The 72,089-nt window shown below is 42.8% G+C and overlaps 2 protein-coding genes across 5 annotated transcripts in view; both read left to right on the forward strand.

Annotated features, from left to right (window-relative positions):
* Positions 1–4,953: 4,953 nt before the first annotated feature.
* Positions 4,954–41,119, forward strand: GNG4 (G protein subunit gamma 4). The gene is made up of 3 exons (XM_048485780.1): positions 4,954–5,294; positions 33,357–33,465; positions 39,125–41,119. Exons 2-3 carry the CDS (start codon positions 33,367–33,369, stop codon positions 39,251–39,253), a joined length of 228 nt encoding a protein of 75 aa, XP_048341737.1. The 5' UTR covers positions 4,954–5,294; positions 33,357–33,366; the 3' UTR covers positions 39,254–41,119.
* Positions 41,120–53,697: 12,578 nt separating this feature from the next.
* Positions 53,698–72,089, forward strand: part of B3GALNT2 (beta-1,3-N-acetylgalactosaminyltransferase 2) — a 46,150-nt gene continuing 27,758 nt past the window's right edge. For 2 of the 4 annotated variants that reach the window (XM_048485833.1, XM_048485840.1), the window contains exons 1-6: positions 53,698–54,093; positions 55,751–55,808; positions 62,262–62,409; positions 64,296–64,396; positions 64,800–64,993; positions 65,892–65,987. In XM_048485833.1, the coding sequence (XP_048341790.1) occupies positions 53,833–54,093; positions 55,751–55,808; positions 62,262–62,409; positions 64,296–64,396; positions 64,800–64,993; positions 65,892–65,987 (858 nt within the window). In that variant the 5' untranslated portion in view covers positions 53,698–53,832. Of the gene's footprint in view, positions 54,094–55,305; positions 55,353–55,750; positions 55,809–62,261; positions 62,410–64,295; positions 64,397–64,799; positions 64,994–65,891; positions 65,988–72,089 lie in introns of all 4 variants that reach the window. The other 2 variants (XM_048485857.1, XM_048485846.1) reach the window with 2 other exon arrangements.

The following is a 72,089-nucleotide window of genomic DNA, read 5'->3' on the forward strand; positions in this document are numbered from 1 at the left end:
AGTTACATTCTTATAACAAAACTGGCTGCTCTATTTCCAGTCCATGGAATCTCCTAGAATTGGAACCATTCACTTGCTTTGATTTTAACAAAAGACATTTTAAATGCCTGGAAAACTTGGCATAGCCAGTTGCTTACAAGGTTTTTGCATAACACCAGTTAAAAATAAAAATGCTTTTAGATTGACACTACTTAAATGGTTTGCCTTTTATAGCAGCAGCACCTTCAAACAAAGAAGTTTGCTGTCAATCGCTAATGAGAGTGGCTTTAAGAAATGAAGATGCTGGCAATTTTAAAAATTATTTGTACTTGCAATTATGCATAGCAAATTAGAAAAATTGCCATATTGTTTCCTTGGTAGTAATATGGTGACACACTGACATGTGCATGCCTCTTGTGATGCTTAGAAACTGCTGCTGTTTCAGCATAGCTACTGCTTGAAATAAATCCAAAATAGGTAATTGTTTTTGTTGATGTTGGATTAACATCTGTTTTAGGAGTATGTAAACTTCAAGGTCCAACATATAACGAAGAGTTCTGTCACATGTATGTCTTCCCCAGCATCCATGTTGGAAGTTTGCAGCAGAAGCCAACTGAATGGCCGATTTTTCCTTTTCCCTATCTCCCTTAATTCCAAAAGCGAACTGTTCTACAAACTTTTAACGATTGGTTTCCCTTCAAAAATACTAATAATGGCTAGTTGAATCCTAAACATGCTGTTTGCTTGGATTGAAAGTAAAGAAGAAAGCAGACCTTGGTATACTGGCTAATCACTTAGTGACTAAGTCCAAGAATCACCTTTTCCAATATTTTTGAGCTGGTTGTACATAAATTTCTGGGGATCCAGGAGGTTGCTCATTCTTGAAATCTAGCTGACTTAAAAGGTACCACGCATATTGGTAGGAGATACCTTCGAGACTGCCTTACCCCACATGTCCCAGTTCAGCCTCTGCGTTCTGCAGAGGCAAACTTACTGGTGGTCCCCCGCCCCACAATGATGTGGCTAGCCTCTACCCGGGCCAGAGCTTTTTCAGCCTTGGCCCTCGCCTGGTGGAATGTTCTTCCTCCAGTTGTTAGGGCCCTGTGGGACCTTGGTGAGTTCTACAGGGCCTGTAAAACTGACCTGTTCCACCGGGCCTTTGGGGAGGCTAGCCGCGGATTGTCCACCCCCTCTTGATGCCCCAAGTACCATCTGTGCATATCATGTATGGCGATCTGCCGATCCCCTCCCGGGAGTACGAGAGTAGGGAGCTGGAGTTCGGATGCCACCTCTAAAAAAATGGCCTTTAATGTGAGTTATGATTCTGCTACTGATTTTAATGCACTTTTCTGATTTATATTGTTTTACATTATGTTGTATTACTGTTTGTTGTTGGTTTTATTGTACACCACCCTGAGCCCTCTGGGGGTAGGGCGACCTACTAAATCTAATAAATAATAATAGTAAGGAAAGATGATAGGGTGACTTGGAAAAACATGGTGAGGTCAACGCCACTGAACATGTTAGTTCTAGGTTATAGATCTTTTTTCAGACTCACGCAATACCATGTAGCCGCAATTTGCAAGAGATAGATTTCTTAACTTCTTCCCTTCGTGTTATTTTTATATTGAAAATGCTACACACCTCCTGGCTAGTTTTATTCCTGCTGGGGAAATGATATGGGTAAAAAGTCTAAAAGGTTGAGAAGTGCTGCTGAGAAATCCATTATATGTGTACAAAGAACAAGGGGGTAGATCCAAATAGCAAAATCCACAAATTGGTGAAACTGAAAAGATACTGTGAGAATTTTTTATTAGCAAAGCAACTGAGAACACTTTGTATGGTTGGTAGAATTCAGTCTTTTATCTGAAGCGATAGCTTATTGTTATTGCAGAGAGAATTCTTCCATGAGAAAATAAGTAAATACATTATGGCAACAGGACCAGCTCATTTCAGTATCTTAGGTGGAAAACCCAAAGGGCATTTTCCACTAAGATGCGGACATGGTTCAAGGTCAGTGGGTCTTGCAGCTTGTTGGATTGTACCAAACAGATTCTCCTATCATTCCACTTGTTACTGAATCCTAAATCTGCCATATGAAGCAATCACTTAACCTTGTTTAAAGGTAGGGTTCTCTTTGGATTCTAGTCTACTGTTATAATTGATTTGTCTGATAGTATTCTGTTATAATTTAGAACAGCATACATTCCATTACTGAGATTTATTATCTCTCAATATGTCTAACAGTCTCTTATATTCAATAATATGCATTTGAATAATAGCATGGGCATTACCCAGATGCTTTTTGAAAACGGACAGTGATAGCAACACTTGCCTCCATTTTCTTACCACTGTCTGTAGCTGAACTGAATAATAAAACATTTTCATTTAGAGTGGCTTGCTGTTACACTATTATGAGGCCATTATGATTGCTGCAGTGGCATAATGTCCATTGGGCAATGTGGGCAGCTGCCCAGGGCTCAGGAATTTTGCAGGGCATCCTCCTGTGGGTTTTTTAAATGTTTTTTCACATTTCAGCCTGCAGGGGGTGCATTTTTAGAGATATCGGCACAATGGGAGATGGGGCACCCCTTTTGGGAGTCCCTTAACTTTGGCCCCCCTGAACCAAACTTCACCAAACTTGGAAGGTGTCATCAGGACGGTCTCCTGAAGATACCCTGAAATTTTGGTGTCACTAGCTTTAAAAATGCTGTTTTTTTGTGGAACCCAGTAGGCTTCATGTGCTGGAGCAATGATACCCTGAAATTTTGGTGCCAATATCTCTAAAAATACGCCCCCTGCAAGCCGAAATGCGAAAAACACCAAAAAATAAAAACGCATCTGATAATCTCTGATGTTACCGCAAGTTCGGATCGCGCAGAGTTCAGAGGGGGGCGGGCTCGGGCCCTTGGCCCTCCAAGCGCCTCTGAACCGGCTCAGCTCTGCCTGATCCACGGATCAGGCCAAGCCGAGCCAAACTGCCAAGCCTTGCTGCCTGCACTCTGCCTCTTGTCAGCGCTGCTGCGTCATCGGATGGATCTTTGTGGGGTGGCAGGACTAGCAGTCAGGGGTGCACGCGCACCTGGCCGACCCACCGACCGCACCACTCTCCCCTGGATGCCGCCTCTGCCCGCCACCGCCCACCCGTCCTCGCATCTCATGCCCTTTCACCGGTAAGGGGGGGTGCCTAAGTTCAGCCGGCAGGGAGGGGGGAAGCCACAAGCCACCAGGGGAGGAAGACGGGGGAGTTCCACCTCCTTCCGCTGCCCATGGGGGGCATCAAACTCAGGTTTTGCCCAGGGCTCCAGTTTTCCTCGTTACGCCGCTGGATTGCTGACTCCACCACTGTTTTCTGTAGTAAATACGAAGAATGGACACAAGCATAGCGGTTAGTTTTGGAAGCTTTGTTTAATGTGTGTCCGTCGGGCACTATTCAGGAACACTCATCTCTCCTTCACACTCTGATGTTCGCTATGGAAACCATCTGTGTAGCTGTAGCAAACATGATTCTTAAAGTGTGATGCAGCTTACTCACCCTTCACTTGTGTTAAATTATATACTGAGAGATGACCTTTCCTTATTTATCAAATCTAAATTTACTAATGAAAAAAATCATAAACTTGGTTAAACTCACATGTCCAGCTCTCCCTCAAATGTTTTTTTCTTTCATATATTAAAGTGAATGTGTAAACTTCTTTTAGAACTCAACAGAAGTGCAGCAACTGTTCAATTTTTAAACTGGATTTGATAGTGCTGTTTAGCCTGTTTGTTAGAGTTGCTAACCAAAGCTTGTGAGATTTCTGGAGGTTTCCATTAAGTTGGATATTTAGTACAAAAAGGGGAAGGTGTATTAATGTTTCAAGGTGTGGTATAATATTCCCTATAGCTGCAGCTTCAAGAACTGTGTATACCAAGAATGTGTTATTAGGAGTTGGACCTAAAGGCAGATGTTCCAGACTTGCCCCATCTGGTCAGATCTCCAAAGTTAAACAGGGTCAGTCAGCCCTAGCTAGTGTTTGGATGGGAGACCACTATCAAATTCCAAGGCCACTATGCAGAAGCAGACAAGGCCAAGTCACCTCTGAATGTCTCTTGCCTCGAAACCCCTTCAGTGGTTGCTTTGAGTCAGCTGTGACTTGATGGCCCTTTCTCCCACCATAATGCAGGAGGATTTCTGGTGCTGTGTTGGGTGCTGAGAGAGGGAGAAGTAATGTCTGCAACATAACTTGGCAAAACATAACAGCCATTAATTGGATTTTGCCCTGGTATTAACTGGAATACAGAGTTGTTAAGTGGAAAATGAAAACCACAGTTTGCCCTTCAGATTCATTCGATTATGTACCTAAATATCACAGAACAGCTAATTTTCGAGTTCCCGAGAATCTTCATCAGTGGCACGGTAAGATTTGTTTTCTTTTCTGCAATAGACTAACACCATACTCCTCCAAAGTTATCAGGGTTGATGATCAGTACAAGGTGGAGAATTTCCACAGCCCCCTGTATGTCCAGTCTTCATAATGAAATGCTGATGTTCCATTTTAAGAGTCGCCTCGCTGCAGCTACAGGAGCTGTTGTACCATTCTTGAAATCACTGTTTTGTGTCCATTTGTATGAGTGTGGGGCGGGGGGGCGTGAAAGACTGGTGAAGCCTTTTAGGGCCGCTGAAATTGTTCTGGGGGGATTTTGGTTGGTCCTGACTTATTTAGGTCTTGCATGGCTTCAGGGCTCTTTCTGCCAGTGTGTAAATACGCCGTTCGAGGGCCGGGGGAATCGGTATTGGCTGAATTTCTGCTCCGATTTTATTTATTACAGGAAGGGTAAACGTGGGGCAATATCTTACGTTTTGTCGCCACCATCGTTTCCGAGGGGTCCGAGCAGGCGAGCCCGACTTTGACTAGCCATGCTGGGCGGGGGCGCGCCTTCTCTCCCCGGCTGACGTCACGAACTGGAATTCCTCTCGGCCGAGGAGGCGTGGGTGCGCGCGCGCGCCCCCAAAGCCTGGAAAAAGCTCGCGGTGGGTGGGGGGAATCAACCTTAGCAAGGAGAGGGGACCAAACTGGGGGGCGACCGAGGGAGACTCGAGGGTCCCGGCGCCTCCTGTGAAGAAAACCGGGGGCGAGGGCGTGGCGGTCAAGAGGGGTCCGCTCTCCATCCCCAGTGCCGCGCTTGTCCTCTCGTGCAGTCGGTGGGCAGCAGCTCGCCAGCCATGTGCCTCCACCCGGTCTTGGCCGTAGCCGGGGCGTGAGCATCGCCGCTCCGTGCAGCTGCCGCTTCTGCGTTCCTCGGGCTTGAAACTCAGGCTCCGCTCCGCAGGGGTGAGTCTTTGTACAGGGATGCATGATGGCAATAAAGGCTCCCCACCGTGGATGGGGGGAAACGCGGGGGGGGGGGGTGTCCGTGGGCTGAAGCTCTGGAGAGTCGAGACCCGGGTTTTACTTCTCCGCGCGTTCACAAGTTGTAGGACGCCGGTACTCCAGGAGTACTTACTTACCCCATACGATGTGCGTGTGAGAGAGAGAGAATTGGCTCTCTTTTGCCCATGTGTGTACTCGTGTATTGGCCTTGGTTCCCACCTGGGTCGTCCCCATCCCCAATTGTATTGATCTCACATACTTGTAGTGTGCACATCGAGTAAATTCGCAAACGTCATAACTTGCAGAACAACTCCTTAAGGATTGGAAGAAGAAAATAATCTTTGCCAAAGAATAAGGCATCTCTGCATCTTCCTTTAATATTAAATATCATGGCCTCTTGCAAAGGACGAGGTGGTTTAGCATATTTCCAGACAGAAAAAAAAAATTGGTGGGCCACTGTGAAGCCAGTCCCTGACTTCAGAAATTTTGGGATGAATGATGGCAGTTCAGCAGAAATGTGCTATAGCTCAGATACAGCCTCTTGTATTATTTACAGGCTTCTGGGGCTGACTTCTGGTGAAGCTATATCAAATCAAGGTTTAGATTAGGAATTTTTGGCTCAAGTGCCAAAAACACCATAACATCTACCCAGGAAGCTTGTGGGGGTGGGGGGAGGAAAAGAGGTTGTATTTGCCCAGGCGTACTGAGATTGGACAGGACCATAGCTGCACTCCCAGTACCTTGAGCTCACCTGGATCTCTTGGACAGGCCTTGCCTGTTCTAGTGAGCCACTCTTAGACACATTTGCCAGGAATTGCCTATTTCTGATCAAGATATACTTCAGGAAATTATCTGTTCAGGTGAGAGACTGGCGTGCAAGGGAAGGCCCTAAGATAGCCCTATGTCACTTTAAGTGTGTCAGTGTTATACATTAACAATTAAGGGATCCCATGGAATTGGTTGGCTGTAATGATCAGAAGCTGGAATCTTGATATATCCATTCAATATGATAATGAGCTGTAGTGAGTGATTAGTGTTGTGAGGCTCAGTGAAGGAAACCTGTACCCATCCTATGCTGTCAGAATAGCCCTATGTTTACTGTTGGAGGAACTTTGGTGGATCTGGGTGCTATTGTGATGCTAGGAGAAGGTTTTTATGTAAAATTCAATACTTCTTAGGCGTAATTTCAACTTTTTGAGTATGGAGACAGCAGAAGTTGCTTAAGCAGCCAAAAAGGTAAGATTCCAATTTTGAGGTGTATGTTTCTTAGAATGTTTTAGCAACATTTGAGTTTTGTTCGAATACTTATCAAGGGCTGATTTTGTACTTTCCAAATGCATATCCAGGAGCATACCTGCTGCGGGGCTTCTCACCCTTCTTGTAGCTCCCCACTGCTGCCCGGCTCTTTCCTTCGCTCGAGTCAGGCCCAGTGCGGGAAGGCCCAAATGGTTCCCTACAAGCCCGGGGCTTTCCCATAAGCACCGCTTAAGCACCGCAAGCTCTTCCACAGTCGTCTGCACGCATGCGCAGGCAAGCCTCTGTTTCCTGTGTTTAGATTGGCTGAATCTTGCCCCATTCCCCCCACTCACTTTCAGTACCTTTTTTGTATGTTTAAAACATAACGCAGGCAGGAGCTGAGAATCAGCGCTCTCGCCGCTCCCCGGTCTAAAATCCTTGCCCTCCCCCCCCCCCCCCCCGCAAACTCCTAGCACGTAGAGGGGAGGGCAGGGATTCCCTTGTTTGGTAGGGCGTTCATGCCACTTTTCTGCCCAAGGTTTCTCTCGCCTTTCAAAAACCAAGGTTTCTCCCTGCGTTTTTCCCCCTAATCCAAGGGGGGGGGGGTGCCGATTCTCAGTGCCTGTCCATTGCTGTGCATCCCAATTCCCCTCCCTGAAAAATCCTGCTACTGAGGAGTTTTGCATAGTGGCGCAAGCGGTGGTGGGATTCAAATAATTTAACAACTGGTTGTTTACAAGCACCATTTTAACAACCGGTTCTGCTGAAGTGGTGCGAACCTGCTGAATCCTACCACTGGGCGCAAGCCTCCAGAGCAACAGAGGGGCATTCCAAAAGAACCTCAACCTTTGTGGTTCTGGAAAACCACGGAGCAAAGCTGGAGCCATGGCAAAAACGTGACAGACACTCTGCCGGGGCAGCGCCGCAGCAAAAATGTGACAGACACTCTGCAGTGCTGAGGGCTGTGCAGAACTCCTGATTGCATTGGGGCATTCCCCGTGCCAACAGAGGGGCAATTTCATTGTGCAAAATCAGCCAAGATGGACTTATGCTGACCACTGATATTGCTTATTTGACTTGCAATTAGAAGGTTTTTTTAAATAATCTGATACCATCTCCCCTGGTATCTTGCACCACAAAAGTTATTTCAGCTTCTTGTAAGAGGCCAAACAGGTCAGAACCAACATGAAGCACAGTAAAAACATAATTATGATGGATGGGATGATGGGCTATCCAAATGAGTCACTTGGAATTGGTATCGCTTATGGAGCTTAGGAATTCTCTTTCTTCCTCTGTTATTCCAAAAGTAATGCCATATTTTGTTTTGATCTGTACATTTTACATGAATTCACGCAAAGAAGTGGAAAAAATCTCTAAAGTGCTAATCAGGAAAAGAATCCCATACAAATGGGGACTTATAAAAATTCCTGGGGGTATCTTGCTTTGCAATCCTTTGGAAAGGTGCTGTGCCCAATACGTAATTCTCACAGTACTTTTAGTGATGAGGGGGCACCCGCACTTCATTGTCACAAGAATCCCAAGTGTAAGGCATCGAACGGTTTCTCCCCTTTTTTCATGACCGCTTCTTCTCCAGCAGGAGAGAGCTAGAAACAGCATGGATGGAGACCCTTTCATTTCATTTCCACTTCAGGGATAGATACATGCTGTAAATGTGTAGTTAAATTATTACAAGCCATCTCTGTTCAAACTATGTAGAAGAAAAGTCAGCTAAATTACAAGAAACCTCAGGATCAAATTTGCATGGTAAAGCAATCTGTGGTCAACTGTTTGTATTTAAATGTGGATAAATCTTTTAAAAAGCATTTTCACCTTGCATCAGTGTTTAGTTTAGTTTTTGCTATGAAGGCTTCTCAGCGTTTTGCGCCATGTCACATGTTCAGAAGCAGAAATTCAGAGTTTGTGCTCAGTCTCATCGGCTGTTGGCTCTGGCAGGACAAGTTTCTTCCCTTGATACCATGGCTGACCTCAAAAACACTGAGAGAAACTGGCACAGCCTGTCAAGCCTACTCCTGCATTCCTCTTTTAGTTGTTTTATTTAATCAACAAATTGTTATAACAAGTTGGGTATCACGAGCTCTGAATTGCCATCTTTCTTTAGAAAATCTCTCTAGCCTTTTTCCTCTGGAGATACAGAGAAAAGGAGATATGTCCTCAATCAAAGGCAATGGAGACTTATCCTTTGTGGAGGGAGCTAGGAATTCAGAGATCCTGATACACTGATTGTTACGATGTTGTTGCCAGTTAAAAAAACTCAAGACCCCCATGGTGGCAGAGGGGAGGAAATGGCCTCGCTGACACAAAGGCGGGAAAAAATGGCTGCCATGTGGGTAGGGCTGGGAAAATACAAACTTTCCCTCCCCTGTGGTGCCCATTCAGGCTTTGCTGCAATCTTTCCAAATCTTTCCAAAAACTGGGTGGGCTCACCTAGATGGACACAGTAGGTATGTGCTTTCCATGGCACCCGGGCGGCCTTGTGCTCTCAGCCTTGCGGCTTTGTGGCAAGCACCTCCTTTTTACAGTGCCCAGGTGGCCACTCACTGTCTTTGGATCACATCGCTGAAACTTGAACCAATGGGCGCACAGGACAGTCCCTCACGCCCATTGGTTGAGGGTTCGTTGTCATGACACTTTGCATGTTAGCAAATTATACAGGGTAAGATTTTATTTATTTATAGTCTACTTTTCTCAATGAAACTCAAAATAGATTACACAGTGTAAATCAATGCAATCAGATGTGATATGTAACAAACAATGCAATGAGACTAGGATTATAGCAACGACACAAGCAGACCTGTAGCCACAGTAGGGCAAAAGGGGGTAGTGCCCCATCAATCCTTTATCATACCCCTCCAATCAGCACTAGGGGTTGGTAAGAAATTTGTCACAAGTCTTTCAAGTGTAAATTATCTATGTAAAGGGGAAAGGGAAGAATTGAGGCCAAAAAATGTGAATCTCGTCATAAATCTTTCCAAGTGTAAATTCTCTAAGCAATTGGCTAAAACAGAATGAATCGTTAGTAAGGCTGAAGAATACTGATTTTAAAAGCCCACAGGTAGTGAAATAAAATTATGTTGGAACAGAGAGAGAGAGAGATTAAGTAATGAAGGGGTAAAAATCATGTTGTACCAGACTCTGAACAAAACAAAAAGACAGAGGTAACAGAATAGTGTTCCACAATAGTCCCAAAGAACTCTTACTGCTGGGAAAATTATGTTTGACAGGACAGGAAAAAAATAATAAGGCATTTAGGCCCAGAGGTAAATGAGCACAAATCTGTGGCTAATTTATGTGACTCCACAGAAATCTTATTCACAGGGGAGGGTTGTGGATTTTGCTCTGAAGACGGAAAGTTGCAGAGAAAGGAGCCCTTCCCTGTGGGCAGTTCAGGGAATATGTCAATGTTGCTGGATGTGTGCATGATCACTTAGAAAAAAATTCCAGCCTGTTCCTATGCATTTCATTTATTTACTTGCAGTCAAGCCCATAGCAGGGGAAAATGCAATGGGCTGTAGCCGGGGTGGGGGGGGAAGCATTTTCCCCCACAATGGACTTGACCAGTGCCCCCCTGCCAGGTGGCTTCCTACCTACCTGTCAATGATTCTCTGGCTGCAGGAGTCTGGTAAGTGAAAAAAGGTGATTGGAGTGGGGGTTGTTTTTTGGGGGGAAGGGTAGAAAGGGGAGAATGGAATGTGGATGCTCGGGCTTGGCTGGCAGGGCAACGGGGAGTGTGGAGGCTTCTGCTGGACCCTGGTGATTGGGGGTGGGTGGAAGTCAGTGGGTGGATGAAGAGCGGCCTCTTTCAGGCCTTGTGGAGCATTAGCAACTTATCGGTGGGCTCACCCAGATGGACACCTCAGGTACGTGCTTTCCATGGCACCCGGGCAGCCTTGTGCTCTCAGCCTCGCGGCTTCATGGCAAGCGCCTCCTTTTTACAGCGCCCAGGCGGCCTCTCACTGTCTTTTGATCACATCGCTGAAGCCTGAACCAATGGGCACACAGGACAGTCCCTCACGCCCATTGGTTGAGGGTTCGTTGTCATGACACTTTGCATGTTAGCAAATTATACAGGGTAAGATTTATTTATTTATAGTCTACTTTTCTCAATGAAACTCAAAACAGATTACACAGTGTAAATCAATGCAATCAGATGTGATATATAACAAACAATGCAGTGAGACTAGGATTATAGCAGTTTGAAACAGAGCAAAAATCATTACACATAATATCTCGATGCAGAAAATGGTATTACAAGGTAAAAAGCAATGCAGTAAAAGCAGGACAATGCATGTAGGAAACAGATAGTACATAACATGTAGACCTGTTGCTTTTGTAAAAGCTCCTTCCTGAATTGTTCCATTATCATGTTGCTCCATTGTCTTTGTCAAAATGCTCTCTTGAACAATTCTGCTTTACATAGTTTGCAGAATGACAGAAATTTAGGAGCTCTCCTGACATCCTCAGAAAAACCATTCGGCAGAAAATGCATGCTTGTGTGCAGTTGTTGATCTTGCACATTTGTTGGATTGCACCATTAGAAGCCATGAGTTAATGATTTAGTTTTGTGTTCAATTTGTAAATCATTTTTTAAAGTTTCTATAACGGTGATTTGAATATTGAGGATATCATTTGGCATCAGTTTAATAACTGACTCCTGTAAGAAAATGAACAGGTTCCTAACTATTTAGCTAATAGTAGCTAAATGTCACGAATGGAACTACAGCTAAATCAATTTGTTCTCCAGATTTAGATACAGAAAATCACAACCCAAAAAAAATAAGTTTGTTATAATTTTCTCTTTCTACAAGAACATGGTTTAAAAATAAGTCAGTCCTCATGCAGACAAAACTGTAGAGGCTCTGTATAGGCATAATATAGTGGAGGTGTGATGAAAGGTTTAAACTTATTTGGCAGTGTGGAATGCTTTGAAACAAACCTATCTGTGTTTGTGTTACATTCCGATCATGGGAAAAGGCAGAATATGTAGAAAATGTTGACTTCTGCTTCTTTACTAAGAGGTGCTGCTGCCTTGAGTTTTACACGTGGATTGGGGGGAGTGATCCACACAAACAGCATCCAAGAAATCATTTGGCAAAGTGACAAAGATCCTCACACAAATTTTAAAAGACCACTGAGAACTAAGTATGGTGAAATCAGAGTTGGGGAATAATTAATATTGCAATCACAAATCATGATAACATCAGGCGTACAACAATATAAGAATGCCTGTGTCATTCCAAAAAGCTCACTCAACATATAATACTCAAGTAGTAGTAGTAAGAGGACAAAAAGTGAAAGAGGGCAGTTGCATAACTACCACGGGGCTGGGGGCACTGTACCCCAGGTGCGTGCTATTAGGGTCATGTGGGGGATGGAAAATTGAACCCCCTCAACCAACCTTGCCAGGCCTGGCAGAAGCCGCTGCTGGGCTGGCTTCACCAGGGCAGGCCCAGTGGAGGCTGCTGCTGGGCTCCCCGTCATGCCCCACCCCACCAGCCAAACTCTACAGCCTGGAGCAGCCTGGAGGGATCAGGCCATGGGGCTGGGCTGGACTGGGCAGCCACCCAGCCAGACTGCTTTTTCAGCCGACTGCTCTTTGCAACCGGCTGAACTAAGGTAAGTGGGGGGCGCGGGGGAAGGGGCCCGGGGACCATTTTGCCCCCGGGTGCCATTACCCCCCCCCCATGCCATTGCAAGAGGGTGAAGCAAGGACTTATAGCCATCTAGCTGAGCATGTTCAGATCCTCAGGCAGGGTCTTGAATAACTGAGTGTCAATAATCCAAATGGGTAAATCCAAGGGGAAGGCAAGATCCCCATGAAATTACATTGAATGGGACTTAAACCACTGCATGAACATGGGGGGTTAGAGGAGGTCAGGCATCTTCTCTGCCAGGCTCAAGTGGTAATCCAAACAGATCTAGGAAGGAATAGTAGCAAAGAAGCATTCTACCTGTGCCAGGAACATCTTGTAAGACCACAGAAATTTGCCCTTTGGCGTAGATTCTGTCGTCAGTTAGGCTGTTACCGCACGGGCAGAATACAGTGCCCCAGGGACGCTAAAAACTGTGTCCCTGGGTCACATGGTGGGAGTGTCCCTGGGTCACATGGTGGGTGCATCGCAGCAGCGCCAGCCTCGCCACCCCCAAGCGGCGCGAAGACGCTGCTTCCAAACCTTACTCCCTGAGCAAGGTTTTGCGGAAGCAGTGTCTTCCAAACACTGCTGTGCGAATGGCAGCGGCTGAAAGGCGCCATTCCCCCTCCCCCGCCCCACCGTCCCTGAATGCTGTACCTTGTCTCCTGGCTTCCGGCACATTGCAGAGGCCAGGGGACATGCCCCCCTGGCCTGCGACTCCTGAGCCGCCGCTCCAGCCTGCGGGAGGGTGTCCCCTGGCCTCTGCAACATGCCGGAAGCCAGGAGATGAGGTACAGCGTTCAGCGACGGTGCAGCCTGTGCGAAGGCTGCACCGCCTGCAGCCCTACCGGGACTGTCCGTGCAAACAGTCCCAGGGTGTGTGTGTGTCATCATTGTTTATGCCAATGCACCCACACACAGTGCCCATACGGCCTTATAGTTTGAGGAACCTGAATGAAAAAGAACTTTCCATTTTCTCTGGACTTAAGAACATAAGAACATAAGAACAAGCCAGCTGGATCAGACCAAAGTCCATCTAGTCCAGCTCTCTGCTACTCGCAGTGGCCCACCAGGTGCCTTTGGGAGCTCACATGTAGGATGTGAACGCAATGGCCTTCTGCGGCTGTTGCTCCCGATCACCTGGTCTGTTAAGGCATTTGCAATCTCAGATCAAGGAGGATCAAGATTGGTAGCCATAAATCGACTTCTCCTCCATAAATCTGTCCAAGCCCCTTTTAAAGCTATCCAGGTTAGTGGCCATCACCACCTCCTGTGGCAGCATATTCCAAACGCAATCACACGTTGCGTGAAGAGATGTTTCCTTTTATTAGTCCTAATTCTTCCGCCCAGCATTTTCAATGAATGCCCCCTGGTTCTAGTATTGTGAGAAAGAGAGAAAAATTTCTCTCTGTCAACATTTTCTACCCCATGCATAATTTTGTAGTCTTCAATCATATCCCCCCTCAGCCGCCTCCTCTCCAAACTAAAGAGTCCCAAACTCTGCAGCCTCTCCTCATAGGGAAGGCGCTCCAGTCCCTCAATCATCCTCGTTGCCCTTATCTGCACTTTTTCTATCTCCTCAATATCCTTTTTGAGATGCGGCGACCAGAACTGGACACAGTACTCCAAGTGCGGTCGCACCACTGCTTTATATAAGGGCATGACAATCTTTGCAGTTTTATTCTCAATTCCTTTCCTAATTATCCCCAGCATAGAGTTTGCCTTTTTTACAGCTGCCATGCATTGAGTTGACATTCCCATGGAACTATCAACTAAGACGCCTAAATCCCTTTCCTGGTCTGTGACTGATAGCACTGACCCCTGTAGCGTGTATGTGAAGTTTAAATTTTTTTGCCCCTATGTGCATCACTTTTGCATTTTGCTACATTGAACTGCATTTGCCATTTCTGAGCGCACTCACCTAATTTATCAAGGTCCGCTTGGAGCTCTTCGCAATCCTTTGTGGTTCTCACCACCCTACATAATTTGGTATCATCTGCAAACTTAGCCTGCTTCACCCACCCCTACTTCCAGGTCATTTATGAATAGGTTAAAGAGCACTGGTCCCAAACCGGATCCTTGGGGGACACCACTCCCGACATCTCTCCATTGTGAGAACTTCCCATTTACACCCACTCTTTGTTTCCTGTTTCTCAACCAGTTTTTAATCCATAGGAGGACTTCCCCTCTTATTCCTTCATTGCTGAGTTTTCTCAACAGTCTCTGGTGAGGAACTTTGTCCAAAAGGCTTTTGGAAATCCAAATAGAACCAATGTCCACCGAGTTCACCCCTGTACACATGCCTGTTTACACCCTCAAAGAACTCTAGTAAGTTTGTAAGACAGGAGTTGCCTCTGCAAAAGCCATGCTGACTCTTTCTCAGCAGGTCTTGCTTTTCTACATGTTTTATAATTTTATCTTTAATGATAGATTCTACTAATTTACCAGGAACAGATGTCAAACTGACTGGCCTGTAATTTCCCGGGTCTCCCCTAGATCCTTTCTTAAAGATTGGTGTGACATTGGCCATCTTCCAGTCTTCAGGGATGGAGCCTGATTTCAGGGATAAGTTGCATATTAAAGTGAGAAGATCAGCAATTTCATGCTTGAGCTCTTTAAGAACTCTTGGGTGAATGCAATCTGGGCCAGGGGATTTGAAGGACTAGAGGGAAATTCAGATGATTTTGGCTGAAGGCAACTTACAAGAGAAAATTGCTACATTACAAATTAAAACCAAATACATTTTAAACAATAGAAATATGTCCCCCTTCAAAGATATGTGCTGTTCATACCCCATTAAAAGCCCTGACAAACAAGCAAGCCTTACAGCACCCTTCAAGATCCAAAACAAGGACCTCCCCATCTCTCTTCAGGGAAGTCATTCCACAAAATGGAATGGAAAAGTCCTGGGCTTTGATCAGTGCTGCGCAGGCCACTGTACTTGCCAGCTGCTGGCAGTCTGAAAACCATAGCTGGTGCATAGGAACATGTAGAGGAGACATCTTTCAGATGACTGGTGTGCTGTCTGATTGGGAGAAGGTAAAGGCTCCAAAGTACTGGGAATATTCCAAATAAAGAAAGGAGGAAAAGTCTGAGGATGGGGGCAAGATGTGTTGGAGAGCTGGAACTGTAAGAATTAATCAGCAGTGTGAAGGAAAAACCTTTTAGTCAAAAATGCTGATGTGCTATTACCCAAGGTGGAGACACAGTCTCTCAACAATGTGCGGGAGCTGACTGCTTTTAAAATGTTGCAAGAGGCTTGGGTAAGGAATCTTTAATACCTGTGTGTAAGAAGATCAGCTCCCAGAAGAAAATCCACAGAGAGGAATGTGATACAAATTTGACAGTCGGGAGAAGGGGGTACACAAGCATTTGATTCAATTCAGCAAACACACACAGAGTTCCTCAGATATAGATAGGTTGGAAAAATAGATTTTGGAATAGAAATGGGATATGGGACAGATGGGTGATACAACCTGATAGTGAAGTGAAGAAGATCCAGGGTTCAGAGCCAAACGGCCAGCGTCTGGTTCCAGGGGAAGGGGGGTATTGCATGTGTGGGGACAACAGCAAAGACGAAGAGATGTCAATGGTGCTGAACAAAGGCTTCACGGGGGGGGGGGGGGAGGCTTTTATACTCCAGGAGTGGCAGGACTACCTTTAGGGACTGGGCGGGTCAGTCTTTGGGAGGGTTTGGGGTAGATGTTGTTGAGAAACAATGGAGTTCCATAAGGTGGTCAAAAGTAAGTTAGTTACAAGAGGGAGGATTTGGGTCAAGATTTTCAGGGAAGGCCATGACATCAGTAATTGTCTTGTGGGTGAAATGGGCATTGTATTCGGCTAGGATACTGTATCTTTTTGGGAACACTTTCTTCTGCGAAGCTGTGACACTGAAAATATGCTGACGTAACATGAGAACTTGAAAAGCATTCTTTAGGTAACATGACAGTTGCCAGAGAAGGTCTTTCTGCTGTCCCAACATCACCTTTCTAGGCTAGCACATGGGCAGAGAGATCTGAGAAGCATCCCCCACACTATGCCACAGTGGTATACTAACAGTGTGCCTAGGTTTGTCTTAGTAGAAATATTAATGCAGTAGGATGCTTTGTGTTTAGCTGCTCGTTAACTAATTTCCAAGAAGTCCTGATTAGTGGACTGAGACTATGTAAGAGACAAGTAATTATTTCTCTTGAAACTTGTCTTTTGCTGACTGTGATGAAATTAGGTCGGGTATACATTAAATCCTGCTCCTTATCTGCTGGTCCTTATGGTCCAAAACACATTTTTCAAGATTTCATGTAACTGGCAGAAAAGAGCTGGTCTGGGTACCAAAATGATAGGAGAAAGAAAAGGGCCAACAAAATAGAAACTGGATGTCAACAACTTTAGTTAAAAGTAAAGTCAATGAAGCTAGAGGACTGGGAGGTATTTTTTTTAAAAAAAATAGAAGACTTTCAGAAATAAAAAAATAAATAGCATAAATTCAGGGGAAGGGAATAAGGTATTAAGAAAAGAATAAAGGGAATTTAAGGGAAAATTGCTAAAATTAATAGAAGAAACATCTATTTAAATACAGAACAGAACAAATACAGAACAAACATTTCTTTGCACCTGTAAGAAGCTGGATATCAGGCAGGGGAGTGGTTTGACTTAGCAAAGATGAGAGGGGATTACTGAAGGAGAATGGGAAGATAGAGAAACAGAATTAATTCTTTGTGGGAATCTTCACTGCAGAAGATGTGGGGCAGATATTCATGGTGAATCATTTTTTTCCACAGTGAAGGCATATGAAGATAAGTCAAATAGAGGTGACAAGATGAGACTTCAGGGTTAATTGGCAAATTAAAATTAGCTTCTTATATATTACCAAGCCCAGATGCCATCTATCCAGATCTACTGACAGAACTCACATGTGAAATATTGATCATCTAGACTGCTAGTTGGGTTCAACTATCGGGAGCATGTCACTGTAATATTAGAGCAATAACACTGGCTGCTGATCCACTGCAGATGCTAATTCAAGGTGTTGTTTTTGACCATTAAAGGGCTACATGATTTGGCACTTGGGTTTCTGAAGAGCAGTGTTCTTTCATATGTTCCTGCTCGAGAATTAAGATTACAGGGAAAGGACCATCAATCAAAGGAGCTCCTTTGGTGGGTATACAATAAAGGGCCTTGTCAGTGGCATCCCCATGATTACAGTGCAGCGTCCCCAAGGAGGTGTACTTTACCCCTAACTTTCAATCTTCAGGAGGCAGTTGAAGACAATTTTATTTAGGACTGCATTTGGTTACATTTGCTGACAGTCCGAAATTGTGGTTTTAGATTTTATGTTTTTAATGTATTTTTAAAGCATTTTATCTATGTTCTATATGAGGAAGGAAGGTGGCTAATAAATGTTTTAAATAAATAAACAACATTGTTTGGGGGTTTAAGAAGTGTTTATTTTAAACTTATGTAAGTTGTTTTAGTCTAAACCGCTTTGAGAATCTTTGTTGAAGGATATAATATGTATATTGTAAGTTAAAAATGAAATAAAATATGCCTTCTTATGGAGGGACTGAAAGATAATTAACACTAATTTCAAAAAGGACTAAGCAGGTTATTACAAGCCTCTTAGGCTAACCTCTGTCCCAGATAAACTAGAATATGAGATTACATTAAGCATATAAAACAAAAATGTTTTGAGGAAGAATTAGCATGGCTTTTGCCTTACCAGCTTTTTAGAATTCTCTGAAATTGTAAATGGAGACGATTGAATAGATATTCTATTTGAACTTCCTGAAAAGCTTCTTACTGTATTTTTGTCCTTGAGTTGATTTGGCAGGATAAAAGGACTGTCTCTCTTTTGGATCGTTAACTGGTTAAGAACTGGAAGCAAAGCGTAGGAATAAGTGGCCACATCTCAATAAAGTAAAGACCTTCACCTTTTATTTATTATTTATTTTGAAGTGTTTTTTATCGCACTCTTTCAAAGCTCAGTACATCTCTTTACTCATAAATAATGTGGAATGAGGAATTAAAACATTGAGGTAGTCAAGTTTATAAATTATGATAAACTGTTAAGGATGGTGGCAACCCCAACTGACTTCAGAAATCTCCAGAAGGACTTCTCCCAACTGAATAAGTGGATAGCAAAATGGCAAATGATACTTAGTGTAAGTAGGAATAAGAGATGTACAATGGAACATTTAAAAAATTGCTACCATTCTGATGGGGTCTATGGCAGAACTGGCCTGCACGTAGGCCGCACTCCCGACTCTTGGTAGGAGCAGGGACAGGTGCAGGGTGTGGTCACACAGTCCAGTCAGCCAAAGAGATACATAACAAGAGCCTGAGCTGAAGGGTTTCTGGAAGAGTAGTCAAAGCAGTCCAGATTAGTCAGCGTACCAAGGAGTCAGACCAGAGAGTCCAAACCAGAGGATAGTCCAAGAGAGCACAGTCCAAATAGTCCAAAATTGCAGAATCAGGCAAGCAGGCAGGTCAAGGTTCCAAGGAGCGTTGGGTTGCTTCCACAGAGGCAGTGCACTCTCAGCTTCTGTTTTATGCCTGAGAGCCAGCTGCTTCAGGTGCAATTAGGATCATCTGCTGAGTTAGAAGCTGTCATCTGGCTATTTTCAGACTTCTTTCTCTCTTGCATCTGTCTCTCATACACCTGCCCCCTTTCAAATGGAGGGGGAAAGTCTGGTGGATTGGGATCAGTAGCTGGTTCTGAGAGTCCAGAGACAGGAGGAGTGGGAACTGTGAAATCATCAAGGACTGAGTGGCTTGTTTGGCTTGTTTGTTCTGCTCCGTTAGTTTTAGTTTCAGCTCTGTCAACAGCAACAGGGTCAGCAGTCAGCACTAATAACTTATTAGAGGCTTCCTTTTAGTCTTCTAGCAGCTGCTTCAGTGTCAGGGTTGGAGGAAGTCAGGACACCTCCAGTAAATTGTCCCTGTGGTGCCCAGTAGTGGAGAAGCAGGAGTCACTGAAGCACAGCCTCAGAGTTAGGAAGGAAAGTTGGGGGGTTCTAATCCCTCCCCCCAGTGGCAATTCCTACAGTGGTCAGGTGGTGGCAGTGGTTACCCAAGAGGGAAAGAGATAAGCCCCTCCAGGAGGAGTTGGGAACCCCTGGGACAGGGTAGGGGTAGCATAGGGCTTCCAGGTCAAATAATACCCATTCTGGCACAGGGTCTAATCTGGCTATAATGTTTAGGTCAAAGAAAACATCAACTGATATGCAACAGTGATGATAACAAATGAAAAACACTACATTAGGGATCACTAACAACAGAATTAAAATCAATCTGTATTAATAGAAGCTGTAGGTGCCTTGGGAATACTCTGGACAGTTGTGGTCACCCAAGCCTCAGAAAAGATGTCGTAGAACTGGAAAATAGTCTAGTAATAATCAGAATCTACAAGGATGTGATTTGTTTGTTGTTTTGCTCGCTTTTGTTTTCTTGATCAATGTTTGTTTAAATTAGGTATTTTTTATAAGCCACTTTGGATCCTTATAGTTATATACACCAATCAAGGGATTGGAAAACATTCATTGTAATAAAAGGCTAAATTGTTCAGGGATGTTTACTTTTTGGGAAAAAGGCAAGAACAAATAGGAGCTTATAAAATTGTAAGTGGTTTGTAAGTAGGTGGATTTTATTCCCCTCTCCTGTTATACTAGAAGTCATGTTCACCCAGTTAAATTAATTGGCAGTGGACTCAGGGCAAATAAAAGAAAATACTTCTTCAACAACGTCTAAATTGTTTATGGAATTAAGTGTTAAAAATTGTAATGAGGATCTCTGGTTTTAAAAGGGCCTTAGACAAATTCAGGATTGCTTATTAGTCTTTATTTATTTTAAAGAAATAATCCAGTATAGCATTCAAACTTGCTAATAGGAATGAAAAAATTCATATAGGCAAATAATCAAAACAATCAGTTGTAAAAAAAGTACATGAAATAAGCATAAAACAACATCATATCAGAAAACAAATAATAGAGAAGCAAGCTGATTTAGAAAACAGTAGTATATGAAACATGTCATTCAGTAAATCCAAGAAAACCAAGGAGTATGTCCCATAAGTCTAAACTATCAAAGGCTTGCTAACATAAAAAAATGACTACCAGCTTATATATGGAAGGCCCACAGTGGAGAGTAAAGAAGACTTCCTGGGGCAGAGAATCCCACAGACTGGGCCCTACCAAGGTAAATGTGCTGCTTCAGCCTTATCCAAGGTGTGCAGAACAGGGCACTAGGTAATGACCTCAGCTCATGGACAGACTCGTACAGGAAGAGGTCAAAACACTTGCAGTACATTTCAAATGGAATTTCTGAACTATCTTCAGAAGCAACCTCCGTCCCATAGAGTGCATTACAGTAATCTAATCTGGATGTTACCAAGCCATGCATGACTACGACCAGACCAGTTTATCTCAAAAGCAGTAGCAATTAATGAAACGGCATAAGGTTTTCTTTATTTAAAATATTTTAAAAGACATCTTTCCACCCAACTTAGGGTCCCTGAGGCAGCAATGTGTTTGTAAAATGCCATCAAGTTGCAGCAACCCAGTAGAGTTTTCAGCAACCCAGTAGAGTTTTCAAGGCAAGAGACTAACAGAGGTAGTTTACCATTGCTTTCTTTTGTATAGCAACCTTTGTATTCCCAGGTGGTTTCCCATCCAAGTACTAGCCATAGCTGAGATCTGATGAAACCAGACTAGCCTGGGCTCATCCAGGTCAGGCTCAGGAAATAAATCAAGAATTTTAAAAACGTATATTAAAACAATCAAAACAAAACATGTGAACACAACCTCACAAGTAGGATACACTGCTGGAGACCTGCACCACAAGGAACAGGACTGAGTTCAGGAACAATCCCAAACTGTGAACATGCTCCTTCAGGAGGAGTGTAACTCCATCCAGAACAGTTTGTGGACCAAATCCTGAAGCTGTCTTGCTTCTAAACATCAGCACTGCCAACTTGTCTGTATTGTGTTTCAATTTGTGTGTCAGCTTGCAGCCAGTCACTATTTGATATCTTCATATTCAGAAGTGTTATGCCTCTGAATATCAGTTGCTAGAAGGCAAACAATCAAGGGTGGCTGTTGCTTTCATGCCCTGTTTTTGGACTTCTTGGAAGTACATATCTGATAATTGTTGAAAATGGGTACAGGACTAGGTGAACTCTTAAACTCTTCTTACAGATATCCTAAATGCCAACTATGCACAAAAAATCTGATAAACACTAACATTCAGTATGATTATGTAAAACCATTAGTGGAGAAAGACCAGTAAAATGGTGGGTAAGGGTAAAATGGTGTAATCATGTAATCATGAATAGGACTGAGCATCACTGTTGAAGCAAAGTATCTTTGTGATAGGAATAGCATGGGAGAAATATCTAAGGATTTTTCTTTAGTGTCACACAGAATAGTGGAACTTGGATTCATGGAGAAATGGGATGTAGATTCAGAACAGACTAAAATAAAATTTCTTTTTACAACACATTCACATATACTTTGATGGCTGTTAGCTTAGGGGTTTTTTTAAGAATTAGACAAACTCCTGGGAGGCACATCTATCAATAGATACCTACTATGACAAGATAAATTGACCCTTTGTGATTAGAGGCAGCATATCTGGATGCTGGCAGCAAATGTGGCACAACAGTTTCCCTGTGTGATTCTGGTGGTGTCTGACTGACTCCTGTTTGAAGCAGAATGCCAGACTCCCATGAACCTGTTGCCTGATCTGGCAAGGCAGCATTTAAAGTAGTGGAGGGCTGTGAGCCAAATCACCCATACATACAGAAATGTGGCTGCTCTTACTCTTTATTAAACTTGCCATTAAATTCACAAAAACAGCTAGACCACGTTTTTTAATCATTCTGAGGTATGGTGAAGAAAGCCAGCATGCTGTAGTGGTTAAAATGTCAGACTAGAATCTGGGACACCCTGGTTCAAATCCCCACTTGTGCCATGGAAGCTAGCTGGGTGACTTTGGGCCTGTCACACTCTCTCAGTCTAGTCTACCTCACAAGGCTATTGTGAGGATAAAATGAAGGAGAGGAGAATGATGAAAGCCATTGTGGGACCCAGTCAGGGAGAAAGGTGAGATATAAATAAAATATTTTTAAAAATGAGATAAAAATCCCTCTTAACCTCTGTTTACAATCTGTTGAAAGTCTGTCTTCCTTTAAAAAAAGACTCAAAGCAGAACCTTCAAAAGTTTCTTTCCTTGTTAGCTGAAGGAGACCCTCACTTGCTGCAGGCCACCAGGTAAATGGTTGTTTCTAGGCCTGGCTGAACTTCTCCATCATGTTTAGTACTCAGCTTTCTCATGGCAGGTGGGTGCATATGAGAAACTGCCACCTCCTGTCACTTGATCTCACAATGGAGTGACTATACTTATATTTATTTTATTTTATTTGACTGTCTTAGAACCTTGCTGTAACGGGTTGTCTTATATTCCGGGCGAGGGAGAGATATATTATCCCACTGTTAGCCACCAATTGTAACGGGACGTGTGGCCTACAATCAAGGTTCCCACTAAACTGACTAGTGGGGTTTCCTTTGCCACCCAAAATATCCCAGACTAGTGTTCAGGGATCTTCTTTTTACACTGCTGCCACCATTAAAGAGGAATCCCAAAATTGCTGCTGGCTGCCAAATATAATAAAGGATCCCACCTCACATTCGCTCTTGGTTTGAGGGGAATGTCCTTCAGAGTCCCTTAATTTAAAAAAATGGAGGGAACTCAAATTGGTTGGGGTTCTAGCCACACAAACAGGCACTCTTCAATCTCTCACACACAAACGCAGGCTGGCACGAGGGTAACTTGAGCACACAATTAAATTTATTTTAAAAACAAAAGAAAGGCTTCTTAAACTGGGTCAGAGAGGTACTAATGTTTGATGGTTTCAGAGAGGTTCTTCTCACTTAAAAATTACAGAGCTTCAGATGTTACTTAGGTTTCACACGCACACAGACACACGCAGGTGTCTCTTCAGGAACGATTTTGCTTTAGATCTACTAAATTTCTTCACAGACAGACACTAGCCCTTTCTGATCCACAACCCACTGAATACATACGCACACACAGTCAATGCCCTGTGAGATTCTGGCATACAAAGCCTCCCTCTCTCACACGAATCCCAAACTGGCCTCACTGCCAATGGATTGGGCCTTCCCAAGACTGGTGTTATACTCAGGTAGGACAGACTCTAGGTCTGGACAGTGTTTACTGACAATCCTCGGCCGGCACTTTACTCTGCACCAAAAAGCCAGGGCCTTCCTTCCTCTCACAAGCTTCCTTCGCTTGAGGAGAGTCACTGCCAGCTATCTGAGCTGGACCAGAATTCCTTTACCCCAGAGACAGACCGGAGAGACTTCACTCCACAGACTCTGCTCTCAACTGAACACGAGCTGTTCTTTTCAGAACTCCAAACAAAGAACTGTCTGACAGGCTCTCTCTGTCTTTTTGTTTATCTAGCAGCGTTTTAGCGCCCCCTTACATTGGCCAGGGGCAACAGTGCCTTTCATCGACCAATCTCCTTGCTTTTATTTAAATTAGGGCCAGCTGCCTTACTTTTACTGTCACCCAGGCCTCTTTAAGCAGGCCTGCTTCACACCAGCCCTTCAGGGTGGGGCAAGTCCATTACACTTGCCCTTCCCAGCCCAAGGCTAGACTCAGGGTGGCTAACAAACATTTATTTTATATAATACAACACTATATCAATAAATTAACAATTAAAACATACTAAAATATTCCCTATAATTTCACAAATGGCTGATTTAGTAACTGGAAAGGATTTATCTTCCAGCTGTAACAAGCTAGCACACTACAATTTATGACCAATTAGTGCTGTCGGTAAAGGGATACAGCGGGCATAATACCAAGATAAATGTAAGTAAACATAAAATTGACTTGAATTATGTGATATTCTATAAATGAGCAAGTATTATGTGACATTATACGTCTATAATTTAGATTCCCTAGAATGACTCCCAACAAGCCAGATTTGGAACTTCCTGTACCACTGAAGAACTGAAAACCCCACACTACCATGAGTAGAGTTCTGGTCTGGAACACGTACAAATTCTCTATAAGTTATGGACATTATGGACAAATGACTGTGGCTTAGAGCAGATGGTTGTAGAACCAACCAGGGGAGAGGTGATCCTAGATCTAATTCTATGTGGGACCCAGGACCTGGTGCGGGAAGTCAGTGTTGTTGAGCCGATAGGGAACAGCGACCACAATGCTGTCAGATTCAGTATCTCTGCATGCGAACAAGTGACAACTACTAATGTAGTTACATTCGCCTTCAGAAAGGGAAATTTCTCAAAGATGAGGGGGATAGTGCGCAGGAAGCTGAAAGGGAAAATCAAGAGAGTCAAAAAAATGTCCAAGGTGCTTGGAGGTTATTTAAAAACACAAGTCTTAAAAGCTCAGCTGGAATGTGTTCACAAGCAGGTTAGAAAAGGCAGCCACTTCAGTCCAAAAGAAAGCCACCATGGTTAACAAGGGAGGTTGAGGAAATTATTAGGGAAAAAAAGATGTCTTTTAGAAAATGGAAGTCCAATCTTAACTGATGAAGAATACCAGAGAGAACACAAATGGTGGCAAAAGAGAAGCAAAGAGTTAGCTGTGGCAAGGGAGGCAAAAAAAAGGATTATGAGGAACGCATGGCTGCTTAACATCAAGACCCTAGCAACAAACAGTTCTTCAAGTACATCCCAAAAAGCAGGAAGCCAGCTAGGGAAGCCGGTAGGCCCGTTAGGATGATGAAGGAACAAAGCAAGGTGTGCTAAAAGATGACAGGGAGAGATTGGCAGAGAGAAGCTGAATGAATTCTTTTGCATCTGTCTTCACTCCAAGAGGAGGTGAGGAAAATTCCTGCACCTGAACCAAGCTTCTTAGGAGGTGAATCCAAGGAACTAGCGAAAATAGTGGTAGACAAGGGAAGAAGTTCTGGCAGCCATTGATAAACTAAATGCTACCAAATCCCCTGGCCCAGATTGCATTCATCCAAGAGTTCTTAAAGAGCTCAAGCATGAAATTGCTGCATTGTTCTCTACATTAATATGCAACTTATCCCTGAAATCAGGCTCCATCCCTGAAGACTGGAAGATGGCCTAATGTCACACCACAATCTTTAAGAAAGGGATCTAGGGGGGACCCGGGAAATTACAGGCCAGTCAGTTTGACGGCTGTTCCTGGTAAATTAGTAGAATCTATCATTAAAGATAAAATTATAAAACATGTAGAAAAGCAAGACCTGCTGCGGAAGAGTCAGCATGGATTTTGTAGAGGCAAGTCCTGTCTTACAAACTTAATAGAGTTCTTTGAGGGTGTAAACAGACATGTGGATAAGGGGGAACCAGTGGACATTGTCTACTTGGATTTCCAAAAGGCTTTTGCATTAAAGTTCCTCACCAGAGACTGCTTGAGAAAACTGGAGCAATGAAGCTGAATAAGAGGGGGGAAGTCCTCCATGGATTACAAACTGTTGTTGAGAAACAGGAAACAAAGGGTGGGTATAAATGGGAAGTTCTCACAATGGAGAGATGTAAGGGGAGTGGTGTCCCCCCAAGGATCCTGCTTTTGGGACCTAGTGCTCTTTAACTTATTCATAAAATGACCTGGAAGTAGGGGTGGGTAGTGTGGTGGCTAAGTTTGCAGATGATACTCAAATTATGTAGGGTGGTAAGAACCACAAAGGATTAAGCTAAGAGCTCCAAGTGGACCTTGATAAATTAGGTGAGTGGGCTAAGAAATGGCAAATGCAGTTCAATGTAGCTAAATGTAAAGTGATGCACATAGGGGCAAAAAATCCAAACTTCACACACACGCTACAGGGGTCAGTGCTATCAGTCACAGACCAGGAAAGGGATTTGGGCGTCTTAGTTGGTAGTTCCATGGGAATGTCAACTCAATGCATGGCAGCTGTGAAAAAGGCAAACTCTATGCTGGGGATCATTAGGAAAGAAGTTGAGAATAAAACTGCCAGGATTGTCATGCCCTTTTATATATAAAGCAGTGGTGCGAATCCAAGACTTGGAGTAACTGTGTTCAGTTCTGGTCGCCACATCTCAAAAAGGATATCGAAGAGAGATTGAAAAAGTGCAGAGAAGGGCAACGAGGATGATTGAAGGATTGGAGCACCTTCCTTATGAGGAGAGGCTGCAGAGTTTGGGACTCTTTAGTTTGGAGAGGAGACGTCTGAGGGGGGGGATATGATTGAAGTCTATAAAATTATGCATGGGGTAGGAAAATGTTGACAGAGAGAAATTTTCTCTCTCTTTCTCACAATACTTAAACCAGGGGGCATTCATTGAAAATGCTGGGGGGAAGAATTAGGACTAATAAAAGGAAACACTTTCTTCACGCAACGTGTGATTGGTGTTTGGAATATGCTGCCACAGGAGGTGGTGATGGCCACTAACCTGGATAGCTTTAAAAAGGGCTTGGACAGATTTATGGAGGAGAAGTCAATCTATGGCTACCAATCTTGATCCTCCTTGATCTCAGATTGCAAATGCCTTAGCAGACCAGGTGCTCAGGAGCAGCAGCAGCAGCAGAAGGCCATTGCTTTCACATCCTGCATGTGAGCTCCCAAAGGCACCTGGTGGGCCACTGCGAGTAGCAGAATGCTGGACTAGATGGACTCTGGTCTGATCCAGCAGGCTAGTTCTTATGTTCTTATGTTCTTATTCAAGATATATGGTGACAATCCATATTCTTTTGATGGACTCTGGTGATTTTAAAAAAAGGACTTAAATGTTCTTTAAAAGTTTTTTGGAAATGAAATTTGTACCTGTATTAGGAAATAAGTAGTACCATATAGGAATTAATATATATCTTTGTATGTTTTAGGCACTTTATTGCACATTAATAGAGCACTGGCACCTTTCTTCTCTGTATATATGTTTCTATTTTAAGCCATTGAGCATAGTAAATAGTAGGTTTCTCTATACAATAATCACAATGCCCAAGATATATTCTAAGAGGTCTAGAAGGACCAGCAGTGGTGATTCGCCTCAGCCCAGTTGAAGATGGAGCTCGTCCATGATGGTGACCAGCACTGTCTCTGTCCCATGACCTGGCCGGAAGCCAGACTGCAATGAGTACAAAGCCAATCTGTCACCAAGATACCTGCAGTTGCTCTAGCACTTCCTTCTCAACAATCTTTCCCATAAACAGTACATTCGAGACTGGCAGGCAGTGGCATATCTGCCTGCGGACATGGGGTAACCCAGGAGAGGCCAGGTGCGCCGGCGGGAGAGAGGACTTGCATTCCGATGTGACCCCCCCCCCCGCGCCTGGTGTGCCCCTCTGGGTGAGGTCTCTCCGGCATGCTGGCGTGATCCCCAGGAGAGACCGGGTGGACCGGTGGGAGAGAGGCTTTGTGCACCACGGGAGGCCACTTGCACCGGCACAATCCCTGCGTAGGATCACAGGGAAAAAGGCCTTGTGTGGTGCAGTGCGCTGGTGGAGGACAGGCCTGCAGGGGGGTCGCACCAACACACCTGGCCTCTCCCGGGGATTGCACCGGCACACCAGAGAAGCCTCATGTGGCAGGGCGATCGCACCTCCCTCTCAACTACCTTATCCATAAACAGTACATTCGAGACGGGCAGGCAGTGGCGTATCTGCCTGGGGACATGGGGTAACCCATGTCCTTGGACACAACTAATTTGGTCATGTGGGGGTGCAAAATCGACCCCCACAGACCAAATTTCTGCCGCAAAGAGTCTTCGGCCTTCCTCAGCCTGGTCCACATCATTCTGCTGCGTTGTCTTTGGTCTCCCATGGCCCCACCCACATCATCAAAGACCAGGCAGCAGGATGAAGTGGGCAGGGTCGAGAGAGGCCAAACACAGGAGACGCCAGGCACGCTGGCAGGAGAGAGGACTCGCATGCCGATGCGACCCCACCTGCCTGGCGCGCCCCTCCGGGCGAGGCGTCTCCAGCATGCTGATGTGATCCCTGGAAGAGGCTGGGCGGACCTGCGGGAGAGAGGCCTTGCGCACCACGGGAGGCCACTTGCACTGGCACGATCCCTGTGTAGGATCACAGGGAGCAGTGGTGGGATTCAGCAGGTTCATGCCACTTCGGCAGAACCGGTTGTTAAAATGGTGCTTGTAAACAACCAGTTGTTAAATTATTTGAATCTCTCCACCGGAACCGGTTGTTAAATTATTTGAATCCCACCAGTGGAGAAAGGCCTTGTGTGGTGTGGTGCGCCGGTGGAGGAGAGGCCTGCAGGGGAGTCGCGCCGGCACACCCGACCTCTCCCAGGGATTGCACCTGCACACCAGAGAGGCCTCGTGCAGCAGGGTGATCACATCGGCATGAGAGGCCTCCTGGATGCACCATGGCCGGGAGGCAGTGGGTTCGCACGGGCACCAGGGTGCCTGTCCGAGCCCCACTCCAAGTGTAAAGGGGGTGCAGGGTGGGAGAGCGCCCAGAGCAAGTGTTGTCCCCAGGCACCATTTCCCCCCATACGCCTCTGCTGGCAGGTAGTTGGATAGATCTAAAAGATCCAGTGATGGTTTCTTTAATAGTGGTCATACTATTGCCTCTTTTAACTCCCCCATGAAAACTTCTTGCTGGAGGGAGAGGTTGCTTATTTCCAACGTGGGGGGCCTGCACCTTATCACTCCTGCCTTTACTAGCTGCGATGGGCATGGGTGAAGGAAGCAAGTGATAGGCTTCACAGCTGCCAGTACCTTGTCGACATCAACCTCTGAGAGCAGGCTGAAATGGTCTAATAATGGAATTGAAAACAGCCAAAGGGCCTCCAGTTCCCTTATTGTATCAAGTGTTCCCAGGAGATCATAGCTGAGCGCTAAGACTCTGTCTGCAAAAAAGTTTGCAAATGCCTCACAGCCAGCTGCCAAATCACTAACATTTTTTCAATCTCATAGGAAGGGATGTTAAAGACCAAATTACCTTTAAAAATTGTGCCAAGCGAGAGTTAGCAGATGCAATGGAGGCCTCATAGAATTGCTTCTTTGTGACCTTCACTGCCACCTCATTGGATTTCATAAACACCCCATAAGATGTTGAAGTAGCTTTGTCATGAGTATGATTTCAACCTGACTCTAGGCATCAAAGCTTCCACTTCAGTACCTGCAGCTCCTCAATTTACCAAGGAGCTTGATGAACATGGAAACAGAGAGGCCTTCAGGGAGCAATAACCTGAGAAGGGAAATGGGTGAGATGCAGAGAGGGTTTCAAAAGACGGCCCAGCAGCTGGAAGTATTGCTGTCACGGGCTGGCTGTCACGGAAACGCAGGAGACAGATGGAGAACTAGCCATGACAGTTGAATGCTCAACCTCTTACGCTGGCCCTGGCAGCTGGGGGCGCCCCACCAGTGCTACTTGCTCCAGTTCAACAGCTGGGGCAGCCAGCCCCTGCCCCCCTGCTGGGGCCTCCAGTGCCACCAACTCCTGTGCCTCCCATGGACCCACCTCCATGGCCAGGGCCCCTCTGAGGAGCAATGGGTGACTTCTTTTGATGGAGCCGCTGAGAAGCTAACCTGTTTCATGATCCAGGTAGTGGCCTTTATCCATGACTGGCCAAAAGGAGAGTTGTGTGCACTATGTAGACTCTCTATTGGAAGAGGATGGTGCTGCATGGCTTGTGGGGCTTTTTGAAGTGAGTGCAGCCAAGTTGGGGAACTTTAATCTTTTTAGGCTCACCCTGCCTGAACATTTGTGGATCAGTTCCAGGAGGATAGAGTTCGCACGCAGCTGCAGTGCCTGCGACAAGGGACCCAATCTGTCATCAAGTGTGCCTCTGAGTTTTGTTGCTTGGTCAGCCATGTCCATACCTGGCCTGAAGCTAGTTTGGTTAATATGTTTAAGGATGGGGTGAATGCAGAAGTGCTGCAATGGTGGTTGATGCCAAGGAACCCTGGGATGATCATGGGGTGAATCCCCCAGGCAGGCGAAGCGGAAGAACGCTTGCAGGTTGTGAAGTGCTCCAAACACTGGCAAGGATCCCCTAGCCACCCAGGTCATGCTGGGATCCCAGCAAAAGGGGAGATGAGGAGGGCCAGGGCCAGGGCCAGAGAGGAGGGAGGGGGTCTGAGCAGAACCAGGTTCCCAGATCCCATCCAGGAGGTGAAACATGGCAGGATCAAACTGAGGCTGATCTTGATATACTGTCCCCCTAAAGATAACCCCTAAAGACATTATGAGGATATTTATGATGGAACTCTGACACCAAATGGGGCCCTAACATTAGCTGCATCAAGCCACTAATTCTCCCCCACAGGAAAATTTTTCCAAGCAACTAAATACTTCAGGCAGCCATGATGCAGATGTGAGTCCAACACCCAGTTAACCTTATGGTGCTCTTGCCAATCAACAAGAGAAGAAGGGGGTACTTTCACTTCAAGTGGTGGGGGATTCTGGAGGCCAGGACTATTAAGTTGGCACTGACTGCCTGGTGTTATTGGCTGGAGGGAGCTGCCTTCTCTTTTGAAGTGTGGACTGGTCATAAGAACCAGAAGGCTTTGCAGTCTTTGCAGTTGTTAAGATTGATGTTCTGGAAAGAATTGTTCTGCCCTTTCTGGATGAGGTGATTGTTTTAAAGAAATTTAATGGGCCTATCTACATTAAACTAGAGCAATTTCAAAAAAAATCGGGAAAATTCAGATTCGGCTTGATTTGGCTATAGAATTATTGATGTGGCCGAATTAGACGAATTGCTGATTCAGGTTCATTTACATTTTTGGCCTGTAGGGGGTGCATATTTTAAGCTAGTGACACCAAAATTTCAGGGTATCATCAGGAGACTCTTTGGATGATATCACTCATGTTTGGGGAAGATTGGTTCAGGAGGTCCAAAATTATGTCCCCGTCCCTGTCCCCTATTGTCCCTGTGTCCCTGTCCCCCATTGTTTCCAATGGGAACTAATAGGAGATGGGGGCTACCCTTTTGAGAGTCCATCACTTTGGACCCCATGAACCAAACCTAACCAAACCTGGATGATATCATCAGGAGAGTCTCCTGAAGATACCCTGACATTTGGCGCATCTACCTTTAAATATGTGCACCCCACAGACACCTCCAAAAGTTCCCCATTGGCTGAAATGGAGCCACTTCAGAACATAGAATCTCCCAGCTCTTCAGCAAGTTCTATGGTGGGAAAAATTGTTTTTTATCACCTTAGACTTCAGTGGGGCTTGCTGTTATGCCCAGCTGGCTCTGTGCTGGAGATTTTATTGAGGGGCTCTGATGGGGGTTTTGCTCTGGGTAGGGGCACCAAATTTCTTGCAGGGCTGCTGATGAGTCTCCTCAAAGGAACCAGCTGATTTTGCTGAAGTTTGGATGGTTGGGCACTCATTCTGTGAGCATCAGCTTCACCTTCAATTGGGTGCCCTCAGCATTTGCCCTTCCCATCCAAACTTCAGCAAAGTTGGCTGGTTCCTTTCAGGAGACTCACCAGCAGCCCTGTGGGAAATTTGGTGCCCCTACCCAGAGCAAAAACCCCAGCAGAGCACCTCCCCCACTGAAATGTCTACAATAGAGCCAGCTGGATATAACAACAAGCCTCACCCTATCCCACACCTCCCACTACTTTTTTGCACCCCTGCAGCACCACGGAGTGTGGGATACATGCTTGTTGTGTTCAAACATGTGGCTAAGGAATCGGGCTGTGATGTGCTGGTGATTTTGGGGTGACCAAGTGGGAAAATCAGGAGGATCCATGAGGAGCTGTGCCTTTTTACCATATTTTTGCACCACTGTAGCTGCATGGAGCATGGGATGCATGATTGTTGTGTTCAGACATGTGGCTACGGGCTTGGGCTGTGATGTGATGGTGATTTTTTGTGGGGTGATAATGCAAAAATCATGAGGATCCATGTTTTTAAGCAGGTTTTGGCACCGCTGTGGCGCCATAGAGCATGAGATGTGTGATTGTTGTGTTCAGACATGTGGCCAAGGGCATTAACTGTGATATGATGGTGATTTTGGGGTGGCCAAGTGGAAAAATCGGGAGGATCCATGAGGATCTGTGCTTTTCAAGCAAGTTTCTCCAGCTTCCCAAATGCCCATAAGTGGCACCGTCCACTGTCCATTGTTATTTCAAGTGGCTTCTTTTCAGGTGGGGGGTGGCAAACAGGGGCACTGGGAGAGAAAGATGTGGCAATCAGGGGAAGGGGAAGGAGGGGAAAGCAGCTTTTAAAGCAGCATTGTTTTGTTTGCCTAAATTCAGTGTGGATTGGGGGATTTAAAGGGAGAGCTCCCTTTAAATCCTCCCCATACTCCACCCCGAATTTTGGCAAACAATGTTGCTTTCATTGTTTAAAGGGAGCCCATGTGGCTCCCAGCCCACAACCCCCTCCCCCCGAATCCATTTGAATGCCCGAATTGGGCCTGATTCGCCAAGCCTAATGTTACACTGTTTCCAGGCCTACCCTGAAACTTGTTAAACCGGACATTTGCTGGAGTACATGGGAACCTGATTTGGATTGGGATTGTGGATAGAGGGGGCTTAGTCCTTTCCTCTAGTCTAACCCATGGAAGTTTTCTGCTATGAAACAGCCCCCAAAATACACTATTTGCTTTATAGGAGCAATGGAGTATCTAGGGGGGCAAGGCACCATTTGCCTGGGTCACATGGTGGGAGCATTTTGGCAACCCACCCTATCCCCTCAGTTTACCTCTCCAACCACCAGTTTGGCAGGGGCCTGAGCATGGGGTGGCACATTTTGTACAGGCACACCACTGTATACGAGAAATATATATATAGTCCAGTAATACAAATTTGCCTTAGCAGAGGCCTCCAATACTATATCATTCCTGCTCTGAGATAAAGCCAATGTTATGGCCTTTTCTGGCACATAGAATTGGCAGCTGCTTATAAGTGACAATGTAATGTTGCTTTTAGTGAACATTTAGAAGATGAATATGATGTGTTGCTGCTAAGACAGCACTGGATTCTGGACATTCTGAGAAACTTTGAAGAAGAAAGGATTTGGAGGTAATCTGTCAAGCTTTTAAATCTCAGCAAAACCTTATACTTCAAAATCTTTTTTTGTCTTTAAGGTCTTTTAAAATGACATATATGCTTACAGGTATTTATATTAGGACAAACAAAATTTTCTTATGCTTTAATTTTGACTGTTATAGGAAATACAGAATGAAAGAGGCAATGTCAAATAACAGTACAACAAGTATATCTCAAGCAAGAAAAGCAGTGGAACAACTAAAAATGGAGGCATACCTGGACAGGATAAAGGTAAACTGAAAATTGTAATAAAGTTTACATACAATACATACACAATACATTTTAACTACCTATATTTTTTCATGGTGATAATTATTATGTAGTACAGAAATATTTAGCTAAAAAGCACGGTGAGGACTTGATTTGATGGCTTATTTTCAGTTTGTTTTTTGCTATATTGAACATGGTGTCTGAAGATCTTTTAAAGTCTCAATGCATATCTTTTCAGATTTTCAGCTTGCCACACAGAAGTCTCTTGGTTTATAACTGGAAATTAAATAACTGTATAAACTGAGTTCATGATTGTCCAACAGCAAGGTTAACAGATGAACATATGTGCATACATACACATACACCAACACATACTACAAGCACAATCATAAGAACACTTTGCTGTGTGAAAGCCACAATGAATAGAGCTGAGTAGGATTCTAAGCAGACCTGCTTAAGGTGGCACTGTAATCTGCTGGTTTTTTTCAGAAGCTGGAACTTGCAGTTTGTTTCATAAACTGGAGCTATTCAATTATAGTGCTTACATATTTCAAAATGCACCCCTGCAAACATGTAGTCAATGAAAATACCAAGGCCAGGTTTAAGCAGACAATACTTGAGAGATCTGTGCTTTTACTTGTAGCACTATTGTTATCCCAGTTGTTTTAGCTGAAATTAATGAACAAGTGAAATAGCTGGGACCACATGGACAATTTTAAATAGCGAGAATGGCATGCCAGAACACACACACCCTCCATGTTTTATGCTTTTCTCTCACCAACATAGGAGCAAGTCCTGGTGAATTCCATCGGGACAAAGAGATGTTTACAACAAACTCTGAAAAAACTGCTGTATAAACATAAGAAGAAAGGATGTTGCTTTAGAAGGTCCCCTGCTAGAAATGCATCTCTTCTGAGAAACAGATTACCCATTTCCTTTGGATCTAATGATCTGCAGATAGCAAGACGGTTCAAGCTAATCATAAGGGGCCATGGTGGAGATACAAGAAAAAAAATTGAAATATATTTATTGTTGTGACTTGATATGACTCTTGCCTAATCCAGAGAAAAGAAGAAACTCTCCTGGGAAGTACACGTTAGCTACTCTTGAGATTTTTGGAGGGAAAAAATGAAATATATGTGTAATGAATTCATATTGTAATATGCAGTACAGTATACTCTTTTAACATAGCAGAGTTTTTAAAGAAGAGTAATATCTATAATCCAACTTAGTGCTAAATACTGGTGCAAAAGTTTTCTTTCAGCAAAGAGGTTAATGTGAAATAGTGAATCCATTTATGTATGCATTTATTTAAAACATTTTCCCCTCCTTTCCACCCAGTTAGAACTCTTGAGGACTTAAACACTGAAAAATACATTAAAATTTAAAAATGCAGGTATAAAAACAACAAATAAAACAAACAGGAAGTAAGAAAATATGAAATAAAACAAAACTCTTCACATGCCATTTGAAGACAATGATAGATGAATCTCCTGGGAAGGGAATTCAACAGTTTTGGTGCTACAGTCAAAAAGATTGTCTTTCAGGTTGTCCACTCATCTCGCCTCAAATGACAGATACATGAAGCAGTGCCCCCAAATATGACTATAATGGTTGGATAAGTCCTTCAGGTATGCTGGTCCCAAGCCAGTTAGGACATTAAATGTCAATATCAGCACTTTGAATTGGGTCCAGAAGCAAATTGGGAACCAGTGTGGATGAAACAAGACTGGAGTGATGTGCCCCCTACAGTTTACTTGAGTTAGCATTCCTGCTACAACATTTGATACCAATTATGACTTCCAAACAATCTTCAAGCACAGTCCCATGAAGAGTTCATTACAGTCATTTGAGCCCTTTGGGGGGAGAGCAGTTTATTAAGTCGAATTAATAATAATAATAATAATAATAATAATAATAATAATAATAATAATAATAATAATAATAATAATAATAATAATAATAATAATAATAATAATAATAATAATAATAATTCCAAACGGACAAAGTTGAATCCAAACGGACAAAGTGTTGAAACACAATACACCAGACATCACCGTGATCAAGGACGAGAAAGTGACCATCATCGACATAGCAGTCCCCGGTTACAGCAGGGTCATTGAAAAAAAAAAAAGAGAAGGTCACTTGAAAATCGAGCTTCAGCATCTAAGGCACAAACCAGCTGAGGTTGTCCCACTGGTAATCGGCACGCTGGGCACCATCCCAAAAATACTAGGGCAGCACTTGAAACATTTTCAAATTGACAAAATTAACATTTGTCAAATTCAGAAGGCAGCCCTGCTGGGATCCGCACAAATACTACACCGATACATTACAACTTCCTAGGCCTCTGGGTAAGGCTCGAATTGTAATGAAGGCCAACAACCAGCTAAAGATCTGGCAGCTGTGAAATCTACAATAATAACAATGACGATGACGATAACAACAACAACAACAATACTACTACTACTACTACTACTACTACTACTACTACTACTAATAATAATAATAATAATAATAATAATAATAATAATAATAATAATAATAATAATAAAATACACCAGACATCACCGTGATCAAGGACAAGAATGTGACCATCATCGACATAGCCGTCCCCGGTGACAGCAGGGTCATTGAAAAAGAACACGAGAAGGTCACTAGATACCACGATTTGAAAATCGAGCTTTAGCATCTATGGCACAAACCAGCTGAGGTCGTCCCAGTGGTAATCAACAGCCTGGGGGTCATCCTGAAAACTCTAGGGCAGCACTTGAAACATCTTCGATTTGACAAAATTAACATTCGTCAAATTCAGAAGGCAGCCCGGCTGGGATCCTCACAAATACTACGCCGATATATTACAACTTCCTAAGCCTCTGGGTGAGGCTCAAATTGTAATGAAGGCCAACAACCAGCTAAAGATCTGGCAGCTGTGAAATCTACCATAATAATTATAACAACAACAACAACAACAATGATGATGATGATGATGATGATGATAATGATTTTAATAATGGACAAAACTTCAACTGATCCCAAAAAGACTCTGCCAAGAAGCGGATGAAACTGTGGACCATGCATTCAGCTCCTGCAAAAAGATTGCGCAGACTACAACAGTGTGGCCAAAATGGTCCACTGGAACAGTTGCAAAAATTATGACTTGCCCACCTCTAACAACTGGTGGGAACATCAATCTGAAAAAGTCCTCAAAAATCAGCAAGCCAAGATACTGTGGGATTTTCATATACAAACAGACAAAGTACTGCAGCACAACACACCCAACATTGTCATTGTCGAACCAGAAAAGGTGTGGATCATTGATATCACGATACCCAATGACAGTAGGGTCAATGAAAAACAACATGAAAAGATCGCAAAATACCTGGATCTAAAGATCGAGATCCAGCGTCTTTGGCACAAACCAGCAGCAGTGAAAGTTAGTGGTCATCGGCGCGACTGAGCTCGTCCCAAAAGACCCAAATGGGGTCAAGACTTGGAAAACTAACTAACACAGACAAAAATCAACATCTGTCAATCCTCTGAAAAGTCAGCTGCTGGGCTCCACAAACGTCCTTCGCCGATACGTCACAACATCCTAGGCCTCTGGCTGGGGCTCAATGGTGACGTAGACCAACACCGACAGTGATACCTGGCTTCCGTGTATTTTGTATAATAATAATGATGATGATAATGATAATAATAATAAACTAGATTTTACCAGGGCATTCAGCACAGTTGCAAGATCTTCTTTGTTCAGGAAAAACTGGCTGGCTCATGGTGAAAGGTATTCCTGGCTACCACTAACATCTGCTTATCAAAAAGGAGACCCATAGCACCCAAGCTGTGAACCAGTTGCTTTAGGGAAATGCAACCCCATCCAGAACAGGAGACCCCTCAATTCCTGGGTCAGTCCTTCCACTTACTATAGCTCTTCCATCTTGTCAAGATTAAGCTTTAGTTTATTAGTCTTCATCCATCTCAAAACTGCCTCCAGGTACCGGTTGAAGGTTCCCACAGCCTACCTAGGTACAACTGTTAGTCCATATTGGTGACAACCAACCCAAATTTCTGGATGACCTCAACTAGAAGTTTCATATAGATATTAAGAAGCATGGGGAACAAGATGGAACCTTGCAGGATCCTATAGGCAGTCCCCCACCAACCCAATTTTCTGAAAGCTACCTTCCAAGCAGAATTAAAACCACCACAATATGGTGCCTTCCCCCAGTCTCAACCCTGAAAGGCAGTCAGAAGGATACCATGATGAAAGTTACAGTGAAGTCCGCAAACATCGACAGTGTGGCATTCCCTTGTTCATCTTCTGGTGTAAGTCATCCACTAGGGCAACCAAGGCTGTTTCAGTCCTATAACCAGACCTGACATGTGAGTGGCACAAATAATTTGCATTATAAGTACTCAGAGGTAGCCCGTGAGATATCAAAAGTATGTTGCTGATCATACTGCCTTCCAGCAGAGAAACACTGATTTTTCTACAAGTGTCAGATAATGAGCAATTACGTGCCTTAATTATTATTATCTCTCACTCTCTTTTTTTTAAAGACAGAGAGCATTGTTAACTATTTCTAAAATAGTGTTGTGAGATCAACACTGGCATTAGTAAGATGTTTGTTGATGTGCTCATGTTAGACACAAAGCAAAAACAGAGTAGATGTCATTGCAAGAATAGTAATTATGCTTGTCTTGTCTTGGAAGGTGACTATAGTAATTGCAGCATTTTCTCTTGTCAGTGAATGTTATAATTGTAGTGCATCTAACAGGTTTATGTTCTAACTTGGGCTATTTTTAATCATCTCCTTTACTTTGAAATGTAAGAGTAAAATTCCACAATTGTTCTACAGGCTGCTAATTTTCTGTTAAATCACAATTGTTTGATAACTTGGGCCTCTGGATACTCATTACATCCTGTGTGTGTGTGTGTCTACACACACACACACACACACACACACACACAGAGAGAGAGAGAGAGAGAGAGAGAGAGAGAGAGAGAGAGAGTATAAAAATGAGTGAGGAAGAGGAAATGAGTATCAGCTTTCAGTTAATAGAGTATTATGGAGTGGCTAGATACCAAGGACCATATTGCCCCTGTTACAAGAGGAGAAGATAAATTTTGTATGTCTTTGATTAGTGCTCATCTTTTTATCTTCATTTTATTTTTACTACTTGAGATTTTATCCTGAAGAAAAGCAGATGATGAAAACACTAGCAAAAAAGAAGATTCACAACATTATTTTTTTGATATCGCTAAATGAACAGTACTCCCCCACCCCCCAAAGTGAGTGCTGTTCGGGGGACACTTTTCATAAGCTTAGATGTATAAATAGAATGCCACTGGCTAACAGTTGATTTTGCTCAGTTACTAAATATATATATTTATTTCTTTTAATTGTATTTATACTTACCCTTTCCTGGCAACAACCGAGCTAAAGGCAGCTCACAACAAGATAATATACATAATAATCAGTATAAATATGTGAAAAATTGTTCTCTCTCATTTATCTGCCTCACCTTCTTCAGGTTTAAGTCAATGTGCTTGATGTGCGTTTCTACTTTATGGAAATGTTCAGAGTGCTTGGATATTTCTACAGCTACTATGACACTAATGCTGATGTTCAGGTTTGTATTTCTTTTTTTTCTCTTTGATTTTTTAAACTCTTGATAGGTATCCAAGGCTGCTGCTGATTTGTTGGCATACTGTGATGCCCATATGGGAGAAGATCCACTTATTATACCAGTGCCTGCATCTGAAAATCCCTTCAGGGAGAAGAAGCTGTTGTGTACTATTCTTTGAATTCCCTTAAAATTAAAAAAATGTCCTTTGTGAAAATGTTACTGATGGTGCATGCTTTTCCTGAAAACCTCATCTGGGTTACATAATAATTTAGTTCAGTAGTGACTTTCTAAGAAAACAGTATGTGGCAAAGCGCCTCCCTAGCCCCACCCACTGGGGTGGGTACCATCCCTCCTTCCCTTTCCTGGGTGGTGTCACTCCCATCCTGGCCCCTGGTCTTAGGGGGTCGTGTTGTCCCAAATAGCTTCTGAGCCCACAGGTTGGCAAAGGCGGGTATCTGTCCCTAACTCCAGTCCCTCCCTGCCAAGTCTTCTGCCACTATTCCACCCTATTGTAGCTCCTTTCCCTCTCCCTCCCTCTGAACGTTTCACCAACCCTCCGTCCACTCCCCTCTCCTCCACACACCACCACTCTCTGCCCCTTACTTCCTCCTCCCCCCGTTCCTCCAACTCCCTTTGTCCCAATCCCAGGTCAGCTCTCCAGTTTGCGCACAGCCCCCTTGGTTTCCACCTCGCTCTCTCCGTCCCTTCCTTCCTTTCCCCCACCTTCTCAGCCCCTCCTGCGCTCTAGCAAGTTCCCAGGCTCCACCCCTCCTGGCCCATAAGCACCAGGGATGGCCAAAAGTGCGGAGCCTCCTGGGGTGCTCCCCACTCCGGCTGCGGCCTGACCTCTCCTGTCTTCCAGTGTCAGGCCTGCCAGGCTCCCAGGGCCAGCAGCAGTGGCCCTAGGCTGGTGCACTGACTGGCCAGCCAGGCTCCAAGCTGCTCTGGCCTTCAGCGGCTCCTCTGTGGCGGCGCTGGTCTCCAGGGGTTCCCTCTGTCCAGCACCTGGCTGGCCATGTCTCAAGGCTCTCCCCCACTGAGGCAAGCTTGCGGGGGCTGCGAGGCTGGGGAGGGCTCTGGGAAAAGTCCGGGGAGGGGCCTCCCTTCCGACCCCGGACACAGTACTATTTGAGGTTACTGTAAGTATTTTACACAAATGTCTAAGATAACATAAAAAATTTTAATCAACTCTCTTAGTTTAAATATTTATGTTGTTGATCGTTATTTTGTAATGAAGGACCTGTTTGATCTCAGATGTATGACATTTTGCCAATTAGCCAGTTTGGTGTGTGTATGTTTGTGAGAAAAACAGTTATCGAGATGAGCAATACTAATTCGGTTTTTAAAAAGTGTTTCTTTTATTTTAAGAAAGGCAAGTTTAGCAAGTAGTGTTGTACTTGGTGATGCCAATGGAAATGCTGGAGCTTTTCAGAATCTAGTTTTATCTCTCCATTTTAGGAATGAATCTGCTAGGTTGCTTAATCTTTGTTTTTGACTGCATGAAAAGCAATTCTAGATTATAAGCACAACAAAAACATACACTAAAATTATGTTGATGTTAACATCAACATTTGTCAGGTTGACATTCTAGAAGATTAGCAGAGTCAGTGTGTGTAGCAAGTACAATCAAGAAATTGTTGCTTCAGCTTCCACACATTTAAGTAGTTGGGGTTTTTTTTACAAAATATTGAGTCTTACACTCCCAGTTTAGCATTATAAAACATAAACCTATCAGTGCAGGTATGTATCACCTGGACATGCCTTTAATAATGGCTTTTAGCCCAGATTTGTCACTGAATGCTATTATTATAGCTCTGCATGCATTATGTAATTGTGTTTTCTGTGTTACTGTTTATGTTAAACATTTCCTTATGTCCTCTAAATAAGAGCTAAAGGATGAATATGATTTTTCCTTTTGGACAACCACTTTTAATTTGCCTCATGCGATGTGCCCAACAATGTTACTGTATGACCTAAATCTTCTTCTCCTCATTCATGTTTTTATGCTTTTGATATTGATTTAATAAAGAGAATTTTGATTTGTGATTGTTGCCTATGCAGATTTGGAGTCATGCAATGGTGTAGTGCCCAATGGTCGGGGGGGCGACGCCCCAGGCAGAGCAGTGGCAGAGGCATGGCCAGGCCACCACGGGAGCATGGGGGGCATTCCAGGGCACCGGGCGACGCCTCATCAAGGGTGTAGGGCGTACGGGCCCCAGGTGTAGTTTCCCCTTGCTTTGCCTCTGGGGTCATGTCCTACAAGTGTCACAGATTCATTATGTAACTTGGACAGAATCCTACTTCCTTACTCTCATTCCCCACTGCTTAACTAATGAATATTAGAGTCATATGACAAGCTAAAACTGCAACTATTGAACTGAAATTCGTTAAGAAGTTTCACACCCTCCCTTCTCCCCAGCAAAGATTTGGGATTTGTTAAATGATTTAGCATTACCTCTTTTCCCCTTAAGCAAATTTTTTACTCACTACATGTTTATTATCTTTGCAAAACTTGGGATGCCCTGCCTGTTACAGGTGATAACCAGCCTGAATAATTCATGAATTATCTCTCTATTTTTCTTGAAAAGATTTTAATTTTCATAATAACATTTCAACCCATACTTTTTGTATTTCATAGCCCCTCGACCATGCAGCTTTATTTTTTTCATGCTTCATATTAAATGCCTAGACAGTGAGAATCCATTCACTGTATTTAAAGAAATGGGTTCTAGTCCACAAAAGCTAATGCTGGATTAAAATGTTGTATATCTTTAAGGTGCCAGAAGACCCCCATTTGTCATTACACACTGTTTAGAAGATTAACCCCATAAAGGATGTAAAACTCTCCATATTAAAGCTGCTACATGGTTGACCAAATGTAATAAATAGCAGCAATCAAGAAAGCAAACGTATCTCAGAACCTGACTAATAATTTAGTTACTTGCCCAATTATTAAATTGACATATTTTGAATGGAGCTGGTGATAGGATATGTGCTTTACAGCATATGGCATGATAACTTCTTACTAGCCAGTGAGAGATACTGTAATCCAGGGACATAACACTAGGCTTGCACTCCTGGGCCTGGGAGGAGGCCCTCGGATGGGTGCTGCTACAGGGGAGAGGTCGGCCTCAGGCGCTGGCGCAGTCCCCCAACAGGGGAGAGGCCTCTCAGCTATGTGGTTGGGCCTGGCCTTAGGCACCAGTGAGCAGCGCCCCAGCACAGGGGGAGCTGCTGGGCACTGGCCAAGTTGCCATGCCACAGGAGAGGTTGGGTGCTGGGATGGCACTCGGCGCCCCCCACGTGACCATAAGGCATGCGCCTGGGGACATGGGTTACCCCATGTCCCTATAGGCAGCACACCCTTGCCTCTGAGCAGCAGTGGGAGAAAAAAATACACCCCAGTCTTCTGCTGCTAGCCTCTATGCATCAATATGGTTTTCTAACCAAAATTGATACAATATCTATATATATAAAAATCTATCAGTGCGTTTTTCTGCTGGTAATCTCCCAAACTACAGGACCTATTGCTTTGAAATTTTCACACAACATCGCATTCACGTGCGGCCAGGTTTCCATACTGTTTCCACACCTCCTGTTGTGTACATGTCACAACTGTGCCCATTATTGTGTACATGCCACACCTGTGACAGTTGGAACCACAGTTCTGTTTTGCAACACCGCCATCTGCTGGCCGTCAAAGCAACACCCTCTGATACAAGGGAAACAACCATGCCTTCCTTGAAAACCACTACCTTATGGAGTGAAAGGGATGGGGCGGGCCATCTGCACATGGCCCACCCACCCTAGCGGAGGAAGGGGAAAGTGAGGGAGGGGCCAGCCGGGTTGCCATGCAAGGGAACGGGAGAGAGGGAGGGGAGCGATGTGCCCCTTGCCCCTCCCCTCCCTTGCAAGCATTGTGCAATGACACATGTTCGAACCGTTCGCTTCCCCTTTTCTTTCTTTTCCACTTCACCAGACTCAGCCACAGCAACACATGGCCAGGCCCACTAGTTTAATAATATAAAGTTTTAAAATTGTATTGTCAAAGGCTTTCATGGCTAGAATCAATTGGCTGTGCCACAGAGAAACACATCTTTGCCATTTCATACCTGTGAAGATGCCAGCCATAGATGCAGGCAAAACATTAGAAGCAAAAACTACCAGACCACAGCCACACATCATGGAAACTTAAAACAGCCAGTTAAAAACTGACTGATTAACCATAATTCAGGGAAAGTGGAGGTTCAGAGAAAGGAAGCAGAAAATTTTTACATAACTGTGGTTGGAGAACTTTAGACTTAAGAAAGTAGAAAACTTGAAACACTCAATAGGCAAATACCTTTTTGATCTTTCCCACCCTCTTGTCTAATCAATAGAGCATTTTCACACGCAAAAGTTCCTCAGGAGCCAATAAAGACTGTGTCTTGCTCCTAGTATGCAGTTGAGAGGGGGGAGGAGTGGGAATAAGGTTTAGCTTGACTAGGTGCTACCACAAAAAAATTAATCTTTCATCATGTGGCTTTTCCCTAGCCTCAGACCCTCTAGTAAAATTGCCCTCACTGCCTTTTAATTAAATGTTAGCTTCTGTGTCAGGCATTGGATTTTAAATATGAAATTGAAGGCAGAATGTACAGATGAGGTTATTTCAATTCCCAGAGCAGAGATAAAATATATCCTCACTCTACATCTGTGATGTACTTGGTGTATCTCGACTTACATTTTGAAAGGTAGTTTAGCTGATATAGCAAATATTTCAATAGGCTTTTCTGAAAGCAAGAAAAACAATTAGTTGCTTCCTTTGTAATAAGCTCAACTAGGGAATGCTTTCTACATCATAATTGATTTGTTAATTTTAACAAGGCTGCTCCTGTCACCATGGCAACATGTTTATTTTTTTCTTCTTCCATTGATATAGGTCTAACTGAGAGAGAACAGGAAAAATGTCAGCTATGTTGCTTTATTCTGGTCTGGTCCTCTCTCCTTGTCTCCATTTTTCAAACATTAAAAAACACTAGCTTAAATGCAAATGTAACCAATTTTATATTTCTCAGTTTGAAAAATATGTTAAACTAAACAATGTTTTTAAAATATTAAATGAAAACATAAAGAAAAAAAGGAAGGATCAGATGCTAGCAAGGTATTGCCTATTGGGAGATAGATATATAGTATGAACAGTATACATTTAACAGAAAAATGGAATGAGAATCCATCACCCCCTTATAGGCTAACAAATTATTCTGCCATAAGCTTTCAGGAATCAGATCTCACTTCATCAGATGTGTGAAATGAACAGGCATTAGGTAGATCCATTTCTGCATGCTCTTTTTATTCTTTTCAAAGTTCCTGTTTCTTCAGTGTTTTTTCAAAAGATCCCTACATGTTTATTCCCTCTAGTGGTTGATTCAATATAGCAGAACATTAAATCTAGCTCAGTTCCCTTCTGATTTAAGCAGCAGCTTTTTACTCATGATAAAATCTGGTGTGATACTGAACAGACCACTAATGGGAGCAAAACATGTGGAATTTATATGTATAATAGATGTATTATATACAGCAGATGTAGAGCGATCAATTTATATATTCAATACAATGGGTCAGAGCTTGAATCTCTTAACCCTACCTTTTGGGACTGACTACCCTCCCCCTCCACAATAGGACTTGAACCACTGTTGCATTTTGCTGCTTAGTCCCAGCACCGAGAGGCAGCTCAGTAGGATACTATGGTTGATAGCATCATAGGCCTCCGAGAATCCAAGTAGAATTAGCAGGGTGACATTCCCCCTGTGTAGCCCTTGGTAGAGGTCATCAACCAAGGTGACCAAAGTAGTCTCTGTTCCAGATCCCGATCTGAAGCCAGATTGAAATGGGTCCAGAAAGTCAATCTCTTCCAGGAGACCCTGGAGTTGCACCTTACCCAAGAATGGAAGATTGGAGACTAGCCAGAAGTTCTCCAATATAGAAAGGTTTAAAGAGGTCACACACACCCCCCCCCCCACCAAACAGGTCTAATCAAGGCCACCTTGAGCAAAGACAGCACAATTCCTTCTCTCAAGGAGGCATTTGCCATTCCCCTTACCGAATTGGCCATCCCCCTCTGGAAGTTTTTATCAGCCATGAAGGGCAAGGGTTGAGAACACAGGTGTTAGGTCTCACAAGTCCAAAGATCTTGCCCACATCAGGGTGTCCACCAAACAAATCAAATAACGAGATACCAAATATGCCTCATCTGAGCATTCACCCATGTTAGTGTCTAACCCAGAGGGATCTAGGCAATTTTATCTGCAAAGTGGTAAATTGGTCACAGTGAGCTGTTGTGTTGCCAGAGTCTGTCTAAAATTAAATTTAACAGGTTGCAGAACCTAAATAGCCATTTGCTCTGACCAAATGTGATGAAACTACAAGCAACTATTAGGAAGTTATCAGGATGAATCTTATCCTGCAGAATCAGTTGGGATATGTAAAACACCATCTGAGTAATCACTCTGCTTTCAATAATGTTTGGGAAATAGCACCCATTGCTTCAAGAAGTTCTCCTCTGGAGTAAATCACAAAAACAGAGGTGACTGTTTTTACTCCTCTGGAGTAAATCACAAAAACAACTCACCCCAGAGTAGAGAACTGGGAAGCCCGGTGGTAAATGACAGCTCATGGCCATGTTGAATATAACTGGACTTTTAGCACAACCAGCCCCCACTTCTTTGCCACTGGATGATAATTAATCTTAAAAATAGAGATTTAGTTTTTGTTGAAGGCAAGCAGCCTCGCAGTGAGATAAACTTCTCTGGGGAACGATAAATCGGAATGGAACTTTTATAAGAGGTGGGAAGAACTTATAATTTGGAGGATGTGAGGCTGAGGAGAAGGGACATAATCTCTTAGAACCCCTTCCTCAGATGATAAATCAATATCCTGTGTACAGAGGATATTCCTCTTAAATTGGGTGGAGGTGGGCTTTGGATATTTGATTATCAAGGGTATAGTAAGTGGGGTCTGTGACAGCTGTTTTGACTGTCTGGTGGCTTGCTTGCCTGCCTAATGCAAAGGTTGGAAACATCATTCTGTCTAGACTGATAGTGCTGGGAAAGTCGTGATGTACATTAGTTCCAATGACACCGGAAGATCCTGGAGGAAAAAAAATTAGGTTACTAGGTAGAAAGTTAAAGGTCAGAACCTCAATGGTAGTATTCTCAAAACTGGTACCAGTTCCATGAACCGGGCCAGCTAGACAGGCATTATTGTGTCCACCCGTGCTATCACACAAACATGTGGCTTTAACAAAAGACTGGTTAGGCAGGCTTCACTGATGACCAATGATCATAAGCAACTGGCTCCACAAAGGTTCAGTTCCTGCATTGAAAGAATATGAACAGCTACAATTTGTGATGGTGCCTCCAGAGTAACTTACCTTAGATAAATAGGTGACCCAGTTGCCTTTTCATGACAATTTGCCCTCTTTGAGGAAACAACTGACCAAAGGAATGGTCAGCCAGCAGCCACAATGTGAATCTAAACTGAAGTCTCCTACCTAGCCATAAAACATCAGCCTACAGATTCCTGAGCAGTTTTGAAAGACAAATTCTATAATATGGTTAAGCATTAAAAATAACACTCAATAACCAGCAACACAGTTCCTTTAAAAAAGCTGCCCTCTTTATGCACACTTTATTTTGTAACAAATCACCAAATACACTATAAGAACAATGACCAAAGCTGCTTTTGAAGTCTTCTCCTCTTGCATACTTCAGCTGCTCACTTTCATTTGTCATGGAGAGGAGTCAGTAATTATGGTATGTAATAGAAGAGTTAATGAAGGAACAAATTACAATGTAGATGGGGATGTGGAATTGCAGTGGCAGACCGCACCCTGAACTTTCGTGTGTTTATTGAGTATAGAGTCTGTGTAGCCTCCAATACACATGATCCAGACCATTCCATTTTCCATGATCCCAGTTAAAGTGATATGGAACCTGTATGCATTCAGGTAAACAAGTGGAAGGCATGCAGGGACATGTAGGTGTAATTTCATTTCCCCCTCTCCCACTATTTCCTCTTTCCCTCCTGGAAAGCCCCCACAGCCTCATGCATTTTCCGGCTTCCTACTTGTTTTCCACCCACCAGCCTACCTACCTTTATTTCTCTTATCTCTATATTTAGTTTTCCCTCCTTCCTTACTCCTGGCACACTCTCCCTGGGAAACATCTGGCTGAGCTGTGCAGTGTTACCTGCTGGGTCAGATTCAGTTTTGTGCTAGGGTAGCTGCAAAGACAAGGGAAAATTCAGTTTCCCTTGTATCCATCCTTAAACCACAATATTTCATCTTTCCCCGAAGATCACCAAGCCAACTTCCATGGCCAAGTCATACATATGCATACTTCTTCATTTATGGAGATTATGTACTATTATATGGGGAAATATCGGCCATTAAGCAACCCTTCCAGAGTTACTGTATTCATCCTAAACCCATGTTTTTCATGTTTATTAAATTAATTTATTGCTGCCACCTGCTGGATGATATAATAAAATGAATAATTCTATAGACAAGGTGGAAGGCTTGGTGGTTCTCTTGTGAAAGCTTAGCCAAATAGAGCATACAGTAAAACAACAGATAAATACAGCATAATTTTCAACAGCTTGAACTGCAGTGTGAAAATAATTTATTGCAAAATGTTACTAGCTGAAAAGACCTAAAGTTCAGGGGACAGAAGTGGAACGGCTATTCATTTTTATTTTATTCTGTCTGATCCCAAAGACTCAAGGTGAGCTATCAGAGTTTAACATACACTAATGTGTGCCACTTCAAATAACAATTAAATTGAGTAGCATAACAGATTGTGCTGTTATGGATTTCAGCTGCTGTGGATGATCATTGTACATATCTTGCATACTTTTGAATTCTGTATAGAGATTGTACAGATTAGACCCTTCCACTTCATGGCCATCTGATCAGAGTTCACAATTTTTCCCTTCTAAATGTATGTAAAAGTGTGTATGTGTACTGAAAATTCACTTCATCTATTGAAGTGACTTAAGCCCACAAAAATTTTATACTACAGTAAAGCAGCAGATACCTTTTTATTTTTCCTGCATCATGGCTGTTCCTCTGGAATTAAAACATCGGACTTTTCTGGACAACTCATTTAAAACATTTTGAGGCAGGAAGTAAAACATTTTCTCCATGGAATAATGCATTATTTTTACCCCCAAAAGTTTTATTTTCAGCTTCAAAATATTTTTAAATGAATCCCCTTTTAAAGTGATTCTCTGGCTGAAGTGTTTTGAAAACATCTTCATTGCTATGCAATCTATTGATTACATTTCTCATGCTTCTCTGCTTCCCTGAATTTCCTCCTCTGCGCCATCTTCTGAACTCACCCAGTCCTCTAGCCTGTTTATTTGCAGCATTTAGCTGTTTGTTCTTTGAGTATATAAGAAGTAGAGAATGCACCAGGAGACTGTGAAGCATTGATTCAACACATAACTTTTTTTAAAAGGGAAAAATTACAAAATGGTGGCCAGGAATCGTTTTGAAGGGGCGAGTGCAAACAAAAAGGGAGATTGAAAATGTTTTACAAACATTTGAGGAGTTTTGTGCAGAAGGGGCCATTGTTTCCTCACAAAAATTCCTCACTGCCTATTCCATAATTAATGTTTCCCCCCATTCACAAAAAACTATATCCTGTTAGAGAGTAGACAGTGACCTTTTGTGGAAGGGATAATTCCATATCCCAGTTGGGTGCTGAAGACAAATCTCTTGCTTCTACTCTCATTATAGTTCTGCAATCTTAGCAATAAGTAATTTATAGTAAAGTTGCCAACAATTTTACTGGTTCAGTGTTCCTGTACCTTTGACATTGGCCCAGAATGCAGGAGAGGTTTTTGCAGATACAAAGGGACAATTGAACTTCAGCTTCATGGAGAACCAGCATGGTATAGTAGTTAAGAGTGGCAGACTCTAATCTGGTGATCCATGTTCGTTTCCCTCCTCCTACATATGAAGCCTTCTGGATGACTTTGGGCTAATCACGGTTCTCTCAGAATGCCAGAGGCATATCAGGGGGAAACAGCACTTGGGGCCAACACCTGGTCAAGCGCCCTCCCCCCTGCCCCACTTATGTTGGCAGCTCAGGCAGGCGGCTCTGGTGGGCACTGCTTGGGCAGGCAGGCTCCTGCCTCTTTGCTAAGGAGGTGTGGGCTACCCTTTTGAGGGTCCATAACTTTGGCCCCCCTGAACCAAACTGCACCAAACTTTGGGGGTGCCATCATGACAGTCTCCAGATGATACCCTAAAATTTTGGTGCTGATATGTCCAAAAATGCACCCCCCTGCAGGAACATCCCAGAAATTTGCCCAAGAATCTTTGTTCTGCATTGCTGTCAATGGGGGTTGCAGGATGTGGGGGGCACATTTCTGAAGGCACAGTCTCAAAACTTTCATGGTCTCATCAGGAGATTGCCATGATGATACCCCCCAGGTTTGGTGCAGTTTGGTTCAGGGGGTTCAAAGTTATGGACCCTCAAAACTGTAGCCCCCATCTCCTATTAGCTCCCATTGGAAACAATGGGGATGGGGCACACCCTTTGGGAGTCCATAACTTTGGACTCCCTGAACCAAACCTCACCAAACTTGTGGGGCAGCATAAGGACAGTCTCCTGATGATACGCTGAAATTTTGGTGCCTCTAAATGCTAAGATTATTATTTTACGTATTTTCTTATCGTATTAAAGGCAGCTTACAGTAAGACACAAATTACCACTACCATCTCATCGTATTATTGGGGTAGATCCAGCCATCCTCCAAGGAGCCATCTTCCACCCTAAGTAGCCTTTTCCCAATTCCTCCAATGGAAGCCACCTAAGTTGCAGAATGATTCTTTAGGATGGAGGAAAGCTTCAGACCTTGCTCAGTGGAGTGTAAAGCCAGGGGCAGGATCCATCTCACTGGCTACAACCACACAGAGGATTTTCTCCACCTTGATTTCTAAGCTGCATAATGTTATTTAGAGCATCATTCCCTAATTATAAACTTGTTATGCATTCCATGTTCTTTCATAGACTTGTTTTGGTTTGGTGTTTCTGAAAAAAATGCTGTCCAAGTACATTAGCAAGCCATCTGGACAGGAAGATGTGTCTTTCAGAAGGTCCCATGGTGCTATTTTCCTTGCCTCAGCCCCTGTGGCTGCCATTCCATTCACTCACACCCAGGTTACTGGAGGGTATTTTTTTTTAAAAATCAGCAATTTCATTATAACAATATATTGCCATATGGCAATAAACTGTTATTATTGTGCCGTAGCACAATATCAATTACCAATTAAAAGTAAGCTCCAAAAAGCCCATGCATAGAGGAAGTGATTGCAGGGGAAATGGTGGCTGGTAGAGGAAAATGTGCACAAAACTCCATGGTCACTTGATTGCCAGTGAAAATGCTGTTGCATTCACAGTGACAACAACAAGGAACTGACAGGGAACTGGAGAACCCTTGCTATGTGAAAGCAGCTTGATAGAAAAAATTACCTCTTTTAAGCTAGTTAGGGCCTTAAAAGTTAATCCAGTACATTGCTTTGTGCCCAGAAGGTAACTGGAAGCCAGTGTAATCTATGAAAAGTAGGAATTATATGTACATGGCATCCTTCTGTCACTGGCTGATACATTTCACATCCAACTGAAGTTTCTGAACACTGTGTTAATGTAGCCCCAGAATGCAGTAAAAAAGCACCTAGAGTTGCCAAATACCTTCTCTGAAGATAAAGCTGCAGTTACTGAATCAGATGAAAGCTGTAAAATGCAGCCTGTTTACTGCTATTATCAGTAAATCCAAGAAAAGTCTAGGTAGGTTCAATTGGGTATCTGGACTGGCTACATGTCTAGCTAATAGTACATCCATAATAAAATGACTGTCAACATCTGGTGACTTTTGGAGATTTAGGATTTCTCGCCTATCAGATCTACATTCAGTTTTGTTGGTTTGCTCTTGTTGATAGGCATTGGTTAAGAGCCAAGATGGATATCCTAGAGATAATATTTAAGAAAAAAATGAAGCTGGATGGCATTAGCACATGGATTAAATCAGCCCACTCCCTCCAAAAAATCACAAACCAGCCCCATGAGTCCCCCATAGGGGATAACGAAGATTTACAAGGCACATCTCCAAAGCCGGCTCCACCTTCGCATGGGGGCTGGGTGGGAAGTAGAAGCCAACTAAGGTTGGCTCCACCCCCTGATCTGTCCCTAGCCACGCCGGCGCAGGTTTTGGCACCAGCAGACCAAGGCAAGGGTTACATCTTACAGGTCAGGCTCTGCAAGGCCACATGGTGTCTGCCCACCAGAGTAAGTCACCCCCTCCCCACTGGCTCATTTGCCCCTTGAACTGGTGAGGTGGGCACCCATGCAGGCACAGGGTTGTGCCGGCTCCAGAGATGGGTCCGGCTCCCCCACTCTGGATTGGGCTGCCCATCTAACAGTACATAGTTTTACATCTGTACTCTGACTATTGCTGGTAACAACTGGGATTTATAGAACATTATATCAATATACATGTATTAAAATTGCCAATTTTTAAAACACCGCCCCGCCCCCCCCAAAATTTGTGAGGGAATGTTTGTGTCCAATTTTTATTTTCTTATAAATATCTGGCAAATGCTGAGATTGTGCATGTGTATATTAAGTGCTGTCTAGTTTCTTTCAATTTATGGCTACCCTATGCATTAATGACCTCCAAAATATCCCACTGTTACCAGTCCTACTCAGATCTTGAAAAATGAGAACCATCTTCCTCTTTTCCTGCAACCTTCAACTTTTCCTAGCATTACTGTCTTTTCCAGTGAGTCTTATTTTCTCATAATGTGGCCAAATTATGATAGCCACAGGTTTATCATTTCAACTTCTAGGGAGAGTTCAGGCTTGGTTTCAACAAGAACCCACTCATTTGTCTTTTTGGTAATCCACAGTATCCATAAAACTCTCATTTTAACATCACATTTCAAATAGATCAACTTTTTCCTGGCAGCTTTCGTCACTGTCCAACTTTCATCCCCATTCATTGTAATAGGAAATACCATAGTATGAATTATATTGATCTTGGTCATCTGTGACACATCATCACACTTAAGGATCTTTTCTAGCTCATTCATGGGTGCCTTTCCCAGTTTCAATCTCATTCTGATTTCTTGGTTGCACTCTGTCTTTCGGTTGATTATTGGAGCCAAGGGATAAAAAAAGAAAACTTTTAACAATTTCTATTTCTTCATCATCAACCTTAAAGTTGTGTAATTCCTTGGTAATAATTATTTTTGACTTTTTGATGTTCAGCTATAATCCTGCTTTGGCACTTACTGCTTTAATCTTCATCAGTAGTTGTTTCAAGTCTTCACTATTTTGTACTAGGTATGAGGTGTCATCTGCAAATATCCGATGGTTAATGTTCCTTCCAACAATTTTCACTCCAGTTTCATCTAAATCTAATCCAGTTTTGCTTATGTTCTGCTTATAGACTGAACAGATAGGGAGCTAAATATATATTCTTACGTGACACCTTTGCCATTTGGAAACCATTTCGTTTATCCATAATCTGTCCTAACAGTAGCTTGTTGTCCAGCTTATTGGTTGCACATCAAAACAATCAGATGCCTTGGCACATCCATTTCTATTAAAACCAACCATAGTTTTTCCTGATCCACTCCGTCAAAGGCTTTGCTGTAATGTTTTGATTATGTGTGCAAAACATTTTATATTGAGAAAACGGCTCCACTTTCTAATCTGATTTTATTTGAATTACATGAATTTTATATTTCTGAAACTTTAGATTTTCTAAGGGTTTACAATTCTGTTGAAACCCCTTATTTGTTTGCTCCTTTAAAATAACGGGGCAAGGTTTTGACTGCAACTCTTTGTAAAGCTTACACATCTTTACAAGCCAGTTGACCACCTGAAGATCTAGCAGATTCCCTCTCTGCCACCAGTTCCGCTTGCAAATGTTGCGACGACGTGGGCACTAGCCGACATTTCACGAAGTGACCCCAGATTTGATGCGCCTGAATCTCAGAGCACTGCCTCGGAGGATGGTGATGCTAAACGAGGGACCAACCTTCTCGTCCACCCACGCACGAAAAAAAGCCAGCTGCGCGAGGCGTGGGCGTCCTCGAATGTTTTAAAACCGCTCGTTCCACACGTTCATGCGTCTGGGAAGGACTAAACGAGGAGAAGGGGTGCCTAGGGGATTCAACCCATGATGGAAAGCGATAGGATTTTAAAAGATACGCCTATGTTTCTCTTAGTAATAGACGCATGATATGACCAACCGTATCACTATACGTTCAGCAGCAGGGATAGGTATGAGAGAGATAAAAAAAGCTACTGCTTCTCCTATTTTTAAAGGAGCAGAGACCTCAGGCACATTACTCCTCCTTTTCTGTTCTTTCAGCATTCAGCTCCGCAAGGGGCACCCCCCCCCCTCCCATTCCAACCCCCCACCCCAAAAAGCAGGCTCCGTAAGGTTGCCGAGCGTCGAAGAGCCTCTTGGGCGGCTGAGAAGGCGGCTCCCTTTGCTAGTCGGGCATTGTGGGGCTTGTAGGCAGGCGCTCACGTTTCCCCTGCTCGGGGCGGGACTATAGCGGCCGCCCGCCGGAGGAGGGCTGAGGAACAGACTGCCGGGGTTGTCCGCTCCTGCGAGCCGGGGAGTCCTTGTTGTTCCTCCGGGTCGCTCCGTCCCCGAGAAGAGAGGCCGCCGCCACGGCTGGGAAGGGGCCGCCGGCGGCCAATGCGAAATTGGCTGGTGCTTCTGTGCCCGTGTGCGGTCGGGGTCGTGCTGCACCTCTGGCTGCTGCTGCTCAGCTGTCCAGCCGGTGGCCCCGGGAAGCACCACCCGGCAGGTAGGGAGGGAGGCAGCCACGCAGCCCGCCTTGGTGTCGAGCGCCTTCGCCGGAGGGGAGGTGGGCGCATCTGTCGGAAGGGGACGTGGCACCCTTGTCCTCCCTGCCGCGCGGTAGATAATGGAGGAAAGAAGAAGCAGGTATATGGGGTGAGTCAGTGGCAGGCATCTCTCTCGCCTCAAACATGGGAGAGAAGGCGCCACCCGTAGCAGTCCGCTCTGGGGCTGGGACGTGACAGGAAAAGAGCAAACGAGTGGAGGAGACCGGGTGCTTCTTTCTCGTTTACACTTTTTGGGGGTGAATTCTGGTGGAGTGGGGAGAACCAAGAGGCCGAGCTGGCGGTGCTTCTGCATAGCGAGTTAGTGAGAAGGGAATATCTAAATATCCGCCCCGGCCCCCCCCCCCCACACACGTGCAGTTAACCCCAAAGGAGAACAAGCGTGCATGGAACGATCAGAATCTTTCTTCAGCATGGTTGCTGCTCTCATTTTGGTGGAGTTTCCTGGAAAAGTTCAGGTGGTTCAGTCAAAAGTTCAGGGTGGGTGGTTGGGACTCATGAGGCAGAGGATTGTGGTGGTGGAGGGAATGGATTTAGAGGCAGGGGCATATCTACAAAAAATGGCGTCTGGGGCAAGCAGTGAAATCCCCCCCCCCACACACACACACACACAATTGATACCCATCTTTTAGATAACAAAGGGATGTCCTGGTAAGTTTTGATTGATTGTAGTCTTTCTGATGGATTTTTGCTAAATAGCTCTACAGGTTGTGGTTAACTGTCTGTTCCCTAGTTACAATATTAACCCTGTGTGTACACCATCTCCAACCCAACTCCAGACTGGTTTCTTTCTGCCCTTAAAGGTCCCAGTAGGTACTGGAGTCCTTTCCAGCTTCCCTTGACCCTCCAGCTGCTTAAATTTGACCACCCCTCCTTCCACCCACATTTCAGAAGGGACAAACACTTTAAGTTCTAAAGATTACTGGGGAGTGGTAAACATTAACATGGCTGACTTATATCCTCTCCCTCTTAAACATATTCCCACACATGCACTCCACATTCCCGAAAGTGCAACTGCATTTAGCACCCAGGAAGACCCTTACTTCCTTGGTATGCTGTCGAGTTAATCTTCTGCTGAGATCTCTCTCTTTTTCTCTCCCTTCCTTTCAGAGAGTTTATTCAGGTCCCCGGTCTTATACTAAACATAGGTATATGTGTGTACACGTGTACACACACTTCCAGAAGTCATCTAAAGGGGGAGGGGCTAATTTTTAAAAGAAGAAAAGATAAACTTATCAAAGGGCACCCCAAACTTTAGAAAATTTGCTATTTTAGGTATTTTTGTTTTATTTTCTTTATTGAGGAGTGGAGAAGAAGAACCATCTTCTCAATTGCAGAAAAACAACTGGGGTAAGATTTTCCTTTGCACTGACTTCACTAAGCCCAGATGTCCACTAGTCTAGATGCTACATGGGCAAATCCCTAAAGAGAGACTCCAGTGGTGGAATGTTCGGTGGTATGAGATCCTAAACAGCAGCAGCAGCAATGGCCTGATAGAATTATTAAGGCAAGAGGTAAGCAGAGGCATTTTGCCATTGCCTGTCTCTGCATAACAACCCTGGACTTCCTTGATGGTCTCCCACCCAATTACTACCAGGGCCAATCCTTTGTAGCTTCTGAGAGTAGACAAGATCTGCTACTCTTTTAACATCTACGTTGCTTTTTAAAAATGAATTTTGCATATGGGTACAATCACTGCCTCTAAACAGCCAAATAAACTGGCCTCTTCTTCATCCCCTGCCCCCCAGAAGAGTTCGGTTGGCCAGGGGAGGAATCCAGATGGAAATCAAAGACTAACTGGATCAGGTGACTGACTTTTCTTCTCCTTACTTCCCACCCAGTTCTGTGTCCCAGAAGCCTCTAGCTGAACATTTCCCCCTTCCTTCTTAGCACCTGCATATCCTTCACAGCCACTTTCTTGGGCGATGCAGCAGTTGACTGAGCAGAGAATCTGGAAGGCACTTTGAAATTCCTTGTGGATGCTGGCCAAGTTCTCCACCACACAGCTGCTACTATGACAGATTCAGTGTGGCCGCAGGAGTTACTTGGAAACAAAAGCCTATTTTTTTTCTCTGCACTTGCCTCGCTAGCCCAGTTTGCAGCTGCCTTACCCGTCCTGCCCTTCCAGAGGAAAAGGCAGCAGTGCCAGCCAGCAAATGTGAGATGTGGGGATGGTTCTACTTTGGGACAGGGCTGGGAAGGCGCTTGCTGGGGACACTGTTGCCTCCTTCTGGTATAGACTCCTCCTCTGGGAGGGCAGGACAGGCAAGATGGATGAAAACTGCTGCCTGGAGGTGTCCCAGGCACCCAGCCCCTGCCATTTTCCACTTTTGCCTCAGCTGGCAGGGCTACCATCTGCCACCAGGGTGCCTCCTCACTTGCCTGCTTCCCTGCACAGGCAGGTGGGCGGGCACTTCAGCGAGCAACTGGGCATCCTGGACTGAAAGGCCTGCTCCTGCACTGCCCCTGCAGCATGACTTCTAGAAGCAGGTAGGTGCCGGGCTTGGACTGGCTGTTTCGTAAAGGGGGGCCCCGAGGTACACTCCACCACTTCTGCTCTTTGACCTGGGATGAGCCATGGAGCTGCCCCAACTCCTTGCTTGGGGTGGGAGGGAGAAGTGGTTGACTGAATGCACCCCCTACATGGCCTATGAGAGTTGTGCCTAGGGCTCCTGTTCTCCTGGCCCTTGGTTCCACATTTGTTTAGGGGGCTGAATGGCATCTTTCCCCCAAAGACTTCAAGAGGATTAGAGAATGGAACATAATAAGATATGAAGTAGAAGCCAAGAGCAATATGGAAGGAAGGGCAACAGAATACTTCTGCCTGATTTGTAGGAAAAAGAATTGGATGTAAAATATCTTAACGGAATGATGTTCCTAGTGTTCTCTCTTGCACATTCAAAAGCAAGATCTGAAATCAATAAGAGTTCTTCTCAAGTAAGTGGGCTTGCAGCCGTAGAGCCATTGAAGGTTTTGTGGTAGGGTGGCTGGCTCAGTATTGGAAAATCTGTTTTGTACACAGGTTCATTCCTTGGTGTGTCTAGTTAAAATGGCCAAGTGATAGGTACTACCTGAGATCCAGGAGAGCCCCCACTCTGTTCACAAGTTACAGTGACCACATAATGAAGAGCCAAAGTGGTACAAATGAAACTGAAGACCTGTACCTGCACATGGAGTTTTAAATCACATGATCTGTTGTACTTGTGTTGAATGTAGCACCAGAATTGCTCAATGCACTGTAAAGAGAAATTAAGTGTACTCTTTACTCAGATTGTATGTGAATTCACTGCTGACAGTCAGAGTAATGTTCTCAGAAGACAGAGGCCTTTTCTGCATACTTATTTTTGCTCCTTTTGCTCCTGCCAGTCAGAGTAGATGAGATAAGACAATGATAGCTTCATATGCTTAAATCTTCCATCTCTGCCAGACATGAACCACACTACTTTTCAGTTGTTCGAAGTGCCTAACTCATCTTAATGTCTGATAAGCAAGAGCCCTCAAGTACTCCTTGTCTGCATCAGTGCAACTGCTTAGACTTTATTCAGGAGTACATTATGAAGAAATTGATATTTAGATAGGTTGCTAAGTTTAAGAAGAACTGTATGGCACAGCTTTCATTAATTTTGAACCGGGGAACATTTAACTGATTAAGAGTATGTAGATGCATTTTTAATATAATGAAAAGTCACCAGATCTATTTATCTTGAGCCAAGTCTTCTTTCATTAGAAAAATAATTGCACCAGTAACCCAGATTTCCCATGAGAGTTCCCTAAAATATACACTCTTCCCAGCCAAGTCGCTGTTAATCTTGAGACGTTGTCTGGCAATATTTTATGAGAAATGGACTCTGAAAGGGGTTTTGCTTTGTATACTTCTGATTTTTATATACTCAGATAATCTCTCTAAACCAATAGTTGGGAGCAAGATTTTCATGGATTTAAACACAAAAATAAAAGTGTAAGATAAGATTTCTATCTAGAGTCAGTAATTTGGATTGAGATGTGATGTCTTGATCTGTAAGTGGATCTCTAAGGATATTGCAGAAGGTCCTCAGTTTAGTACTAAAGTGTGATGAGTCTTTCTGTTCTAATGTTGCATCTTGTTTGTATAAAATTGATATGTGCTTGCTTTTAGCTGGAATGCTCCCACTGGTGGGCCTACCTTCTCACTTTTGCTCTCTAGACTGGTAGGAGAAAGGATTGGGGGCAGAAATGACTTACCATGGAGTTTCTGGAGATGGTCAAAGTCACCTGATGTCATGTCCTGGGTTTTGGCAGAATGTGACACCACACAACATCATTTCTGACCCTGTCATTAATGCTCCTAGGGATGCCAGTAACTGGCCTGAGATCTCTAAAGTTTGACCCACCTGTATACTGATGTTAATTTGATTCCAGACGTCTGACATTTCCCAGTGGTGTGGTGCTAGAGGACAGAATCGAACCTTGCGTGACCTAGCATTCCTTGCAGAAAAGATAGCAGGGGGGAACCAGTAGTAATGAAAATTTCATGGTCATAAATGTGAATATCTGGGAAATGACTCTATGTAAACGTTAGTGCAGGGTGGATTCAACAGTAGTTCTACTTTAAAAGGCAAATATGCATATCTTTCCAGTTTGATTATATGCCTAAGATTGCTTCATATGCAGTGGTTTTAGCATGTACATATTTTGTACAGTGTACCTTGAAATAATCTTTGTGTTACTTAACACATGTTTTAAACTATTTGAGAGGTACGCATATCCCACAGGGAGCTCCATATGCCTTTTCTGCATACAAAATTGCATGTTTTCATGACACAATGTATGAAACTGCCCTCAGAAGTTAGCCCAATGTATATATGGGTCTTTGAATAGTATCACTGGAGGTAAATGCGATTTAAAACAATAAATTAGGGTGGAAAAATCAGAGAGTGCTGTTGAGTAGCTCAAGTAATATTGAAAATAGCTCAGGAGATAATTTAAACTTATTTACTTTTTTATGAATCAGTGCATCCCTCTGGCTTTTTATTTATTTATTTATTTTTCTATTTATAAACCGCCCCATCCCCAAGGGGCTCTGGGCTTCTTAATGAGAAGTGGTACTCACCACTTACAATGGCTAATGTAGAGTTTTCAATAATGTTTATACTATAAAAAGAAAGTACCACAAATATTAAGATCACTATTTTATTATAACAATGCTTTTTTTTAAATAGGAAGAGAGGAAGTGGTATTGCAAAATAACTGAATTTCCAGAAAACCTTTTTGCTATATTCATCTGGGGCAACCAGGCCCGGAATATTAAAAGCTGACTACCTGGCGCATTCCAAGAGAAATTTTCCTTGGTTCTTTAATATGAACTTTTCCCAACCCTTATCTCATCTGTGCTTGTGATATTTATACCTAGCTTATTAAGAACATTATGTTTTACTGTGTGTACTTTGGAGAAAGGATTGTTCTCAGAAAACGTTAGCAGACAACATTTGCCTTCATGCCTCTACCCTGACTTAATCCCCTTCATGAATGGCTGAATACATAATATGTTTAATCTTTCTACATCTTTAGCTTTTTTGTAGTGCAGGAAGTCTTATTTTATTTAGCCATTCTTGTTTCTTCAGGAGAGTATCTTGCTTTCATAACTTGGCAAATGACAATCTATTAATTAATTTTAAATGATAATCTCCAGTCTAGAGGTTACTGGAACAAAATTCAGAACTGATTTCTGATATGATTTCTGGAGTAAATGGAATTTAAATATCCATTCTTTGCTCTTGAACAGCTACTGCCATTTTCTAGATAAAATCTGTTTGCCTACTCATATGTCCACTAGGTATGGGGAAAGGTTGCTTGAGGAGTTTGCAATTTCAGCATGATTCTTCTGATGTGTTATAAATTTTAGCTAACTCCAATAAGATAGGTTCCACAGGTATATTTACATAACTAATGAAAACACAATATTGTGACTGTAGGGATCAGTGCTTGAAGCTATATGTCACAACAATTTCTTGCATGCATTAAAGGCAAAATAAATATGTTAGTAGAACATGGATATAATTTTGTTGTTCATTCTAGTCAGCCAGAAGGTAAGCATGAAGTCACAGTAACATGTTTGTTTCCTTCTTTGTTCACAGATAGGAAAATCGCACTATGGAACATAGTCTAAGACAGGGGTAGGGAACCTGCGGCTCAAGAGCCGCATGCGGCTCTTCTGCCCTTGCACTGTGGCTCCACGAGCTGAGCCGCCAGCCCCATCCTTGCCCAACCTGCAGGCAGCAGGCTGGGGCACCAACTGCCCACCGGTCCAGCTGGGCCCGCCGCTTGAGCTTCCCCTCTGCGCATGTCGCCCGTTGGGCCAGGCGGGTGCTTTCCCGAGCTGCTGGCCTCATCCTTGCCCGCCCTGCAGGCAGCAGGGCGGGCGCTTCCATGCGCTTCTCAGAATGAGCGGAGTAAAAGGTTAAAAAAACCCCTATATATATAGTGTTATCTTCATTTTACATGTCAAAAATTATTTGCGGCTCCAAGTGTTTTCTTTTCCTGTGGAAAAGGGTCCAAATGGCTCTTTTAGTGTTAAAGGTTCCCTACCCCTGGTCTAAGACATTGTATCTGGAACATGAATTGTAAAATTGTAAATCTTTGGGGACATAATAAAATTAGATTTCTGAAACTTCCTTTTCTGTTTTACATGCAGTAGTTGTTCTAAATTGTCTTGGCATTTAGCTGATTTGTCATCTTAATTTTTAAAAAATCATTCTCAAATTAAGCAGAGTGAGATGAAAATGATTTCACGCCAGTGCTAAATATAAGTCTTTCCATTACAGAGTAATTGATTGGAAATAGGTCAGGAATACATGCAATCTGCTTTCCCTTATTGGTTTTGGGATTCTTGCCACATTTATCAGGTTTCACTTCAGAGAGCATCTTTAGTAACTGGTTTTTTGTACATTTATTTTTAGTGAAGCTTTTTGCCATTATAGTTGAAGACTTACATAAATTGCAAACATACGGGAAAACTGTGGTTACCAGTTCCTGAAACTTTAACAGGGCAGAAGCTTGTCAGTAGATTAAATGGATGTTTTGGGCTGCTCATATTATAGCCTTCATTCTCAGTATGATAGTCTTTGAATCATATGTAAACTATACCTATGAGTGTTTTAGGATGATTTAATTGTTGTCTAATAAGCTGCTTTGAAAACTTTTGTTGAAACATGTGATGCTAATATTGTAAATTATTAAATAAATTGTAGGGGAAAATGTCAATATGTGTGGCACTACAACAAATATGGAGATGAACAGGATTTTTCCTGTTGGTGTTACTCCAGCTGCTTGTGTGTCAATCTTGCAATTTGCAAATATGCAAAATTACTTAGCTGAAGTCCTTATTTCCTTATCTATTCAAAATCTAGAGAGTATTCTCCTTTTTAATATTAAGTTTCATTTTGATATAAATTTGGATTGTTTACCTTATAAGAAGTAATGTGACTAAATCTTGCTAAAGAGGACACAAATATGAGCAAATTTCAGTCTGATGGCTATGGGCCAAATGGGATTTAATAGCAGCCTCATGTCTGCCATGAGAATGCCACCACCATTTAAAAATGATTTTAAAATTCCAGAAGGGGTTGGGTCTGCAGCATGGTGGGCTGAGGTGCTTTCCTCCCCCTGTGAGGGAGCTACCTTTTTTGGCCCTTGAAAAGGCATGGGGATACTACTGACCTGATCAGGATTAGACCATTGTGGTACTTTTAAATCATTTTTAAATGGTGATGGCATCCCCATGATAGACAAAAAGATGCCGCCACATCTAGCTTGCCCTATTTTAACCTGCTGTGAAGAAGGAAAAAGGAGTCTTGTTTGGGTACTGTGTGGTTTCCGGGCTGTATGGCTGTGTTCTAGCAGCATTCTTGTTTGCTTTAAAGAAAGCAGATTTGTTGAAGCGTAATAAGCTTTTGTAGGTTACAGTCCACTTCATCAGATTCATTCGCTCACAAAATCTTTGTTTCAATAAATTTGTTCTTCTTTAAGGTAACACAACATTGAAACAAACAAACAATAGCTCAAAATCTGTTCTCCTAATAGAGGCACTTTTCTTTGGTGCTTTCCATAGGATTAAATCCCACAAAAGTATCTTCTACCTTTTTAAAAATGCTGACCTAATTCCGTTTGTGTTTTTTAAAACCTTTTTCCTTTACTGGTGGTTCATTTGAAAATACTTTAGATTTGAAGCGGCATATATTTGCATGCTTTTTTGGTAAGTCATTATCCATTATATACTTTCAGGTCTATTGGCTATCTTCCCTCACTGGAAACCGAAGCATTATGATGTCATTGTAGGGGTACTGTCTGCAAGACACAATGAAGAGTTGCGTAATGTTATAAGAAGCACTTGGTTCAGGCATTTGAAGCAACATCCAGGATTAAATCAACGGTAATACCCAGTATTTACTTGTGCGCTCTCTCTCTCTCTCTCTCTCTCTCTCTCTCTCTCTCTCTCTCTCTCTCTCATATGAAGCCCCAAGCCTAATACTGATGCTAACACATGTGAGATGATTGTCTGATTTAGTTGGTATTAGTTAAAAAAAATTGCAATCTTTACAAAAAAAGTTGAGGAATTCCAGGATAGAACAACACTTTGAACATTCACCTCTCAAGTCTTACCTTCCAGGATTGTGTAAGCTTCCTGAGACTTGAGCATGCAAATCCCTCTCTTTCAGCTGCTTTCAATATTTGGTCCCCTCTGGAGCATTTTCACTTCTCAAGATGATTTTTTCGATCAACCCCCCCTTCCCATTTTTTTTCTGCATACGTTATTCAGACCCCTGCCTTGTTGATGAATGATTTGGTTTGACTGTTTTCATCATCCAGACTCTGATTAAATATTTTACTTTGTTATAGAAAGTATTCTTCTCAGTCTTCTGACATGAAATATCCTAACAAAAATTATTCATCTGCTTGACTGTGCTTTTCATCTTTTCTTTTTTAAAAACTTGAATTTCTCTGGTAGTTTCTAGAATTGCTGGAGTGTTCCATGATGGCACTTAATTGTGTATTAAAATATGCATTAATCTTAAAGAAAAAATGATACTAAAATGAGGCTAATGAGTAGAATAAATTTGTGTGCTAATTTTATTGACTGTTTAAAGTTTGTGTGTGTGTTAAGTGCTGTCAGGTTTCTTCCAACCTTGTGAATTAGTTACCTCCAAAATGTCTTCTCATTAACAGCCTTGCTCGAGTCTTGCAAACTGCGGACTGTGGCTTCCTTTGTTGAATCAGTCCATCTCAGTTTAACATATAATTGTTGTTAATGATTAATTATGGGGAAAATGCCTTTTCTAAAGACAAAACTGAAATATCAATGATCTCAGGTGTATTGTGGAATCCTATAAATACCGTATATACTCATGTATAAGTCGAATTTTTCAGCACATTTTTAATGCTGAAAAAGCTCCCCTCGACTTATATGCGGGTCATTAAATTTTTTTGTATGTTTTTACTTTGCTGGCCAGCAGGGGGTGACGTTGTTATGCTAGAGGCACCAAAATTTCAGGGTACCCTCAGAAGACTCTCTTGATGATACCAGCCAAGTTTGGTTCAGTTTGGTTCAGGGGGTCCAAAGTTATGGACCCCCAAAGGAGGTGCCCCCATTCCCCATTGTTTTCAATGGGAGCTATTAGTAGATGGGGCTACCCTTTTGAGGGTCCATAACTTTGAACCCTCTGAACCAAACTTCACCAAACCTGGCTGGTCTCATCAGGAGAGTCTCTTTATGATACCAGCCAGGTTTGGTGAAGTTTGGGTCAGGGGATCCAAAGTTATTGACCCCCAAAGGGGGTGCCCCATCCCCCATTGTTTACAATGGAAGCTAATAGTAGATTTTCCATTTCTGATAATATCCCTCTTAAAATCTAAGTTGGGTTACATTTGGACATACAGATGATGATGAGGAATCCAGTTTTGAAGGATTTTAACTCTTGTGTTTTAGCTTGGTTGCTGGTTGAGCTAAGGTTTTTGTACTTTTAAAGTTATTGTTGAGACCATATTGTTCTTGTTGACCCTCTTTTCCACTTACAGAACATTTAACCTACTGATGCCTCGATTGATGCTGCATTTCCCACCCTCGACTTATACGCGAGTCAATAAGTTTTCCCAGTTTTTTGTGGTAAAATTAGGTGCCTCGACATATATGCGGGTCGACTTATACACGAGTATATACGGTATATCCTAGTGTGTGGGGAATAGATATTTGCCTTATAGTTAGTATTCTGAAGATGGTAATATGGGAATCAGTAAGTCTTCTTCATAATGACATTTTAGTGTCCTTGTGAAGTTCATAATTGGTTCACGTGGATGTGGTGTGCCAGTGGAAGATCGAGAAGATCCTTATTCATGCAAACTTCTTAATATCACCAATCCAGGTATGAATGTCAGTGTTTTTTTGTATTGGATAACTGGTAATTTGGCATAAGTATATTCGAAACAGAAAGTCTTGAAAACTGTACGCTTATAGCTACCACAATTTTCTGCCCACTGTTATGTTAAAAAAAATTGAAAGGTCCATGTGACAGATTGTTCCTTTGTGTTAGACCGAGCCATGAAATAGTCTGTAGTCTTACCAATCCCTCTTACTTTCAGGTAAATTTATTAAGGATTAATATGTAAACTACTTCTAAGTGTATTATCTCCTGAACTTGTCAGTGATGGTAATTAATATGGAGACATTCTGTACTTTGTATGATAAAGAGTGTTCCAGTTTTACTGGATCTTGATCACTTTCTTCCCTCTTTAGATAGGCTTGTGTTGTGCTCTTTTTTTTAATAGTCCTGAATCAAGAAATTGAAGCATTCACTTTACCTGAGGTTGATACTTCAGTGCTTTCTGAAGAAAAAATTGTCAGTGTACATTTCAAAGTCCTTTACCCGATCATTATCACAAGTCTTGGGGTTTTCTATGATGCTAAGGATACAGGATTCCAGAGAAACATCACAGTGAAACTGTTCCAGGCAGAACAGGAGGTATGATGCTATAGTTATTGTAGTAGAATGAAATAAATCCACAGCCATATTAAATCAGACAAAGTTAAGCATGGATTGCGGGAGAGGCAAAAGGTCTTTGTGAAGAGTGAACATGCATTATGGGTTTTGTAATGTTCTATTTTTTAATAGGTTAGTTTTCTTAGAGGCAATTAGGTATGATCAGATAGTTTTATTGTGGTATGTGGAGATCTGTATGCAGTGTGAGCATTTCAGAGGCTCCAAATGTTGCAGTATGTTGCGGGAGATGATTCAGTCATGATCTCTTCTGCCAAAAAAACAGACTAGCAGCTCATGGCACAGAAAAAAGGAGCATGTTCTTTTCTTACTAGGCCATCCAAAAAGATACGCCAAGCTAACTTTTTGGAACAGCTTTGTTTTTAAATCCTATTATTGAACAGTGTCCTCATTTTGAGGGTGCTTTCAATGTTCTACTTGGAATTTTATTTTTCATTCAAACCCTAAATATAAAAATATGGGCAGAAGTCCCTAGAAGCTCTTTTTAAGGTCTACAGAATTTTGCAAGCTCACAGGGCATAGCTCAAAGAACCTCTTGAGCCTGGGATCAAGAGAGATAAAAATTCCTTAGGCTGTCTGACCGCTCTGTCCCACTGACCTACAGCTTAGGTAGAGTCAGTTGTATGTAAGCCCTCTCCGAACCCACATGGCTCATACTCAGGACACCCAGATACAGAATCTTTATCTATATTAACTTAATTGGTGTGAAGAGTTTGGTCAGAGAAGCTGAGAAATTTCACTATTTCCATGCTTCCAAGTCTTGGATCTTCCCTGTTTTTCTGTTGTAAACTAGCTCAGGGAGTAAGGATATATAGTATTATTGCTAAATGTGACTTACTAATTTGTTGCTTTGGTTTTGTAGGAGGCACTCTTCAGTGCTCGTTTTAGTCCTCCTAGTTGTGGAGTACAAGTGAATAGACTTTGGTACAAACCTGTAGAACAGTTCATTCTGCCTGAGGTAAGTGCAATTTCTAACCATGTAGTTTGATTTCCCCCACGGGAGTTTCAAGTTTGTTCAGCCTTTTCCAAAAGGTGTTCCGTTACTGTTGGCTTTGAAAGTGTTCTGCAGTGTCACACATTAGCACCCATTTAGCATAAAGATCAGTGATTTAATTTGTTATCCTGTAAGTAAATGAAATCTCCTTACAAGCATAATGATTTAATGATGAGGGGAAATAGCATTCATGAGCATAGCAATGAAATAGGTCTTCATGTGGAAGAGATCAGTTTTATATTGATAAAGTAGGGTTTGCTCAAAGGGTGTAAAGAGAAGACATTAGTGACCCATTATATTCCAGAATTTTATAGATTAAAGCTCTTTCATGGATTATAAATGGATAGTGGATAGAGTCAAATTCCATGTCAGCCAAGGACTATTTGTTGGACCATTTTCTGTCTATAAAATTTGAACGTTAGCCTCTGTCATGGCTAGCATGGTAATGAATGAAGCAAGAGAACACCATTATGTCTCCTGGAATAACTTCCATGGAAGTAACTGTTCTTTTAATAGAAATGCATACAAGACAAGTATAATGAAAGCTAAGTTCAAAAATGTACAAATAGTTCCAAAGTATTTGGTATATGTCAACATTAATCATTTTAAAGTAATAATTAATGTGAAACATGTATGTTGACTGTGGTGTGGTACTTTTATGCTTCTATGATTACTTATAGCTTCTCAGTATGTAAAGGTTGCTTTGCAGAAACACAAGAAACTAGCATCAAGTGGTATCTCACACATATATTTTATGTTAATTCCTACTTGTTAGTGTCAATTGTTAGTGTTAGTGTCAATTGCTACTTGGGTGTCCCCCAAGGATCCGTTTTGGGACCAGTGCTCTTTAACTTATTCATAAATGACCTGGAAGTAGGGGTGGGTAGTGTGGTGGCCAAGTTTGCAGATGATACCAAATTATGTAGGGTGGTAAGAATCACAAAGGATTGCGAAGAGCTCCAAGCGGACCTTGATAAATTAGGTGAGTGGGCTAAGAAATGGCAAATGCAGTTCAATGTAGCTAAATGTAAAGTGATGCACATAGGGGCAAAAAATCCAAACTTCACATACATGCTACAGGGGTCAGTGCTAACAGTCACAGACCAGGAAAGGGATTTGGGCGTCTTAGTTGATAGTTCCATGGGAATGTCAACTCAATGCATGGCATCTGTGAAAAAGGCAAACTCTATGCTGGGGATCATTAGGAAAGGAGTTGATAATAAAACTGCAAGGATTGTCATGCCCTTATATAAAGCAGTGGTGCGACCGCACTTGGAGTACTGTGTTCAGTTCTGGTCACCACATCTCAAAAAGGATATCGAAGAGATAGAAAAAGTGCAGAGAAGGGCAATGAGGATGATTGAAGGATTGGAGCACCTTCCTTATGAGGAGAGGCTGCAGCGTTTGGGACTCTTTAGTTTGGAGAGGAGACGTCTGAGGGGGGATATGATTGAAGTCTATAAAATTATGCATGGGGTAGAAAATGTTGACAGAGAGAAATTTTTCTCTCTTTCTCACAATACTAGAACCAGGGGGCATTCATTGAAAATGCTGGGGGGAAGAATTAGGACTAATAAAAGGAAACACTTCTTCACACAACGTGTGATTGGTGTTTGGAATATGCTGCCACAGGAGGTGGTGATGGCCACTAACCTGGATAGCTTTAAAAAGGGCTTGGACAGATTTATGGAGGAGAAGTCAATCTATGGCTACCAATCTTGATCCTCCTTGATCTCAGATTGCAAATGCCTTAGCAGACCAGGTGCTCAGGAGCAGCAGCAGCAGCAGAAGGCCATTGCTTTCACGTCCTGCATGTGAGCTCCCAAAGGCACCTGGTGGGCCACTGCGAGTAGCAGAATGCTGGACTAGATGGACTCTGGTCTGATCCAGCAGGCTAGTTCTTATGTTCTTATGTTCTTATGTCATGTAGGACTCTAGCAAGGAGTTAACAGTTGATGTCCAGATTGTGAATTATTTTGGTGGTTATGGAACAAATAAGGGTAGCATGTAACTTTGCTAACAGAACTGCACTAGTGTGTTCCTACATAGTGTAAGGAGGAAGGCTAATAAGGTTGAAAAAGTGTTCATTAAAACAAATGTTGTTTTAAATGCATGTCATAGTTTTTGGGTAAAGCAGATTACAGGAGATCCAGCATAGTATACTGGTGAAGAATGGTAGACTCTAATCTGTAGAATCTGGTTTGATTCCCTAGTCCTCCACATGAAGCCTGCAGAGAAACCTTGGACCAGTCGCAGTTCTCTCACAGCCCTCTCAGCCCCACCTAGGTCAGAAAGTGTCTGTTGTGGAGAGAGTGATTGTAAGCTGCTTTAAGAAAAGTGGAGTATAAAAACCAACTTCCTCATTGACCTGTGAAGAATTTAATCCTTTGTGTTGAGGACAAACTGCCTTATAGATTATCATTAGGTATTGACATAAAAACATTATTATAAATGGGCAGTTTCAAGGCTTTCTTTCTGATCAGTCTGGGAAATGAAGCCTGCTGTGCTGCAGTGGCATCACAAGTGTTCAGGCTCCTTTGAATGGGAGACAGGGAGAAAACGACAGGTGGCAACATTCTAGAGTTAAGGAATATTTTAGTTATTAATTCAGTAGTTTGTTGAGTGCTAAATAAAATGTTTATGCCTGTAATCTGAGCCTTGATTTTACAGAACCCTGTGTATGTATTCTTCTGTTTCTAGAAACTGCAGTTTTAAGACTCTGGAAGAAATATAGTGATATAGCTTGTCTGTGTAGCAGATTTCCTAGGGTGGAACAGGGGAGCTAAGAACACTGTTTTTAAGAATGGTTTAAGTGTTTGGTTTTTGTTGTAACTGCCTTCAACTTCTATTGAAAAGGTACTTTTAAAGCAGGGATTTTCAGATTGTGGCTGGGCTTCATAGCCAGCTGTAATTTTCTAATCACTAGCTTTAAAGTTGCCCATAACAATAACATTATTCCCCATAGCAATAAAATAATTTCTGATTTAATTGACACTTGTACTAAGTGTGTTAATAAAAGGAAAATAATTATTCAAACTTTGTTTAAAGTAGCAGTTTTAGTCTCACACCAAATACAGACTTCAGACTTCTGTGATCTATTTTGTTCTTAAATAAAGCCCCAAGATCTGCCGAACCAGAATCAGGAATAAAATGATAGCTAATGGGTCAAAACCAGGTGCGAGAGAGTGGGTTCAAAAAGTGATTCAGTCATTATTTTCTTTTTTGCTCTTCCAGGAGAGCTTCACACACTGCTTAAAAATTATTACTTATCCCTCCCTCAAGTATGGTAGGATTTAAAGTCACCAGAGATTCTGAGATTCCATACCCTTCAGAGGATACCTGGGGTACAGAAAGATCTGGGGAAGAGAAACAGAGACAAGAAAGAGGCAGACACTCTTATAAAAGTGTCTGGGGCCAGCAGCTTCACATGTTAGTAGGAAACAGAAAGGACGAAACCAATCACTTAAACAGAAAGACTGAAGACTTCCCACTTACAGCAAAACAGTTAGAATGGATTGATGGATTAGTGCACATTCGGGAGTGGGGGGGCACTTTATCCACCAGGGTCAGAAATTGGCATGGTGCAAAGCCTTTTGTAGGAGGTTATTCGTACGTTTTTAGAATTACTTGATGGATTATAATCTTGACCCATTTCATTGCTATTAATGCATACATGCCATCTTATATATACCTTCTAAATTGTAAATGTGACAATTGAATTTATCTTACAAGCATATTTGATATATAGATCCAGATTGTCTGTGGCTCTTTTTCATGGGCTTCTGTTCAGGTTGTGACAAACATTTGCTTCCATGTAATGTGTGAGGTGGCCGTGTGTGTGAGAGAGAAATAATATGACTCTTTTTTTTAAAGGAGGGGGAATCTGACATTCACTAACTGTGCCTGGGCAAGTTTAGTGAGGTCTTAATAGGAATGCTAGGAATTTGTAGAATGTGGCAGCCTGCCTCATGCAGCTATGGGAGGGGAAGATCATATTTAGCTTGTTCAGTTCCTGTTGCAATTAAGGCTTTGTATTATTAGCTATGAACCTTGGGGGTTGCCTTTCTGTTCCTAGAGACTGCCTGGAACTCTGTTTTAAATAGTGGAGAAGGAAATGGCACAATGTATAATGGAGTGAGTGGGTAGATGTCATCTGTCTTCTTGTTTGAAGCGCACCTGTCCTTTTGGTATTCTAAAGGAGACCAACAGAGGTAAAAGAAATAACTTCATAACAATCAGTTGTCAGACCAAATTAATACTGCTTTAGAAAGCTTCAAACTGATTGATAAGAGAAACTACAGCCAAAATAAACAGTCAAAGAAATTGAATTCTTTTAGAGGCTTGTTTTAAAACAATGTTTGCTTGTCTCTGATTCAACCATATCTATTGTTTGTATATTGATGAGTCAGAATAACAATAGGCATCGTATTTGACATTTTAAAGAAAGCTGTTTTTGTCAATACACCTGTTCAGTTGTGTTCATCAGTGCAAAGGCTATGAGGGTGGCATTTAAATGTGAAAAAGTAGATGATGTATCAGATGAGCCACAGACATTATCCTTTCTGTAGCCCTGAGTTTTTCATTGGACAGCTTACCAAAAAAGAACAAAAAAAGCTGAACGGCAGTGTCATTGATAATTTGCCTGCATACTTCTGTGAGCAGAAAAGGGCTCTGGATTTCAGTGCATGTTAGAAATATAAGTTAATGAAGTTTCTGCAAAATATTTGAAGTTTCCTCTTTGTCTTTTCCCCTTCCTGTTCCTTAATAGATGGAAAAACCCAGCGTGAAATCAAAATGTATAAATGACTGTGCAGTAAACTCTCTAGAATTTCATAGATGAAAAGACAGACAAGAGATGATGCTCCTGTATTAGTTCAGTACTCAATTTGTGTATTGCTGAAAGCTGTACTCTGTTTTGTGCTATGTGTGGATATTTATACTTCAAGAACTTGCTTTCTGCTGATACAAGATACTATTTGTTTTTTGGGCTGGAGACCTAGGTATAAAGTATGGTTAGATCCTACAAACCACAAGTATTGGGCACTTTCAGTTGTGGGTCTTTCCTCCATTCTCCCCACACTCCCAAAGCAGACTGAAAAGTCTTCTCCCAGGTGAGAACAGGAGAAGAAACTGTGGTTAGTCTGGAGTTTGTTGTTTTTCTCCCCGTGTCACTGAAGTGGAGTAAGTGATATATGAGGGAAGCATACGCAAAAGTATGCTAAAAGAAAAAGATAGTATGACCTGCCTAAACTTGCATGGAGCTATAAAATAGGGGGATAAGCAAATTAAAGCAAAGTGGTATATGCAGTGTGTTTAATCAGACTGACTAGAGCTTTCTGGAAGAGACCATTGAGGTCCAGTAATTTGACTTCCTTTCTACTATATGTCACTGAACTATTTTAGCGTTGATTTGTTTGACTGTACTTTCTAAAGGCAGAACTATATATTGTTTGAGCAGACATGAGGTTTCATCCTACTTTGTGGTGATTAGGGCACTTAAAGGAAAGATTTGGCTGATTGAGCTGTCTGGGATCTTCGTATCTTTGGGACCACGTCTTTCCATACTGCTCATGGAGTTTCTCCAGTAGAAACCTCTTGGTGGTCCCTGGCCCCAAGGATATTTGGCTAGCAACTAATAATGAAACCAACCACCGCCAGTCCGACTGCTACTATCAGCTACACACATACAACAATACTCCTGTGTTGAGCTACACTATTTACTTAGTGAAGTGAAAAAGTAATAAAGGTGCCTTAATAACCTAGAACAGTATGAACATACAAAACCTTCCACCATACAAAAAGTACACAAAGCATGTATGAACCAAACAATTCCCTTAATAACAGTCTTGACTGCAATGATAGGGAATTAGAGTGATGCTGTACTACTTTGGAACCACGAAGAAGTACAGCATGAATCTAGCATGAATCCATTTAATTTTGCTGACCCCCCTCCCAACTTTGTCCCCTCTCCTCCCCTACCCGCACGGTAACTGATTTTATGGGGGGACAGGTATAGCTAGATTGTTAGCCTGAACTGGGACCCGCAATTGGATACCCAATTAATCA

The sequence above is a fragment of the Sphaerodactylus townsendi genome, linkage group LG01, assembly GCF_021028975.2.
Source record: "Sphaerodactylus townsendi isolate TG3544 linkage group LG01, MPM_Stown_v2.3, whole genome shotgun sequence".
In the NCBI taxonomy this organism is placed as follows: Eukaryota; Metazoa; Chordata; class Lepidosauria; order Squamata; family Sphaerodactylidae; genus Sphaerodactylus; species Sphaerodactylus townsendi.

Coding starts and splice junctions, on each gene's coding strand:
- GNG4 (XM_048485780.1), top strand. CDS start 33,367: ATGAAAGAGGCAATGTCAAATAACAGTACAACAAGTATATCTCAAGCA. Junction 33,466..39,124: donor CATACCTGGACAGGATAAAG/GTAAACTGAAAA, acceptor AACTCTTGATAG/GTATCCAAGGCTGCTGCTGA.